The following is a 66,898-nucleotide window of genomic DNA, read 5'->3' as shown; positions in this document are numbered from 1 at the left end:
GATCGCTGCCAATAGAAACACATGTCACTTTGTATTGGATCGCTGCCAATAGAAACACATGTCACTTTGTATTGGATCGCTGCCAATAGAAACACGTGTGTCACTTTGGGTACTTTGGCGATGGCACATTTGAGAATTTGAAAGAAATAGAAAATAAATTTTTTACCAAACTTAGGAAGATGTCCGAATGGATTTTTTTTAATAAATGCTATTTTCATATTAACTATGTTCAATTCAAGTTATTTTTAAATAATCAAAATCATAATAATCGAGCTCTCACTCTTTAGTATGGGAATGTTTTCGATGAATTTTTGAATTTCTATCATTTGAAGTTAGCTTTGATAATAAAATCCTCATGTACGCTTGCGGATTGCGACATTTTAGTACCAATCGTCAAACAACAGTGATGCTATGTATCCCTATAGAATTTAAATTCATGGTACACTTGAGTTTACTTAGAACGATAAGTGTAAAAACGAAATGATGATAAGTGCCCAACAGCTAATGAACACCATGCAAATGCTTGTTTAAGTTTTTTAGTTCACCAGAGTGGCAAAAACTGATTATGCAGACATAAACTACATTTTTAAGTACCAACAAGAAAAAAAACAATGTATAACATCGGTGCGACGCTAAATATTTCTTGCACGTCCTGTAAGAGACGTCGTCTGGTCGATAAACCCCAGTAAATTGTGATCAAGTTAATATTTATTATCACTTCATCCCATTAAGTGAAAGTCGCCACTCTTTGCTGTGTGGCTTGGATAAGTTACAGATTCAAAGATTAATTCGAAGTTAAAGACTCGTCGTGTTTCTTGCCACGTACGTCTGGTCTCCATGGTGTTCAGTTCTTCGGCTTCAGAGTCCGACGAGGAAACTTCGGATTCAGAAGACGAAGAGGAGCTCGACCCATCGTCCTCGCCGTCTCCATCTTGTTTCAAGAAATAAATTATGTTTTTTACATCGGCCTCCGATTTATTGATGTCATGGATTGCAGGTTGCAAGCTAAGGATCTCAAAGCCAGTCGACATTGGTACGTACTTCTGGCTGTGCTCATTTAACATTAATGTTGACGGTGAGTTTTTCTGGAGATCATCAACTCAATACTTTAGAATAGATTAAGATTTACTGCCAGACATTTTTGTTTCCCCTCTTTAAATTTAATACAGTCTTCAATCAGTATACAAATTTCCATTTTAGGTTTGCTAGTTCCTTTTTTCCTCCCAAGAAGTGGAATAACTCCCAGCAAAAAGAAAATTAATTTTTAAATAGAATTGATGGGTCAATGAGGTTGTAAAGCAGCAATGTTACCGGGGAATATCCAGTCTCCCTCTGCGCCGTAGCCCGTCGAGAAGCCGTAGTAGGCGACGTGCAGGAGGCGGCGGGGGTCTTGGTAGACCATGAAGGGTGTGAGCTCTCCTTGCCGCCCGACCTGCCGGGACAGTCGGTTCATGGTGATTCATAATGATGCATCACGTTGTATCATTAAGATTCTCAACATTCTCGTTATCATTGTTGACAAGACCAGGGGTTTTTATAGTTCTCATCATTATTGTTCATCAGGTTCACCATTATTGTCCTCACACTCGCACCCTGATTGTGCCGCGCCGCATGGTGATCCAGAAGCCGCGATGTTCCTCGTCGCTCAGCACGCCCGGCGTGTCGACCTTCACGACGTCGTCTTCCTTGCCCCGCCGAATGCCGGACTCGTCGCCGCCCCAGCAACCGATGAACACCTGAAGGTGGTGGGCGGGTTACATCACACCAACGGCGTGCTGGGTATGACAGGTAATAGGGATGCCAGTGGGTGTATGAATCCTTCCTTCTGATACGAGAAATACTTTGGTGGCTGAAAAATTTGAATTCATGGTCATTGGCCAGGCGACTATTTTAGCGATTATGCTGCTAGTTTGTTCCAAAATAAAGTTTGGCCGGTAGAGATTAAGTAGAACTCTCGCAGCTCGTCACACTTAGTAATAGAAAATATGCCTTAGCTCTTTATTTTAAAATTTCTCGTATTGTCACGTTAGGTTTTCTACCGTTTGCTACCATCATGAGGCACGCGTACCTCGTACATGTCTTCGGGCTGCTCCGAATCGTCGGGGCTGAGGCAGATCGCGGCGTCTCGGGGAGCCTTCACGCTGAACTTGATCTTCGGAGTCTTGATGCGACGGAAGACATACTTGCGCGTGCTGCCGCAGTCGTCGCTGTGATACTCTGTGCCCAGTGTCAGGTCATCAGTTCCAGTCCTTTTGATCGCCTAACATAACTTAATGTGCCTCGTAGGCGATATATTTAGAACTTCACATTTATGGCTTATAAATAATGCTTCGCATACAATTTGAACAATGTTTCAATACGTATTTAAACTTTCCGGTCGCGCCTATATTTCGAATGTGAACAATTCCGTCCGATAATAATTCGTGTTGAAAATGCCCCAGTTCCCTCCAGCGCTACCGTGCCTTGCGAACACTTCTAAATACTGGTAATAACGATTACTTTTCTGAACGGCCACGTGGTGCAAACGATGTCATGTAAACAGCCACGTGTCATCTTCATAAAATGTAATATTTTACGTAATTCAAATAAATAAAAGAACATTATTCAGACATTACATATTTTGAGAAACGAATCGCGTTGTATTTATTTTCTAATAGGTATAATGTCCCATCTTCTCCGGAAACCTCATCTAGATTGACCTAAGAAAATTAAGCAAAATTGGCTCAGCATATGCTTAATTTTACATTCCTAATGTTTCTTTAACTCTACTTCAAATTGATTAGATGAAAAATTAGGAATATTTTTATTGAAAATCCCCAAACTTTTAAGACCTTTACTACAACCAATGCAATTGAATTTTAAACTTCGCTGAACACGATCTCGTTCTTTATAAATATGAACGGCAGAGTTGAGTGTTAAATTAGTCAAACATGTATGCTTAATTCGTTCTGTTTGATTAACTTAATTTTCATTGATATCTTGCCTAACTTAAGAGAAGTGGGTGCCTCTGAGTTGGCCCTCATTATTTTGGCATGCAGGAATAAGGTTTCATTACGTTGACACGCATTACGCTGTCACGCTCATTAATTCGTATACGCTGCTACACGCTTTATGTCCATAGCGTTCATTAATTCCTGCTCTGATACACATTTTAATATTAATAATGTTCATATTAACGTTTATTTCACTATTGTTAATTTAGACATTAATCGCGATCAGGAATTGTTGTGCAAGTGACATGTACGTCCTATGATTTACCTGAGGACTCGGCACAACGTGTGAGCAGACTTTGAACATGGCAAAATTAATTATTAACTCTCAGTTCCTGAATAATGCTTATTTTTTCTGAAGTAAAGTCGCACGTGCACGCATAATTATCATTCATGTTCATGTGCTCGTATCTGCTGATCATTATTCTAGTCACGGATTAGATAAATCAAATATTTTTACTCACAAGTACTCACCCGCCATATTTTTCAGGAGAACAAGACGCCGGGTTAAATAATCGCCAGTGTTAAACTGCCGGCCGTGGCCCGAGGAAAGCGGCGCCTCGACAATCTTCTTATCTTATCGTGGACCGCGCGGCGAGATATGCTGGACAATCATTAGGTCTTGACTCACCAGCTCACTCAGGCTCCACGTCTGCCTCTACCCTCCTGACCCATGTTCTGACTCACCTGTTCAATCAGACTCAAAGTCCTTTGCCAACCCGTCACATTTGCCAAACAACCCGTGATTAGTTTGGGTTTGTCTACCTGCAGGTATGATGTTCATGGCCAGTCATCATGGATGACCAAGCCAGCCGTGAATCTATCCTTCGAACTTAAATAAAGCTTGTTCAGTTTACGGTAACAAATCCTTTCTTATTTTCTTGACTCGTTGAATTAGTTATGGTAAATTACTTAGGGCGGAAATTCAGTCTTCTTCCATAGATTAAATTCAATATTTTTGTATAATTCTTGGGAAAAGGGCTGCAGAGCACATAAATTTTTACTATCGATTTTAAACGCAAGTAGAACCCCTTATTCGCGAAGATCCTGGTCACGATACACAAGCTCAAAACAAACGAGATGTAGCATAATCCTCCGTTCATCACACCTCTTTTCTATTCAAATGTAATCAGTATTATTGTGAGTTGGCATAAAATATGTCGTGTGAGTTGCATATTTGCTTTATTATACATCAATGAATATTTTCTTCTTCCATTTCATACAAGCCATGATTGAACTTAAAAGGTTGAATGACGAGCAATTTTCACTAATTTCCTTTATTGACTCAATGATAAACTTTCCCCATGGAAACGCCCTTCTTATATATAATATATAAATGTAGCATTTCTACACCTGTAATACCCGCCAACGATGTGTACTCTTCTTCTGATATTTCGTCCATACAACAATCGGAGGGACTGGCGGTAGAGTCTAAAGTGCCCCCGATCTCCCAAGGCATTCACAACAAACAAGAGTCTATTTACGCTACGGAAATTAACTTATATAACCACCAAAAATGTAAACTATGAAGTACTTTAACACAAGTTTAGTACAGTAAATGTAAATCGCTGGCTTGCTCTAAAAGTTCATACCAAAGACGAAGGAATATCTTCAGTAATCTTATAACCCCTAATATGATTACTGAAGGCAAATATCTCAATATAACGTGATAGGAGTATTATATCAGCCATCGACCGTCGGCCATTTCGGCTCTCTTCGAAAGTTGTGTATAAAAAATTCAAAGGATAACATCTCAAGTTAGTTTTCTGGACTCTTTCGTGTATTCGCCATCATTATCTTTGTTTATACGATTTACTGTTAACAAACTGAACTCAAAACAACACGCAGGTCATTGAGCACTTCGTAACTTAGCATTCCTAATCTACGGAGAAATGTATGCCATCTTACTGTAAAACTTTCTCAAACCCTGTCAATATTGGAGCAGAGGCGATATAGAACGACTAAATAATGGTCGTAAGTAGAGTAACTTGGCTTGATAATTCTATCAGTTTTCATATTAAGGATAGAATTTCGTGAACTGAAGAACTCATGCCCATGCGACAGAGAATAAAATTTTAATTTTTACTAGAAGAATAAAACTTTAATTAATAAAACTTTAACTTTTAAACTTTAATTTTTTATCCGCATGATCAAATTGAGTCAAATTTATGTTCTTTGTTAACTAGCTTCTAGTTCATTTCCTCGATTAAACGGGCAAATATGCACCTGTTCAAACTACCGCAAACATCAAAACTTGTTGGTTTCCTGCTTCACAATAGCCGCAGTCGCATATCAGGGCTCAGTCTTATCACTGATAAAGCAAGATACGTTCTGATGGAATGGCTAGGTTTACGCTAACATAAAAGGTGAGGCAATAACTTTCATTAAATAAGTTACGACATTATTGGGATATACAACATTAATTTTTTTAGATGACTGTCAGTGGAAACATAACGCTATGAACTGTTTACTAAAGATTCTTGATTCGATAAACATGCAACGTATTTGTGTAGATTGACTTTTCTGCACATGTGTTGTCAAGGCAATACGCTGCGGCCTGGAATGTACAAATCATTCTTTATTGCTGTTTTTATTTCAAGTCTGAAAATATTTTGTCATAATTAATTCTGACGGTCATTCGAGAAATGAAAAATTTACAATCACTATCCCTTATGCTTCGCTTTTTAGCTCATTTCCTCATTTATGGAAAAATGCACTATTGTGCTCGCCATGTCCGTCTGTCTGTCTATCTGTCTGTCTGTCTGTCTGTCTGTCTGTCTGTCTGATTGTCTGTCTGTCTGTCTGTCCGTCTGTCCGTCCGTGACCTCAAATTTTCGTCGACGAGAAAATGCGTTCTCTGTCACTCACTGCAGTGAGTACGGAGTTATATTTTTTTCTGCTTATTTTGGCTGACGGAAAAATGTACAATTTTCCTCGTTCATTATATTTTTTTCCACCAGAGAATGACCTTTCGAACCGCTTCAAGAAAAACCATGGCCTGCACGTAAACGCAGCGCCACAAGAATGTAACGAGTTGAAAAGAAAAATATTTTTCATGACGGTTTTTTTTCGAGTGCTGGAGCCGCTCTATCAATATTTGTTTAATAGCAATTACTATAAAACTGGTTTGGAGGAGAAACAGGAAAAAATTATGATATTTATTGGCACAGTAATTTTTAGGTGATCAAATGAAGCTTAAGTACACGTAGCGTCCAAACTGCACGCAGCGGCAGATGTCATGCCTATGATTGGTGTGTTTTGCATAAAATGCACTCAGTGATTGGCCAATGTATTTACTATTTTATTAACTCGTTACGCTTTTCGGTAGTGCGACCCTTGACTTTTACAGTGGCGTTCATCAGTTATAATCACTAACTTTACCTACTGAATTTGAAAGAAATACTTGAAAGTATAATCTTTGTATGCAAAATTCGAGGTATGAAAGCTATAGATTAGAACTAGAGCCAGCCTGGTGCAAGCAAAGAGTTTACCATAAAAAAGGCAAGAAAGCCCAGTGTGACGAAGGGCTGCCGCAAGCCAAAAAATACAATTGATAACTAACTATGCTCGCAGTGCCTCTTAGCGAGTTGCAAATACAGTATATCAGCTTTGCCAAAAATTGTTATTTAACAGCAATGTCCACGTACTAGTTCACGCAACTCCTTAACCTCAGGACGCCATTTTCATAATCTTGTCGCTAATGTTATAACGTTTAAAACTGAGACATCGTAAAATTTGATGAAGTATTTTTGTGGTATTAATATGGAAATATTAGTGTAGGCTGGCAGAATTTCTTCTCTTAAGCAAGTTTTGTTAAAGACCAGAGAATTAATTTTATTTATTAGCGTCTTATTTATTAGTTTTTTCGATTAGTCGTACTAAATTCTTCGTAGGTGTTGGAAGATTGAAAATTAAATTACCGATAGACATTTTTTAATATTGAACGACGTTTCGAATGTACAACATTCATTTTCAAGTTTAACTTGAAAATGAATGTTGTACATTCGAAACGAAAGAAGCTAATAAATAAAACTAATTCTGTGGTCTCTAACAAAACTTGCTCAATATGGAAATGTAGACAATTTTAAACATAAAACACATTTCTGTGACCCACAATGAATCTTACGTCAAATCAAAATTGATTAAACGTATAAACTCTGAATTTACGTCGGTTAGCCGTTGTCTTTACGTTATTTGCGTGGAGGCGCAAAGTTTGGACTTGTACATGACGGGATAAACCGACAATATTTCTGGGTGATGCGCGTTAGTGATGAAGAACTTTCTTTTTTTGCGATGCCAAGTATAGTAAATTAGCGAGCAATGTCAAATTGTATCACAAAATTTCTTGCTCCACTCATGACCTTGCAATAATAGTGTTCTGCTGTCTCTCAGACAATAAATTTCACTCTCTAGATCAAAATATGAACTCATTTACTTAATTGAACACATGGACATTTGAACGGCAATTTTCAAAATGGTAATTAATGTCTTATCCGAAAAGCTTGAGCTAACCAAGTTCGTTGAGCTGTATAGCTAAAAGAATCAATAAAAATTATTTCCTCTATATTTTCTACCACTTATTTTCTCAAGAAAACTTGATCGCTTTTCCATTATTTTACTACTAATAAAGGGGGTTTATTCGCTCTGAAGTTTCTATTTTTCTACTGTCTGTAAATTGTAAATAATTGAGCTGTAAGTAGGTTTTGAATTTGTTCGTAAATGGAACAAATTTGCTGGAGATTGGCCATGAGGTTATTAATTTTAAAATAACATTTGACAGTTAAAAAATCAGAAAAATTTGAGTTTAAAAATAAAATATCTGTGTTGGATGTCTTGCGAATTCATTGACTCGAATGAAAAAATATTTTCACCACAATATAACTAACGGGTGAATTTGATGTAACAAATGAAGATAATTCTTGCTCAAAATAATGCATTCGTGATACTGCCTTTGAATCGGTGGAAGTAACCGAATAATTTCAGTAGCAGAAATGAGAGACAAAAAATAAGTGACCACTCAAGTTAATTCCAAATAAGACAATTTCCCCTAAGCGTTTCCGCCGTTTACCGGAAGATCAAAGGTGCACTTCCATCCGGTTTTGTCGGCGGATAATCCGGATGTGTCCCGGAGCGACGTCCGCCAATCCAGTGGTGCGGAACGAAAAAACTACGGTGCTCTCTCCGAAGTTTGTTTCGAATCTGCAAAAGATTTATGAAACAAAATAAAATTTTGTGGCACACTTTTCGAAGTATGGAAACATTCAGAATATTTGTTCATAACACAATTTTGCATGAAGAGTTTGTCTGGAAAAATCCGGCGTTATATGCAATGTTCGATAATAGAGATAATTAATGAGCCAAGAGTTACTCGGTGGCGATGACGATGTCTGGCGGGCTGTCGGTGGCGTTCTGTACGACGAGGAAGAGCTTCGTCACGACCTCGATGACGTGCCCCGTCTGCAGGACGATGTCGCCCTTGCGCTTGCCCACGTCCGAGCCGAAGAGGCAGCCGCCCTGCGACGTGTCAGGAGGCCTGGGCGCCGTCAGGTCCGTGGTCGGCGACGAGGGCTTCACGTGCACCACAGCGATGTCGTCTGGGGGAGTGTGTGGTGAGTGATGTGGTGAGTGGTGTGGTGAGTGATGTGGTGAGTGAGTGGTGAGTGGGTGATGTGGTGAGTGGGTGATGTGGTTAGTGGGTGATGTGGTGAGTGGGTGAATATGATGGGTCGAGTCACATCTAAATCGTCAACACCATGCATTGATTTGCATTAGAATATTCCGTATCAAATAACTAGAAATCGATTGTTAAAATAGAAATAATGCTGAGATAAAATAGAATAATATCACAGCATCGTTGTTGGAGATCATGTAAAATATTTTATTTTGCTATCCATTTTTGGATTTCTTCTTCGATTCCGAGTGATTATATATCTAATGAAATTTCATTATTTTTAATGGAACAATCTTTTCGGGTTCATAAATATTACAATTAGCAAGTAAGAATATGTTATATTAAGTTAGGTTAGGTTAGGCTATTTTAGGTTAGGTTAAATTGGGTTAGGCTAGGTAAGGATAGATTAGGTTAGGTTGGGAAAAGTTACGTTAAGTTTTGTTGGTTAGATTAGGTAAGGTTAATATAGGTTAGGTTAATATAGGTTAGGTTAATATAGGTTAGGTCAATATAGGTTAGGTTAATATAGGCTAGGTTAATATAGGTTAGGTTAATATAGGTTAGGTTAATATAGGTTAGGTTATGTATTGACCCATGAACGGAGAGAGCGATATCCTGGCGATGTCGGCGGCGGGGATGCGGTACTTGAGGTGCAGCGAGCGCTGGTCCACCACCAGCAGCGCGTTCGTCGACACCGCCAGTAGGATCGGCACGAACTGACATACAAATTGAGGGTGAACTGCTCAACCTTTAATTTAATTTCAGGCTGTCATTACTTTTATTTAGCTTTATCGATAGTAATAGCACTGAAAGATTTTGTTTACAGCAGGTAGGCCAATACGAGACTACTTACTACTTTACGAATTTTACAAAATAACAATGAATATCTTGATAAAGGAAACGTGAGTATTTTCCTCACATGAAATTTATGAGGCGTTAAGCCAACGTAGATTTTATGTAGAGTGCTATGATGTCACACCATAACAGGGAAGAATTATATTTTGGATCAACATTGTAAAATTTATCAGCGAGATCATTTAATTATTGATCTTAGAACAAAGGTAAAAAATACATTATTAAGAGGTTAACTAGCGGACGTCACACAAATATCCCCTTTTATACTAATACCCTAAGACCTCTTCACAAACCGATTTAATATACAAATTTTCCGGCAATCACCTTGCCTGCAGATCTGGTGATCTTATTAACGATGTCAGCGAAGACGATGTAGTGATCGTTGGTGTCGGCAGCGATTTTTTTCCACTGCGCGTTCTGTCGCAGTCTCACGTAGTCTCCCATGAACGGGTGTCCTATGCTGCACGGCAACAAGAGGCCTCAGCTTTAATTGTTATTACAAAGTGCACAGCTTGTCGGAGATAATTTCAGGCCTATTTTTCTCATCATTAATTCAAATTTTTACTTCTCAGCAGTACGAGAATATGACTGGAAAATTGTTATTATTTATTGATTATCAGGAGTATTCAAATAATGAAGGTGCCATTACTGTAGGCAGATAACTGAAGTTGTTTAAGTTAATGATACATTTGTTCGCATTTTGTTAGACTTATTATTAGCGGGCAATGAAACAGTCTTTACTTAGACATTAATCGAATAATACCGTGTTGAAATAATTGTTTCAAAGATATGAAAGTCTAAAAAGTTCTTAAGAAAGCCTTGACTTGCCGCACCTTCTGTTGTAAGAAGCCTTGCGGTCCCTGAAGATGATGGACGCCGTCACTTTCTCCCGCATGCGGTTGCGCGCCGTCTGATCGAACCTTAACCGATACTGCGCGCACTGAATACATGGAAAACAAATTAATTTAAATTTTGGCTAACGGAGTAATTTATAGTACCTACATGGTATCTTATTGGATTTCTCCTTATCAAGAAGAGAAATTCCATAGGGCTTTATTATAGAGGAGTAGCCTGCATGATTACCGGATAATCTTTTCTGACAGGCCGGACGTGTAAAATTGTAGCAAAATGTTCTTGCTGACAATCCTAATCCATAAAGCAGACTCAGTTCATGATTGTATTGCTCAACGAGGTATAGCTAACTCAAGACTGAGTGAACTGATAGACTATTGTTGCGAGATCACTCGAGGTTCAGGCTGCAGTGTTTATAACAATCTGTCATAATTGTACGTCAAAATCCACTTCATTTTATAAAAATTACTTAGATTTTAAGCAAATTATTCATTGTTTTTCCAATACACAGAATACATTGCTTATTTCATTATCACAGAAATTTATTCATTGACTAGCAATGGGCGAACTTTTTTCTATACCAAATCAAAACTTCTTTTTGAAACCAGCTTCTCGATCTACCAACGCCAGCGAAAAGCCCCGTTTGACAAATTAAAAAAGTCATGAAACAATAAAATTATTAGTAAGATGCCTTTTCTGGTCTTTAATCAAATTTGTACCACAGAAAAATGCATTCATGATTAATGGTGCATGTTCTCATACATTGTATATAGTTGAGAATAATGCAACATTACGTTACGTACGTTTTACGTTTTTAATTAGTCAGACGTTAGACTGATTAGAATTGATATTATAAATAATAATAGCGGTTTCAGCAATAGCGGTTTCAGCGTTTATTAGGCCGTAAGCCTGTCGCCGATTCTTAACATCGCAGAACATTCACAGCTTGTTGCGGTCTCGAACGCGCAACTCGCTGCTACAATTCTGCTGTGCTTAACCGCCCGGCCTCCTCGCCGATTCTGACCAGAAACTGGCGCACAGAGCTGGGATCGAACCCGCGCCTCTCTGCGCCAATCTTGGTACTCTGTACTTTAACCACTGGGCCATAACCATATTGTGCGCAAAGTTTGCATCAGGACTCACTATCTGAAGGTTAGTTATGGAACGATGCAATTTATGTCACTTCTTTACGCTGTTTTTACACTTAACCTATTTTTTAACGTTGAGTATCTACGCATTAAAGTTTTTAGGACTAGCATTTTTGATAAAGCAGATAGAGATACCTTTCAAAACAAGTAGTTCTGGAGCTCATGAGCATTTAAAAATAATCGAGTTGGATGGAATAATAGTGGAACATTTTAGATAAAATATTACGATGTTCACCAACCCTGTTGAGGTGGTGAAGCCTCCTGAGGGCGGCGCTGAGGGGGGCGATAAGGATGGGTGCTGTGGGCCAGTCCTCGGCGATGGGAGACTCGCTGGGAGGCGTCGTGAGCAACTGCTCTAAGAACCTCCACCGCTGTCGGGGCACACGTGTGATGTTGTGTATTAGTCGCAGGGATGTGTGTGTTTTGTGTGAATATTTTGTCCATATTTTGAGCTAATGTCATATCCATGGTATTGTGTTGGTGCAGGAATGAAATTCGTTTAAACGATAGGCATGGTCAGTAGCTTTTGCAAGGCTCATGTGAAACGAATAATACGTACATTTTTTACCTGCAAACAGATGACGCTTGATCTGCAGCGTTAATTTTCGTTCTGAGATATCATAATAAATTTTTAATCAAGACAATTAATATGTAAGCAAGGTTTGTTAATACTCTATTTCATCAAAGAAGCCGCAACCGATAGCAATCTCATTTTGAAATAGAGCTAAATTGAAATGAAATGATAAACTTAAAAAATGAGTTGTAACACAACCATGCGACAATATTTCTTGTCGCGTCGAGTCACCGAAATGTGAAACAGCCTCCCTGATAGCATCGTTGACGCTCCGAGTATGAACGCCTTCAAGAACAGACTAGACGAAGCTATGCAGGAGCATATGTTCAGTCTTAAAATGCCTAGCACTTTACGGACCAGGCCAGACGTCCAGCAGCTATCTCAATAAATCATCAGTTATGGAAAGATCTGGTTCCAAAGGCCGGATCCCTTGTGAATCATTGAAGGCAACAGGACATGGGCTTATTTCTTCAGTGCCGACACTTCTATTTTATTCTATTCTTATTTTTCAGGGCAACACTTTGAGCACATTGGCTTTGAAAATTGCTCCCTAAAATAATGTCTCCCTACGACCTTATGATGCGTTTGGCACTTCTCAGTCCACGGTCCAGCAGCTATCTCAATAAATCATCAGTTATGGAAAGATCTGGTTCCAAAGGCCAGATCCCTTGTGAATCATTGAAGGCAACAGGACATGGGCTTATTTCTTCAGTGCCGACACTTCTATTTTATTCTATTCTAATTTTTCAGGGCAACACTTTGAGCACATTGGCTTGGAAAATTGCTCCCTAAAATAATGTCTCCCTACGACCTTATGATGCGTTTGGCACTTCTCAGTCCACGGTCAAGCTGATGCGCTGCGTTCGTCGGCCTCCGTCACCATGTCGTCGATAGACATGTCGCCCCGCCCCCCAGGTCTCTGATGTAACGTAATTGTGTATCGTTTATCTGCCCTTCCTTGGGCCAGCTGATGCAAGATGCTGTTGCTTGTCACTTACTGAGGATAGTTCCCACAACTGGACGATCCGGGATCTTGCTCAAAAAGTTGTCCTGTCGTCTCTTGAATGTCGCAAGGGTGAACTCCCCTCCTCTCAGCACCTTTGGCAATGCATTAAAATGCCTCGTTCGTTACACGGACAGTGATCCCTCACGAAGAGTCTGTTCTCGGGCCGCGACTGGGTTTTAAAAGGAGAAATTCTGCACAGTGTCCCTCGCCTTTCGTTGTAATATATCACTATTTTGGAGGTCTCACTGTTAAAGTTGGGAGCCAATCCAGTTATCATCTTCCAAGAGTACAGTATGTTATATCTATCTCTTCTCATCTCCTGTGAGTCCTATGACATATCTTTCTCTTTTCCTCTCCAAGGTGTTTCAACCTGCCCCAGCAATTCAGCTCCAGCTCCCTCGTACAGCTGATGTTGGACGTGAAGGTCCGCTGAACTGACTCCAGTTTAGGCCCTCGCCAGCCATGAGCGGCATCCAAAGCTGGCAGCAGTACTCAAGATTGAGGAGCAAGTGGGCTCTGAAGGGTGTAATCATTGGCGCTGCTTCTATCGTTCGAAGTGTACGCCAGATCCACTCCATCCGTTGTCTGACCCGCGCAACTATTTCCTGGATGTGGTCATCGAACACGGACGGCTTCTGTATTCATCAACACTCCGAGATCTCGAACAAGTTGATGGCGGCCTATAGACTATGGCTAGGAAGAGGTAGAGTTTTTTGATGTGGAGTAGCAGGTGTTCAACAAAGCCATTAGAGTTTCCAGATTCTGATCTAAATTCCACCGTGTTTCTTGCGAGGGAGTTCGTAAGTAAATGAATTACTCCTTCATTTTTCCTCCCTTCCATTCGATCCGCATGATATTGTTCATATTTTTCTACTGCAATTTCTGCATTACGGATGTTTTTTCTTAGGTGCAACTCCTTTAGTGCAATCATAAAGATCCCACTCTCGTCGGCCATCTATCTCAGCACGCCAATCTTGTTGCGCGCTCGTTTTGGGATGAGCCCCTCGATGTTGGACAGCAGAAAGACAGACTCTGCCCTTCTTGGTGCTCTTAAGAGCGGCGGTACCGCTCTGCCAGGCGTCTCTGGCCAAGTAGCTCCTTTATCTGGTGTTGCATTGGTTCTAGCTGATACAATTGCTGTTGCATTAGATTCATCATGTATAAAAAAAGCATGGAGGGTAACTTCTTGCCCCCCGCATGCTTCTCTGTCCCAAGCACATTGGCTACTCATTGGAGTAGCTAAGCCTTCCGCTCTTCTCCATGGACTCAGTTAATTTCCGCTCCGTACATCACGGCTCCGTACATCACCTCTCCTTACAACGGTGTTTATTTCAGCTTTACACTCTCTTCCCTGAGGGGGGGCAGTGGGCATCGCCATTAGCTGTGAGGGCATAGCATTGGTGCTCTCTATTTTACCAGTTTGCTTGATTTGATGTGGTAGAAACGGCAGCTTTCTTTGGTGCAATCCTCTCTACGTGATGCTCAACACATACGCAGATACGTGCCACTCACCAGATACGTGCCACTCACCAGATACGTGCCACTCACCAGATACGTGACACTCACCAGATACGTGACACTCATCAGTTACATGACACTCACCAGATACGCGCCACTCACCAGATACGTGACGTATGCGTTCTGTATGACTGTGGCCGCCCAGTCTTCTCTTCTGAACCTCTGCATATTCCTGACCAANACTCACCAGATACGCGCCACTCACCAAATACGTGACGTATGCGTTCTGTATGACTGTGGCCGCCCAGTCTTCTCTTCTGAACCTCTGCATATTCCTGACCAACGCCTGACCCTGCAGCAAAAACACAATTAACTTGCACGTTTGCTACACGTAAATTGATCTTAGATAAATATGACCCGGCTATATTAAGAATTAGAACAGTTCTATTCTTGAGGTGTGGGAACATGTATTCTGTATTGATATTCCAATTATTTAATTGTGCAAGTTAAAGCAACTACATAATAAAATGAAGCAACAAACATAATAGAAGCAAATAAATTATTTTATGCGTCACTCGATTTTATGTTCTTGCTCAATTTTTGCAGTCGGTAATGATTAATATCAGCTAAAAAGTTGACATGCACATTGCACTGGAATAAGTCATGCAAGAACGAGGGAAATTTCATGCCACTAAAAAAATCGCTACTCACCGTGTAAATGACATTTTCTGCTATGTTTATTACTCACCATCATCCAGCAGCGCCACTCACCATCATCCAGCATCACTCAACATCATCCAGCAATGTCACTCAAAGTAGCCCAGCAGCGCCACCCGCCATCATCCAGCAGCACCACTCACCATCACCCAGCAGCACCACTCACCATCATCCAGCAGTACCACTCACCATCATCCAGTAGCACCACTCACCATCACGGCGAGTGTCTCCTGGGAGTGGCGCCAGCGCTGCCGCTCGTAGAGTTCGTCTTCCAGCCGCCGTCGCACCTACGACGTCGTAACGCGTGACGCATGCAATGTAATGCGTGACACATGCAATGTCGTAAACAATCATTTAAGCTAAATTCAGTTAAGTTAAAGTTTACTTAAAATTCTTTAAACCCAAAATATCGCGGGTTTTATTATGGATTAGTTTCTGTTCATTGAAACAGTAAAATGAAATAGATTTATTTTCATGCAAGGACATGGGAAAGGAGCGAATAGAGTTACGAAAAATATAGGCCATAGTTAATGCATGCAATACAACGCCTGAAAATCAAATTCAATTAAGCCTAGCAAGACTCCAAAACACTTTCTTAGAGCTTAATAAGCTCTGAGGAACCCAATGGCATTTGGATCTCAATTATTAATACATGCAAGAATGCAAGATTATCATTGCAATCAATATGAGTGACGATTATTAATAACACTCGATTTTACGCACAGTTAACACACAGTTTTACGAACAGTAACACTCGATTTTACGCAACACTTATTACGTGCTTATGAGTACAAGGCAGGCAGTGACAGTTACATGCTTGCCAACTCAGAATTATCGGATAATAATTAATTTAAGTGCGTGATAATAATAGAAAAAAATATTCAGAGGATAAAAATAATTATTATGCGTCGGAACTTGGAAGCGTCAGACGCACCCGATGGCGGCGCCAGGCGCCAGCGATGATCGCCTGGGCGCGGCGCAGGCGACAGAAGCGGCGCCGCTGGACGTGTCGCCGCCACGTCGCCTGGATGGCCACAGCCAGCGCCTCCACCCTCGCCCGCCTCGCCTGCTCCAGCTCGTCCAGCTGCGGCGGCAGAGTGTGGTGAGGTGTGTTAGTTGAGGCGAGTGTGACGTGTGACGCATGCACCGAGGATCCCTAACAGGAGCCTCCTAACATTTCTTACCGAGGATCAATAACAGGAAGGGATTGTGTAGCTACGACAAGACTACTTAATAATAGTAAAGCCTTTCAAACTGACTATCCATTGAAATAATGAATCTTTAGAAACCGAATTAGTGCAACTAGATAAACGAATTTGAAAAAAGGACGTCATTATGGTAAAATGTGTTGTGATTAAGCCCACGAACGGAAGTTCATGTGCAACCTGCCGTAGGTCTTGCAATGCACCATTAGCAGTTCAATGTAACAAATTGCGTTTACTTATCCACCTTCAGGGTACAGAGCTTCCGTTTTACTATCTAGTAAGACTTGACCAGACCAGAGTTTCATATGCATGCGAACACTGCGTTCTGGAAGAGTGCGAAGATAAATACACTGTGAGTAAAGTAAAGCTTCAGTCAGCCATGGATGTTCGGCATACAGACATCTCTAGTACGGCCTCCTTCATTTCACCCCTCCCAGACTCAACTCCTCCCCCTCCCCTCTCCTCTCTCCCAACCCTAACCCTCCCATAAGCCGAAACCTCACTGCCACCCTTACCCCTGATCTGAGCCTCACCTCTACCTCCGCTTTTACCCTCGCCCCCCAGCCCTAACTTTACCCCCACCCCTTATCCGACCATCAATCATACCCCTACCCCCACAATTACTTCCAACCCCACTCTTCCCCCTGCCCGTACCCCCTGATGCTCACGCTGCTCCAACCCTATGACCTGTACCACTGCCTTGAACCTTCTGGATTTGGAGATCGGTTTGCCATCATCTTTTCAAACCTTACCCTCCTTCCAAGAAGCCTATCAGGCAGGCCGAGAGTTTGGAAAGGTGTTTGGTGGAAATATCTTCAAAAGAAATGTGAATACGGGAGAATGGTGAAGGATGCGCATTCTCACACCCTAGAATGCATTATAAATTCTTTGATTATGGAAGCGGTCATCCAAGAGGGTGCAAAAAAGGTATGCATTGCCCTTGCTATCATCCAACTCTGTGATAGAGTATCATGAACAGAGAGGATTGCCCCAAAGAAAACTGTCGTTTCCACATCAAATCAATAAAACATGGAGGAAATGTCAATAGAGCGACTACCAGTATTATACCCTGACAGCAATGGCGATGCCCACCGCAAAGCAGTTCCCTTGCGCTCAGGGAGGACAGAGCAACACTGAGAGAAGCGCATTTGGAAGGAGAGTTAATGTACGGAGTGGAAATGAACGGAGTCAATGGAGAAGGATAGACGACTTAGCTACTCCGGTGAGAAGCCGATGTGTATCGAGCAGAGAAACATGTGGGAGGCAAGAAGTTACCCTCAGTGCTTTTTTAGAAATGAAGGACCAAATGCACCACCAAATGTATCAGTTGAAACTAATGCAACTCCAGATGAAGGAGTGCTGGGCCAGGTACGTCTGGCGATCAGTATCGCTGCAGGTAAGAACACCAAAAAGGGAAGAGTCTGGCATTCTGCTGGCCAACATCGAGGGGCTCTTTCCACAAAGAGATCGGCGTGCTGGATTGGGAAGATCACAAGATTGGATCACAAGATTGGCGTGCTGAGAGATATGGCCGACGAGCGTGGGATCTTTATGATTGCACTAACGGAGTTGCACCTAAGAAAATATATCCTTGATGCAGAAATTGCAATGGAAGGATTCCCGCATTATCGTGCGGATCTAATGAGAGGGAGGAGGAAGGGGGGAGTAATTGTTTACCTTAAGAATTCTCTCGCAAGAAGCACCGTGGAATCGAGATCGGAATCTTGAAACGCTGATGGATTGGTTGATCACGTACTACTCCACATGAAAAAAAACTTGACCTCTGCGTAGCCAACGTCTATAGGCCGCCCGCTTGCCCATTGGAAATTTTCAACGAAACCCTGATGGAAATAGAAACCAGAATGGCTGGACTGGGTGAACCAGCCCCCAGCCTGATAACGTGGGGAGACTTCAATCCTCCAGGTATCCGTTGGACAAGTCTGGGCGGCTTGGAGGTTGGTGACCGCAACAGAACTCAAGTGGCCAAACTAGCGAAATTTGTTGCGGAACAATTGCTCAGTCAGCAGGTACGTTGCCGACAAGGGAACACAATATCCTCGATCTCTTTTTCACTAATAATGAAAGAATGGTGGTTGACGTTCGGGTTGAAGAAACCTCACTGTCAGACCACCGCCTGGTGATGGTGGATACCCAGACAATTTGAAGTGATACGCAGCCCAGGGCTATACCCTAAAAGTGACTGGCAGGACTCAATTTCCCCATCGAAGAACAGATTGGGAAGCAATACGAAATGAACTTGACGAAACTGATTGGAGATAAGAGTTTCACGAAATGAATGCAGAGGAATTTTACACAAAACTATGTGAGAAACTAGCACAGGTATGTGTGTGTCATACCCCGAGAAAAACAGGCTCAAATCTGCTGCATTCCGAGAGGCCGACGAATCCTCATGAGAAAACTCATACGATTGAATAAATAAATAGGTGAGTCCACTAGTAATCTGAGGAGACATAGACAAGTAAATTTGCACAAGGAAACCGAACTCAAGTTGCAGGATTCGCACAGGATGGAAGAAGAAGTCGCCGAGGAACGAGTAGTTGAGGTAATCAGAGAGAACCCAAAGAATTTTTTTTCAAATGCGCCCAGTCCAAGGCTGAAATAAAGACGCCAGTTATTGGCCCGCTGGAAGATCACGATGTCCTTGTTGGAGATGAACAGGGCATGTGTGAGCTACTAAGATCGCAGTTGAATCAGTCTTCACTAACCCTCTCTACTCAAGGGAGGAGAACGAAATCGAAGTTCTCCAGGAGCTGCCAGGTGGAAGGGGGTCGGATAAAATTAAATTTGGGCCAGAAAATATGGAAATAAGTATCAAAGAACTGGCGACGTTCTCAGCTCCAGGACCGGATGGAATTCCGGCAGTGTTGTTGAAGAAGCGTGTTGGAACTCTGAAGGCCCTGTTCACAATGCTCGGAAAGCCTCGATGATGGAGGGAGTTATTCCTGAGGGCCTAAAAGTGGGACTGATAAACGCCAATTTATATAAGAGGCTCAAAGGACAGACCTCAAAATTACAGACCGGTAACCTTGACCTCATAAGTGATCAAGGATTTTGAGAAGGTAGTGGTCAGTGGGCTTGTCAAGTATATGGAAGAGGCTGAACTACATATATATTAACGGGCAACATGGTTTCGCCGAAATCGTTCCTGTTTGCCACAGTTACTAGAACACCATCACCGCCTTATGGCCCTACTGGAGGAGGGAGCTAGCGTGTAGTATACCTGGACTTTGCTAAAGCTTTCGACAAAATGGCCATGCGGTGCTCTTCAGAAAGCTGAGACTGTTGGGGGTAGGAGAAAACCTGTTAGGTGGATCCACAACTTCCTTACAAATAGAGTACAAGCTATCGCAATTGGAAACTCGAAATCGAGAGAAGCGAGGGTGAAAAGCGGAGTGCAGCTAGTCTCGGTGCTTGAACCGATCCTCTTCCATATCCACTCGCCGATATCGACTCGGAACTTACACACGCATCTACATCGTCATTTGCGGACCATACAAGTGTGCTGATGAAGATCACAGTGGACCTTGCCTGCGAAAGGTTACAGGAGGACTTGTCGACAATCTATGATTGGGCCATAGTGAATAATATGCAATTCAACGGCACCAAACTTGAAGTAATGAGATACCAAGTTGACATAGATATAGGGATTCCACATCGCTACTTGGCATCGGATGGCACAGAAATTTAAGAGAGGTAACTTGTTTGAGATCTCTGATAGTTGATGAGTACTGAAGCCACGTTCGATGATCACATCGAGGAAATCGTTGCGCGAGGGAGAGAAAAGATGGAGTGGATCTGGCGAACATTTGGAACAAGCGAAGCAGCGCCAATGATTACACTCTTCAGAGCCTTCGTGCTCCTCAATCTTGAATACTGCTGTCAGCTTTGGGCACCACTCAAGTCGGGAGTGGTGCGAAAATTGTATCCTGTACGTGAAGACGTACAGGATCACCTGTATGAGGGAGCTGGACCTGAACTACTGGGAAAGGCTGAAACACCTGGGACTGTAATCACTGGAGTGGAGAAGAGAAAAGTATATCATACAGTACACTTGGAAGATGATAACCGGACTGGTTACTCAACTTTGAGTGTGTGACCTCCAAAATTGTGACGTATTACAACTAAAGGAGGGGGAGATTGTGCAGCATTCCTCAATTCAATAACCGTGCCGCGGCCAGAATAGACTCTTCGTATGGGATCACTGTCCGTGGTAGGACCAAGGCTGTTTAACGTCTTAACAAAGGTGCTGAGAAGAGGGGAGTTTGCCCTTGCGACTTTCACGAGACAAATGAACAAATTTCTAACGTAGATCCCGGATTGTCCAGTTATGGAAAATTACCCTTAGCACTCAACAAGCAACAACATTTTGCATCAGCTGCCCCCAAGGAGGGTAAATAGACGGAACATGTCCAACGTTACATATGGGACCCGAGGGCGGGGTGACCTGCCTATCAACGACTTGGAGACGGAGGACGACGAAGGCGGAGCATCAGATTGACCATGGACTGAGAAGTCCTACAATCATCATAATGTCATAAGGTTTGTTAGTTGTGGCAGGGAGTGGTGTGGTGTGTTAGTTGTGGTAGGGTGTGGTGCATAGTTGTGGCAGGGTGTGGTGTAGTGCGTTAGTTATGGCAGGGTGTGGTGTGTTAGTTGTGGCATGGTGTGGTGTATAGTTGTGGCAGGGTGTGGTGTGGTGTGTTAGTTGTGGCAAGGTGTGGTGTAATGCGTTAGCTGTGATAGGGTGTGGACGGAATTTTTTATATAGGCGATATTTCCCAAAAAATTGAATTGTCTAAGTAAAATTCTTCATATACTCAGCTTTTTGTGACTTTCAACTTTTGGTGCGATTTTGGCAAAACCGCTTTCATTGATCGTCGTCATAAAATTCATGGTACGCGTTTTTAATCTAATGATTTATCTGGTATTAATTTCACTCAAAATGTTAAATAAGTGTGAACTCTAGACATTCGATTATCATGCTGACTCAATTATAATTTTTTCCTTAGATTATCTGTTGGCAAAGTAGCAGAAATCACGGCTTTGCAACATTGCCAACTGATTGAAACAAAATATACCGTATAAGATATATAAAAGTTCACCGTGCTGTGCGTTTTGACGTAAACTCTCGTACGGCCGAAGGTGTACTGTGAGGGCGTGAGGCAGAGGTCTGCCAACAGCAGCGCACTGCCCTCTAAGCTCGAGCCTCTCCAGTGAGGCCATGTGTGAGGCGAGAGCAGCCCGTACCTGTGTAGGGATAGTGAGTGTGATGGAGGCTCAGTAGGACACAAGTACGTGGAGATAGCGTTGGATATGTTTGAGGTTTTCAAGGCCAGACTCAACTTTGGTTATGCAAATTTTGTTCTGGTCATAATGACACACCTAGGAGGAACTGCTGACCCACCTCTGGAGGAACTGCTGACCCACCTCTGGAGGAACTGCTGACCCACCTCTGGAGGAACTGCTGATGAGTCCAGCCTTGTATCCAGCCTTCCCGGCTCACACTGCAGCTCTCCAGCAGACTGCCCAAATCATGTAACAAAATTACAATATAATAATATCATATATAATTATATTCTCAATTTTGGAACGCACTCGCGTGTTCAGCAATAATATATTCGGCATACGTTATTATAAATGGTGAATATTTTTTAAAATAAATCTCCTAAAATTTACTAATTCTGAAAATAAATTCAAGTTACAAGAAAAGATACATAGGAACTTTTGCATGAAAATTGTATGAAACACTTAAGACACAATGAAAAGCGTGGGTTGGCATCAGAAATCATACCATAGTGATTTGAATATATTTTAGTATTGATCATTAAAGATGCTATCCAGTTTTCATACAGTGATATTTTGGTATATAATAAAAATGGTCCCATATAGAGAAGGGGAAATGGTACCACAATGTAGTACAATAGACAGAGATGACAACTGTGGTCCTGAAGGATATTACAGTGGTATCGGTGCATGGATGAAGTGGTGATGAAGGAAGGTTCGATGGTATAGAAATGTGAAATGCAGCAGTGATACCAATTGATGGTTGTCAGACGGATATTCGGCAAGATGTCCTCGCCTATTCAGTACGAGGCTTGGGGAACGACAAGCCTGTTTATTAGGATGGTCGAGAAATGTTTTCAATTCTCTCAAAACAGGTTATTATGCAGTGTTTGAAGGGGAAAATTTTCGGTGTTTTTACCTGGTTGGGATATGTGAGTTGCTCAAACTGGCTGATGTGTACCATATTTTCCTCATTCACAAATAATGCTTCGAATTTCGAACATGAGTGGCAGAGTATAATTGCTTCCTTAATTACCTCGCTGTACAAAAATGGTAAAGGCGAAACGTGTTTTATACTTGTTTGAAAACCGTGAGGAAGAGATCAAAGGCACAAAGCTGGCTTTTAGACGTTTAGTAAAAGTGGTTTTCTGTCTCTCCGTAACGTAGAGATGGTGAGGCTGAGTGCGCAAGTCTCTCCAAAAGTAATGACGCAATAGAAGCAAGCCCGTATTCCAAAATCAGGAAGACCAATATTATCGAGAAGATTATGATATTTCACAACAAGTGTCAGTCACAAACAAGAAAACCAGAAGCGCCGAAATCCTCATCAGCAGCAGACCTACAAAGTGAACTTGAGAAACCTGTGCGACGGACTGTACACTGATCACATGGGGCTCCTCAAGGACCCGAGGCTCCTCATCGACTTCCTGATGGCCCCTCAATAGCCAAGAAGACGGCGAGTTGATGGCGGTGTTGACACTGCCTGGCATAGCAAAAGACAGCAGCAGCGGAGAATCGTAAGCAGTTGGAAGAAGAGGCAACGGGAGAGAGTGGAGGCGGAGACGGTTGGTACTCTCCTATAAGTGTGTATATCACCTTGGTCGGATCCATTCGAAAACGGAAGAATCGCATGAGCTCTTGGAATGGCAGGAGAGACGTGAGGCGGCGGTGTAGGTCATCATAGCCTGCTTGTTTATCCTTCAATACGAGGCGAATGATTAAGACTGTGTCATAATGTAACAGAATCTGGAATTAGAGCCTCTGAGCTTGGCCAGCTGAAAAAAGCATGTTTCTGGGCTCATCCCGTCAGCCGCATTCTTCATCCGCTCATGAATAATCTTTTTCGTCCATTGTCCAATATTGGTTTCGAAGACGGTGCATAAAGTTAATAAAGTATTTAAATTTATCTGTATATTGATATGTGAATGAAGATGCATGAATAAATTGCCCATCATATTAGAGAGAGAAAAAGTTCTTGGTGTACACTAAACGTGCTGGTATAGAACAGCAACCTTCTGTATGAACCGTACTTTACACATCTTGGTGGTGACTTGGCAGCTCCTCGTCCAGCTGCCCTGTACCCTCACCAGTGATATCTGATTTGGTGTGCCAGCAGCTCCTGGTCCAGCTGCCCTGTACCCTCACCAGTGATATCTGACTTGGTGTGCCAGCAGCTCCCGGTCCAGCTGCCCTGTACCCTCACCAGTGATATCTGATGTGCCTGCAGCTCCTGGTCCAACTGTCCTGTACCCTCACCAGTGATATCTGATGTGCCTGCAGCTCCTGGTCCAACTGTCCTGTACCCTCACCAGTGATATCTGATGTGCCTGCAGCTCCTGGTCCAACTGTCCTGTACCCTCACCAGTGATATCTGATGTGCCTGCAGCTCCTGGTCCAACTGTCCTGTACCCTCACCAGTGATATCTGACTTGGTGTGCCAGTAGCTCCTGGTCCAGCTGTGCCGGCAGTTTCGAGTCGTTGGGTTTGAGGCAGTGGACGACGCTGATTTTCTTGCCCGCCACGTGGCGTACGAGCGACGCAAGTGAGATCTGCGCCTGCGCCACCACGCTCGCCGGGCGCTTGTGCGGCGCTCGCCGTGGGTTGCCTGAGCGAGTAAAATAGTTTTCGAATAAATTTATATGTGAATGTAATTTAATGCACCCAAAAACAATATTTGACGTAATAAGCATTCAGGGTTGTATTGAATTGAGATAATTTTTTTCGGAAAATACTGCAGTGGTTGTGATGTTATATCACAGATTATAATTATCATTTTTCTGACGTTGAAAACCATGATTTGAAAGTTGTTCACGTTCTCCAACGTATTCCAAATTATTTGAAACAGAATAGAGTACGAAAAAGGTCACATCTCCAAACGTAAATCGAGACAGCGTCTTCTGAAAAAGAAGTAGTTTTAACTAGACCCGATATCAAAATAAATATGAGAAATACCACAAATATGTGACCTTCAGGGAATAGTGAGCTAAGGAAGAGGTGGTGGCTGCAGTGCATTGCGTGACTCAGGTCCTTGGACAGCTCGTCCAGGTTCTGGGCGAGGAAGCCTTTAACGCTGTACGTCACCGACCCAGCAAAGTGACGTATTCTGAGCAGTGCGAAGTTACAAAATCATAAGAGGAGAAGCGTTACAAGAAGTCACCGTGTAACATACTGTTAATTTAAAAGCATATATTGGAACGAGACTGCGACATTAATTTAGGTGGCATCAAACATTAGGACCTCGACGGGCTAATTGTTGCGGACTGTGGCAGTCAATCATGTAAACAACAATAAATAATAAATAAGTTACCCGATATCGTCACCAACAATTAGTTACCTAAAAGCATCAACGGGAAGATTATTATCGGGATGCTGGTGCCTGCTGGAGGTGGCACTTGAGGTTCCAGGCTTGACATCGACACAGGGATGCCCTGCGTAGGTCTTCGCCAGGAGTTTCAGGAGGTCTTCTTCCTCATAAGACGAAGACGCGTCCCCTTGCGTCTGACACGCCTGCTGGGAGGGTCGTTTGTGCAGACAAGAGTCAGGGTCTGGCGCGGGACGAAGCGTCAGTTCTTCTATTAGCGCCAAGACGCCCGATTTGCTCTGTTTGTGAAAAAATTACGGGAATATATTTTTTCAGGAACGCTGTACATTCTCCTTCATAGAAAACTGCAAAACGTTATAAAGAGGATGAAAAGTTTAAGATGCCATGAATTTGTATTTGAAACGCAGAAATCATTAAGAAATTTGTGAAAAATGTCGATGCACGATTGTTTAATAAATTAACTCGAATAGCGGCCAAAAATGATTTACGGCTCCAATATCGAAATTTGAACGAGATGCAAATTCCTTAGCTTTTATTCTATCCGAACTTAGTGTTTCAGGCCGAACATCTCCTGCAAAGCACAGTACCTGCAGTGCACAGTACCTGCTGCAGTAGCTGCAGTGCACAGTACCTGCTGCAGTAGCTGCAGTGCTGGCATGCCCACAGGACTGTCCAGCGTGATCCAGTCGAGCCCCTCCCTCACGTACTCCTCCTGCCGCTCCTGCAGCGTCGCTTGCCTCACCACCTGCGCAGTGCACGGCGCTCGTGAGTGGAGCTCGGCAGTGAATAAATCATTGTCCTGTGAATCGCTGCATGCTTTTTAGCATTACTTATTCAAATCAGATGCATTACGGCGAAGTATTAATGAGTGGGACTTCAATCGCGTATTTGTTTTTATGGAGTGTAGAAAAACAAGCATCCTTCGAACCATCCTTCGAGAGGCGAGTTCAGTGCACCACTCGCCTGCGTGAGGCGCTCGTTGCTGTAGTTGATGACGAGCTGCGAGAAGCTGTTGCGCTCCAGGATCTCGAAGCCGAACACGTCCACGATGCTCAACACCTTCCGTCTTGACGGCTCTCCGACCTGCACAATATTCAGTGACATTTATGATATTATTCTTATGGTAATATTAGTAATATATATATTACAATAATATTTGTGACATTAATATTTCAGAAATATTCATTGTTTGTAATACAATTATTACGGGGATTTGTGTTACATTAACGGTACAGTTTAGTTTGTAATATTAATATTACAGTGATATTTGCAATATTGATGTGAAACGATTTTACCAATCGATTACGGCATGAAATCACAAATTTTATTAGAACCCAATTTAGAAAATTTTTCTTTAATTCCCCCTATCATTTATTTTATATATTATATTTTCATTATGGAAAAATCTATCACCTTTCTTCATGATAAGTTGTTTTTGGTTTCTGGTACAATTTTCCAATGACAAGAAATTAACTGAAATATCGAGTCATAATTTGAAACCTTCACAAAGGCTAAGAAATATCAAAGAATTTTACTTGATATTCAGTGAAGAAAGCAATAAAACCGAGTTCATGTGCGAATTCTTTACAAAATCTCAAAGGGAATAGGTCTAATGAAGTATTAATTCAGTCTCCATTTAAAATAATACTAGAAGATTTACTGAATTAATACTGAACGTTACTGATGGAGAATGCGTTTCTCCTCACGACGCAGGGCTAAGTTTGTTTAGCTAACGTATTTAGTCTGAATTAAGAAATTTATTCCCATAGCTGATTATATATAATGAATGCACCTTGGCGACATTAATACCTCGTATAAAAGTTATGCACAAAAAAAAAAACTCAGTTAATTTTCCTAACTTATACTGACTTTGAGCGATTGGTTGATTCTGGTAACGAGCCACGAGAAGAGTCTGGCATAGAGTGCCTGACAGAGAAGATTTCTGGCAGCGATGGCCTGACAGGCTGTCAGCTCCATGCTGACAGTCTCCTCCTCACTGCCAGCAGACGAGCGCAGGCGCAGCGCCTGCAGCAGCTGACGGGGACTGCATTGCAGCAACTCGCACGCCTCGCGCGCCTCTGTGCGTGGCAGGAAACTCGTCAGCCGTTCATAATATACATGGGAAATATGCTTCATATTAACTGCTTAAAAATGAAAAAAATTAACCGCCTACCTCATTGAAACTTGACAGACTCTCCTCGTCAAAATATCACATGCATCTACCGTGCAGGTAATATAACGAACATCTGTTCTATATTCTTACTCGGACCATGTAAATACAATAAGCAATGGCTCGCAATCTGAATGAGACAGATTTTAGTCTCTGACCGTACCAACAGAAGGGTACTGACCGTACTAACAGAAGGGTACTTGCCGTACCAATAGAAGGGTACTGACCGTACCAACAGAAGGGTACTGGCCGTACCAATAGAAGGGTACTGACCGTACCAACAGAAGGGTACTGACCGTACGTACAGAAGGGTACTTGCCGTACCAATAGAAGGGTACTGACCGTACCAACAGAAGGGTACTGACCTACCAACAGAAGGGTACTGACCGTACCAACAGAAGGGTACTGGCCGTACCAATAGAAGGGTACTGACCGTACCAACAGAAGGGTACTGACCGTACCAACAGAAGGGTACTTGCCGTACCAATAGAAGGGTACTGGTCGTACCAATGTAAGGGTAGGCAGGTGACGTATGCATAAATGGTCGTATAAACAGCAGCACATTATAAGGACAGTAAAGCGAAACAACCATACCACTGCCTGCCACTAACAGCACCATTTACAGCGCACTGACCGTTCCACTGCCTGCCACTAACAGCACCAGTTACATCGCACTGACCGTACCACTGCCTGCCACTAACAGCACCAGTTACATCGCACTGACCGTACCACTGCCTGCCACTAACAGCACCAGTTACATCGCACTGACCCTACCAGCGCCTGCCACTAACAGCACCAGTTACATCGCACTGACCCTACCACTGCCTGCCGCTAACAGCACCAGTTACATCGCACTGACCCTACCACTGCCTGCCGCTAACAGCACTAGTTACATCGCACTGACCCTACCAGCGCCTGCCACTAACAGCACTAGTTACATCGCACTGACCGTACTCGTTGTGGAGCGCACAGCCCTCGGTGCCGTCAATGTTGTTGACGGCCGTGAAGCCGACGTTGCCGAGCTTCAGTACGGCCGCCACGACGCTGAACACGGCCAACTGCTCTGCATCGTCCAGCCCCAGTACGTCCAGGGCGTGCTGAGGCCGTCAAATGCAAGTTATTACATTTTTTGTATTTATTAGCCCATATTTTTGTATTATTAGTTCACTGTGCGATGCTCCCAGTGGGATTTTATCGCCGAATATCAATTACAAATGATCTAAATATGATCCTAAATTGCCTGCATATCACATATCCGGTGGTTAACCCTTTTTAATTCACTGTTACCAGAGTGAACATGCTATGCACATGGCGGTCCCATGACATATAAGGAAGCAACACCACGTATTAGTGCTAGTGCTTACTCTGGTCCCGGCGTATTCGTGTTAGTGCTTACTCTGGTCCCGGCGTATTCGTGTTAGTGCTTACTTTGGTCCCGGCGTATTAGCGTTCGTGCTTACTTAGGTCTCGGCGTATTGGCGTTCGTGCTTACTTTGGTCTCGGCGTATTCGTGCTTGTCGACGTCAGCCTCAGAGGCCGCTGGTCGTGCTGTTGTCAGCATCGTGTACTGTTCAGAGCTTCTCTGCAGTCGCAGGCTTTCTGTGAACACGGAAGACATGTTTTGAACGTGGCTGGAGTGTGTTGCTGTCATGTCATGAACATGACTCAATTATATTACGTTCGACGAATTTATCCGATTATTTGCTTAAAAATTTAACGCTATGAAGAATGGATTACGTCTCGTAAAATTGTCGATTTTTGATTGCATCAAGATTTTAGCTGAAATTTCAGTTTTCAACATGAGTTGAGATATTTTTTTCGAGAGTTCTTTCACTTTTTCGAAGAATATTTATCGACAAAATTACTACCGAATAAAAACAACCCACCAAAATGACAATGCACAATACAGTAAATATGAGGGGAGCTGCTACATATGAGGACAAATAAAAGGTTGCCTGCATCAGTTGTGAAGTGCACACATTTCCGGTAGAGTATTGCTACATGCACCCGCTGATAATTTCATAAACCCAGCGACGAGGTCTCTATACTCTTAAGAGCTGCCTCATGCCACCTCCTCGCTCGGGATAGGGGACAGAGCGCCTGACAGTGAAGATTTCACTCAAGAATTACTACCAATCTGGGGTAACCACTTACCAAACAGCATCTAATGATACACACAAGAATTACCCTCAATCTGGGGTAACTAATTACCAAACAGCATCTAATGACACAATAATTACCCTCAATCTGGGGTCACCAAATACCAAACAGCATCTAATGACACAAGAATTACCCCCAATCTATGGTAACCAAATACCAAACAGCATCTAATGACACACACAAGAATTACCCTCAATCTGGGGTAACCAAATACCAAACAGCATCTAATGACACAAGAATTACCCTCAATCTGGGGTAATCAAATACCAAACAGCATCTAATGACACACACAAGAATTACCCTCAATCTGGGGTAACCAATTACCAAACATCATCTAATGACACAAGAATTACTCTCAATCTTGGTAACCAAATATCAAACAATATCTAATGACACAAGTATTACCCTCAATCTTGGGTAACCAAATACCAAACAGCATCTATTGACACAAGAATTACCCTCAATCTGGGGTAACCAATTACCAAACAACATATAATGACACAAGAATTACCCTCAATCTGGGGTAACCAATTTCCAAACAGCATCTAATGACACAAGAGTTACCCTCAATCTGGGGTAACCAATTACCAAGCAGCATCTAATGACACAAGAATTACCCTCAATCTGGGGTAACCAAATACCAAACAGCATCTAATGACACAAGAATTACCCTCAACCTGGGGTAACCAGTTACCAAAGAATTACCCCCTCATATAAGTTACCCCAGGCTGGCACTCACTGAGTACGGGGGGCGGGGCGCCCGTCACGAGCTGGTAGCAGAAGTGGAAGCCGCGCTCGCTAGCGTGGCGGCGAGTCACTCGACCCTGTCACAATATAAGGGGAATTACCTGAACTTATTAATAATTATTCCTGTATAATTATTATACTTGTGTTAAGTGATATGGCTGAGTAGTCGCATTGCAATGCGCTTCAACCAATTTAGACATGCTTGTTAACACGAATACATGAATAATTACACTGTCGTACTCCTGTAATTAGGCTATTGTAATATTCTTCTGTTGGTTCTCCACGTCAGCTATAACAAATCTATAAGTAACAAATCACGCGCTGCCGTAAACTACTTTATTAAAGTAGCAGCAATCCATAGTACACGTAAGATTTGGATCAGAAGGAGACGTCCGACGAGGATGGTAGCTTAGTATCAACAACCCTAATACATATAACTAGTTCCTAGTAAGCACAGGTTCGCAATACAGTTGCTGCCGTGATGTCGGGATACCTACTGTTTTGTCGTAACAAATTCTTTACTGCTATGCATGGTTATTGTAAATGTTAGACCCAATTTAAAGAATTCGTAATGATTTGAGTATGTAGTCAAAATGTATAATTTATACTCCAGTGGAGAGAGAAATATTTTTTTTTATCTGGCGCATTAATATATTTGACAATAAAAACCGTCAAAAATATGCATTTAGCATCTCAAGTAGTAAATAAAATAAAGGGCATTGTTTGAACTACTCACTTTTTCCAGTAAATCTGGTGTCGGGAAGCAGTAGGAGATAAAAAATTATTATTATATTATCATCTAAAACTTTCACTCCAATCATAGCGGAAAATTACTATTGTATTCTATTGCATAATACCTAATCACAATAGCTAAGTAGTAAAAATTTTAATCTCGCCTGTTATAAGTCGGCAGAAGTGACAGACTACTTCACTACGTTCTTCAAGACCTGCATAAAATGCGTTCCAAAAGCCATAAAACATTTCATATAACTTGTATATACAATCACTTTATTAGCAGGCATATAACACAGCCATGAACTGCTTCTGTTGCAGCCTCGTGACACTCACAGCAGGTGAAGGTGCCACCGACAGCCTCCCCTCTGTGGTCCAGCTCCAGCTCCACGTGCTTGGCCTGCGTGGGAAAAATTTACGTGTTCCAGAGGACGGAATGAGTATGTATTGTATAATTATATAATTGTATAATTGTATAATAACATTGTATAATGAGATAACAATAATATTATTGATAGCTACAATAATAGCAAGGATAAATGATCTCGAAAGATAAAAATAAGTAATTTAACAGATTATATGAAGTGAATATGAACTTTAAACATTTACAATCGAAGCCAACGAATAAAATGGCAATTAAGTACGGCAAAAAGCCAAATTAGGACACAATAAATTGGGTGGCGGTAAATTTCGCTCAGTAACGATGGTGTGATAGTCTGGGCGGACAGCTCAGCTGTTCTCTCTTACCATTAAATGTTGCTGCATTGAATGAGAGCCTCAAGGTTATATTAGCTTGTAATTGAACAGTCTTTACCGATTATCATATTCGCTTAATGACTGATTTTTTAGCAGAAGTCATGACTAATATACAAATTTTCAATGTTTTATAGTGGAAAACGCAAAAAGAATAAAATTTGTAAAATGAGCATGAAGTAGCAGAAAACTTTAGTGTTGACATTTGACTGGAAAGTTATACACGTTATCTGAGCAAATACTCGAAACGATGAGTAAAGCTCAGTGACAGCAACCTACGTCATATCATTGGCCAAGTTATTTGATTAATTAAAATTATAATGGCAACTTTTAGTGTACAGTTAGTGCAATTGATTGCTTGTAAATTAGAAGTAAAATCCATCCAATGAAGAATTAATTAAGTTATTCTGAAAATTATCGTTCATGACGGTAAAAAAAACTCAAGAAAGAACATGAATAATGAATGATAGCACATCAAAGCATCAGAAGGAATTAACTCAAAGTCAATTTTAATTACTACTTGTTTTAAAAGTCTTCGAAGTTCAAAAAACCCCACTTCAAAGCTCTAAGAAATTTTTGAACAACAGAATACGAGATTTTAGTTTCCGCTTAAATTATCAGCCCGTTTGAAATTCCTCACACAAATTTTTCACTTTAATTTCAATGGACTTCAGCAAAAGTGAAAGTCAAGTACCTAAAGTGAAATTTTGATCTGTCGGAAACATATCCGCTCTTCTTATCAGTTGAATCAATAAGCTAATGCAGACAGAAGTAGGAAGATCAAGAATTTTAAATTATATAAAGTAGCATCCATTGTGCCTAATGAAGTCGATGAAGAACAAACAATTAAAAAGCTCGGGTCGTTTATAGCGGCCGGTGTGATGCCATCGCTACTCACGAAGCGCGACGCGTTGTCGTTGTGCCGAGTACGCGCGTTCCCGAAAGCTGGTAGGTGAAATTATTTCACGGTTAGAAATATTGAAGGATTTCAATCATAGAATAATTGATTAAAATCTAAATTAATGAGAAATATTACATGCTTAATTGGATTGCATTCTGGAAAATGTATGAATAAGCAATTGTTAGGTTTTTGTATTTAAATATCTGCTGTCTGATATAATGTATCAATAAAATACATAATATATCTGTCATATCGACATCGACGAAATTAGCGCCAACAGGATAAAAAATTCTACGAGATTGCTGTTAATAATTGAAGTGTTGTCAGAATCCTGGGCTCATATTCGTCATATCCCGTGTCTAAGAACCTGTCGGCATTTCATTGGAGATACTCAACGCTGCTTCCCAGTACATTTTATCAAATCTATTGCTGTTAGCAACATGAGTACAAGTTCGTTATCACTAATACACGTTTCTTGAAACCTGCGGTAAGTCACGATTGTAACGATGTTGCAGGTAATTGTAGTGAGACGCTTTCAGAGAATATAATCTGAATTCACGCGGTAGCTCCTCATTTCTTGTATAATATGAAGTTTACATTCTATTACTACTTCATATTGAAGTCGGACTTGACAAGACCCTGATCTTACAAACACTAATCACAATATCCAATGGAACCTGGTTAAATACATTTGTTGTACATTATTATTGAACAACTTCCCGCTTATACTTCATATTGTTCAGCCAAATTCATATCACAGTGATGTCAGCGCTGAAGAATAGGCTTGATGGGGCCTGTCGCTGATTCTTTAACTTTTCGTGACTTATTTACAGGAGATCTAAAAACCGGTCATTTGGCCGGATCTTTTCAAAACTTGATCTTTGAAATAGCCACTATAGACTAGCACTAGATGGTGCTAGGCATTTGAAGTCTGAACATACATTTTTTTATAGCTTTATCTAGTCTGTTCTTGAGCGCGATATACTTGGAGCGTCAACGATGTAGTCCGTGAGGCTTTTCCACAAAATCAGTGACTAGAAAGCGGGAAGAAATGTTGTCGCGTGGATGTGTTGACGCAATTTTTTTAGTTTATAGCCGTGGCCCCTGGTGCTGGTTATTGTTTCAAATTATAGTAATCCTTCTGGAGCTCTGTACTTAGGCCCAAATCTCCCAAATGTACCGATAAAGAAATCACACACCCTGAATTCTGCAATCATATAGTCTCTTGCCACGAGTTATTTCTGCACCAATTGCAGCAACGCGAGAATTAACTGATCAGTCCTACCAGGATTAACGTTCTGTTGGGCTCGTAGACGGTCGTTAGTTTCCGAAAAATAAGCACCATCACCAAGATCAGGCGACCCATTAGCTGTTCGTGCTCGCTTCGATCACACACTTAAAGTACTTGACTGGTAATCTGGTGTTCCTAGGTTACAGCAATACTCAGACTACAACTACTGCCCACCTTGCAACACACGGTCCCCGGCCCTGAGCTTGCAGTTGCGGGCTGGGGTTACGTGGGGCGGCGTGAGGAAATTGAGAAGCAGCCGAGCGGCCTCCGTCTTCCCCGAGCCGCTCTCCCCACACATCAACACCACCTGGTCCTCCTGCAGCTCGTACACTCCCCGCCGTGCCCGCTCCCCTATCCCGAACCTGGGGTTCAGAGAGGTTCAGGAGACTTAAGGAAAGGCTTCTAAAATGGGACATTTGTAGAACTTTGTCCTAGCCAAGAAGTCCTGAGTGAAGAGGAAAACCAATGTTTCATATCTCGTACTTCCGTCATTTGTCTCCCAACATTGAAACGAACTTGCAAATACATTTTTCGAGTATCAATTTAGTCAGGTCTGTGTTCGGAGTTTCTTCAAGTCTAATTGAAGATGAAATTCACGCGACTAAAATTCGTGTAGATTAAGATAGATTAATTGATTAAACATGAAAAAAACATGAGGTATGTTAGCAAATAAAATACAAACAAATCTAAGCACATCTTTCTGAAAAAGATTTACAGACATGCTGAAAGATTTTATGAACGATTAAGCTGGACTCCTCATTTTTATTATCTAAATCTATGCAATTTCTTGGCATTTTATTTGCAACTGACTTAATTTTTAGTTCAATATTCATAGCAAAATTCTTAGCTATGAATGATGTCTATATAATGATGAAAAAACGTAGTATCTGGTGGAAACTCGCAAAACTTCATATAAATATGATGTATGGCAATCGGGAAATTTGTTGGGGTTTGAGTAATGCAAGAAATTCTGAAATATAATTAACTGAAGGTACGGAAAAAGATACTCTTTCAGCTCCCTATTACACCGGATAATATGTTATCATTGCCCTCACATTTCATTACAAATGAATTTTTGGACAAATTATAGGCCAGCTCTATTGTGCAATTGATGCTCTCGATGTTATTTGTTTGTTCCCATCTTCCTGTACAATCTCTTGCTCCCATGTTCGCCCCGCAGTCTCTTCTTCCTCCTCAGGCGCTGTCGTATATCGGCATTTGATCAGCGATTCTGATGCCACTTCTGGAGAACATTCCTCTAAATTTCGCTCTGTTTCGAGTTCCAAGAAAATTAAAAAAATTGTACAGAAAGAAATATTCGTTGTCCTATATATGGTGCAACCGTTTGTGCATGTATAATTAGTACATTCGTTAAGTAATACGATAGAGATGATCGGTATATACAGCACGAGGAACAACTTATTTAACATCGATTTTTCTTGATTATTCTTTTGCCAGTGAACTAGATTTGAAGATTCGGAATTACCATGAAAATATCTATATCATATATGTGCAATATTCCTTTTTGAAGTTTCAACAAAATATTACTTTATGGAACATTCATGAATCGTTGCCGCCCAAACAAACTCTATGATGAATTGATGGTAGAAAAGTTCAATAATGAAATTATGAATGTGAGCGCCGTACTTGCCATCACTGATCCGGGCACAAAATTGATTGACCAAGCGTTTAAAATAAGATGAAACTACTCATAAAATCTGTCAGTCTCTCTTCAACTCCATCAATACTTGATATAAGACGATTTTTGTGATATTAGCAGTGAAGTGAAAAGCATTTATTTATATTTTTATTATTGCTATGGCATAATTTTACTTCGCTTGCGTAAGGTCTTCTAATTTTATTCATGGTTTGAATTATTCAAAGTTGAATAAAAGGATTTGATTTCTATTGCTGTGGGCCTGGAGGGAATTTACTCGCTCTGTGACCGATGAATTAAAGAAAGATCTAGAATTATTGGGCAAGCAATGGGCGATAAAAATGACTGGGAGCAATGCCAGATAACATCAACAAATGATAACGTTAGTTATAAATGAAAGATGATTCGTTTATATTAACTATAGAGCAGAGAATGCATTCCTTATATAAAGTGAACAAATATGCGATGAGCGCGGCTAACGAACAGACATATTCCTCCAATCCCTGCAGACATGAGATCATACGCGTGACTGATGGAAAATATGGCTCACCTATGACGGGTGATGGTGCTGAGCGCCTTCATCCACACCACCGCCTTTATGTCCATAAGCCCGCCGGCCTACATCTCATCCTTGTAACATCTACATTTGTAAATAAATACATCCACCGACATTCTTCTTCCCTCACGCCGCCTCCCCCACACCCACGTCTTCCGCCCCTATACTCTGCATATCAGCCTCACAAACCATCATATTCTCTCCTTCATCCACCGACCTCACGTACAATCCTTTTTCTTCTCATCCACCACTTTGCTCATCTACTCACCACTCAAACAATTTACTAACCCCTCGCTCCCTTCGTCACCCCACCCATAAGCTACTCTCCTTGTCCATCAACCTCTTGCCTCAATTCGCTCCTCGTGCTTCTAATCTCTTTTCCCATGCCTCACTCCCTCGCTACCGCTGCCCATGCCTCACTCCATCTTGCGCTGTCAGTGGTATTCCTCACTACACACATATATACTGTATGTGTCCTCATATATATGAGGACACATACAGTACACATATATATGTATGCCCCCTCCATTTCTCCCTCGCGCCTCACCCCCTCGCTGCCCATGCCTCACTCCCTCGCGGCCCATGCATGCTTTTTCCTCACTCCCAATGCCTTATCTCCTCCATTTCTCCTTCCCGCCTCACCTCCGTGCTCCGCATACCTAACCATCTTGCTGCCCCATGAGTCACCCTTTATCTCTCCATTCCTCATTCCCTCGCTCCCCACGCTTTTCCTCTCTCTCACGCCGACCCTCCTCTCCCCTCACTTGACCCCCTCGCTCCCCAGCCCTCTCCCCTGAGGCAATGTGGTCGACAGCCTCCCGAGTTATGGCGGCCTGAGCAGCGTCCAATTGCTGGGCTGTGCTGCTGTGGTGCTAATTGTGGTGCTGTGGTGCTAATTGTGGTGCTGTGGTGCTAATTGTGGTGCTGTGGTAGTAATTGTGGTGCTGTGCTGCTAGTTGTGGTGCTGTGCTGCAAATTGTGGTGCTGTGCTGCTGATTGCGCAGCTCCGGTGCTAATTGTGGTGCTGTGCCAATGATTGTGCTGCCTTGGTGCTAATTGTGGTGCTGTGCTGCTAGTTGTGGTGCTGTGCTGCAAATTGTGGTGCTGTGCTGCTAATTGAGATGCAATGATGCTAATTGTGATGTTGCGGGCTAATTTTCATCTCATTGTTATTAGTTTTTGCTGCTTGCTTCTCTGTTGCTGATTGGATTCCTGATTTTTTCCTGGTGCTGCCTCTGCTGCACCGCAGTGACTTCGAACTACCAAACAACACTCGAGTTGCTGCTGTTTGGTTCTTATGGCTACTGCAGACGTTGACTGATTTGTTTGTGTGCGGCAGTTCTTATGGCGACTGCAGACGTGGATTGATTGGTTTGTGAGCTGCACTTCTAATGGCTACTGCAGACGTGGATTGATTAGTTTGTGTGCGGCAGTTCTTATGGTTACTGCAGACGTGGATTGATTGGTTTGAGCGCGACAGTTCTTATGGCTGCTGCAGACGTGGATTGATTGGTTTGAGCGCGACAGTTCTTATGACTGCTGCAGACGTGGATTGATTAGTTTGTGTGCGGCAGTTCTTATGGCTACTGCAGACGTGGATTGATTGGTTTGAGCGCGACAGTTCTTATGGCTGCTGCAAACGTGGATTGATTGGTTTGAGCGCGACAGTTCTTATGGCTGCTGCAAACGTGGATTGATTGGTTTGTGCGCGGAAGTTCTCACATTCTACATAGTGCGCGCTTTACTTGTGAATGTTGGGGCAGGTTTGCATGCAGTTTGACTCACAAATGTGGAGGTAGGTCGGCGAGCATGGGGGTGCGATAGGCCGCGATGTGGTGGGGGGTGTAGAGGTCCAGGCGCTGGTAAGGGTTGACGCTGATGAGGTCGCCCGCTAACTTGGTCTGCACAGACAACTCTTATTAACTTTAACTATTCTTTAACTATTTATATTGACTAAACTAATAACTATGCATGGACATGATTGCTTGTCTGCAATCATCATGTGAATGATTAATAGAAATCAGGCAGTGATGTGGGATTTTAGAAGAACACATACGTATAATTAATATGAGATTTAAATTGCTTATTTCACTGATGTCTTACTATATTCTGCTCAGTTGAAGCAAAACTGAGCCAAAACAAAATTCATTGTCCTTAGATCGTATGAGGAATTTATTGAAAGTTAGTTCTGAAGCGTAAAGTAATGACCAATTGTTTTGATATAGTCAAAAATATGAGAAAAAATGCATTTATGCCGCACATATATAAGTTATTCTAGGAAAAAATCATCAAAGCAGCCATGGACGGAATTTTGGAATCATTAATTGTCGAAATGCTATCAAAATGTGATTGCAATTAACAAGATATATTCATTTGCATTGCAAGTGTCTTCCAAGAAAGCCAATCAAGCTTAATTTTGCAGTAAATATTAACATTATCTTCTAAATTTATTTGCCAAGTTCATAATCAACAAACTGAATTTCTCCACAGTTTCCTGCAGGTTTAAGGTGACTTGTTTCTTACGAACGAAATAGATAGAAATTATCCATTTAGCGATTGGGTAAAGGGCATCACTATTGAGAGTGCTTGGACATTTCGGAAGAAACTCTACGCACTTTACTACGAGTATTTAAATAAATACCAGCACGATTTCTTTTATCATGTCTCTGCATTAACTCTTTGCATCGATGTAAAAAATTATTTAAAATATATGTTGGTCGGCAAAAAATACGATTGTTAAAAATAGGATAGTGACCCAATGAAGAAATTGAGCAGCAAAATATACTGAACAGTTAGTGTCCCTTTAAAAATGGCTTTCTTTGTGGAAATGCGAATTCGATCGCTAAGCAAGATGAGATAAAAGAGTAAAGTATTGAAAAAGAAAAGTGAGTGAAGAGTGAAAATATATAAGAAATCTAGGGTTTGGAAATCGATCAGGGAAAAATCTTTTATGACTGCATGTGGACAGCTCTAGAGAAAACTAACGTCGGAGAATGTAATTTGAAATGTGGCCCCAACTTGGTGCAGCTAACATAGTTATAATTTCAATAAATACAATTACTTTTTATATTGTGAATTGATGTATAACTACAGCAACACGTGCAGCAACTATTATCTACTCACGTAGATAATATCGCTCTCGTATCTGACAACGAGGTTGTGCACTATCGCCTCCTCAGTGACGCTGCTGAGGCAGCAGCAGTCGGTTACCCCCGCTTCAGGCTCCACATCAAGGGCGCCCCAGGCGCTGGTAGACCCTCGGCCGCCCCTGAGACCTTCCGCCCCCTGCCGCTGTCCCGGCCGCCCTGGCCCTAGGCTGCTGATGGAACCAGAGAACGTTATTCAGTGCGAGCTCTCAGAAAAAAGTTAATGATTCTTTCAAAATGTTAAAAATGAAAATATCAATGCAATGAATCAAATTGAACTCTTGTACTATGAAACAACTGACCCTAATCGTCATGGGTGTGAGCCGCTTGCAGCTTGAACGGACTGGTAGAAGCTTCAAGTGATTTTTTTTTAGAATTCATCATTCATGGAAATGATAGTTAGGCTGCGATTTTTGTTATGTAAGGCATAACAAATATGAACGAAACTTCATCACATTATTATTAGAACTAAAGAACGAAAAAATGATTGGAATACCACGATGAATTACCTCGTAAGCGCGAGTCCCCTGCAGGGGTGGCCGAAGGAGGCTACCCGGGAGCCGTGTGAGCGCAGGCCTCGCGATGCGAGTCTCGCTGACGAAGGCGTCGACGACGACGACGAAGATGGTGACGGGGTCGCGGCGCTGGAGGATGACAGCTGGTGCACTGCCGAGAACGGCGGTGGTGCGGCGGAGAATGGCGGCGGTGCGCCGGAGAACTGTGCTGGTGCTGCCGTGATGCCGGCATTAACATCGGAACGCTGTCCCGAGCTAAATTGTTGTTGTTGTTGTTGTTGTTGTACACGGAGGTGGAGGTGGTGATGGGAGTGAGGGTACTGGTGCTGGTATCTAGTGGAAGATGACTCAGCATCTCCGGTGATGGTGTGGAGGTCGCTGGTGCTGCCCCCAGCACAAGGCTCCTCCAGAGGACGCCTCCATCCTGATGGCATCGCAGGGCCGATACGCAACGCTGTGAAAGAACGAAGTTCATAGACATATAACATAGCATTATTATTCATAATTGTTGGGATGGCGCACCATTTATTACAAAAAACTAATGCTAAATAACCAAGCAACAACCTTCTTGCGCATTCTCGTTCAGGTTTATCCTTTCTATTTGAATTTCAATTTAAACTGCAGCACGAATTTCCCAAGTAGACGAGTTCTCAGATATCTTTTTCGAGTAATAACTAAAATGTATAAAATTTTCGTTTCGTTTAGTATAAAAAATTCTGAGAAAAGTCACAACTTTCAATGGGTCCTGTCTCACTCTTTTCCTCGAACCAGCAACTATAGTGTGTAAGTCTCATTCATTCATTATGCACTATGCTGCTACAAAACAAATCTTGTTGTGGCGAGGGTGAAGGAAAAGAGGTGAATGAAATAAATGCATTATTTTCCTTACAGGCAGCTCAACTCGAAAATTCCTAATGGTATCAGAAATTCCTCATGGTAAGCTATGCACATGTTTTATCAATCCAGGATTATCAATTGAAAGTGAAATGAATACATAACAAATTATTTGTCATAACTTGCGACGGTGTCGTATGCAGGGTGGTTCACTATCGCAAATTTACGGTGCAGTCAATAGGGCTCGCGAGAAAGGTAATCATCCTAAGCGATGTTTGGAATCACAATCACAAAATTAAGTTTGTTTACTCGTTTGAGGTGATAATTTCACAGCAATAAATTTTGCCCGAAAGGTCTATTTTTTGTTATAAATTTATGTTCTGTAATAGTCTTCATATATTTTTTGAATTGAAAACGTCAGCAATTCGAAGTCCTATTCTGTGAACGAATGCTGCTCATACGATCGCCATTAACGTGAACATTGTTATGCGGAGTTCAAACATGAATGTTTTAGACATGTGTAGAATCATGTGTAATTTTGTTACAGAATTCAATAGTTATTTAACCGAAATGACTCAATTTAGGGCATAGTCCAATAAAAAACTATATGCAACGCTCAGGTCGGAACTTAATCAGCTCTCATCTGCATTGACGTTAAAAATCACAAGTAAAATTTCTGAAGCTGAAGCATCCATAATTTAACCCAAATCTAAATTAGGGCTGCAAAATTCAAGCTGCGGTATGAAGAATTTATGCCATTTCATGTTGCAATAAATGTATGTACTGAGAAAGTGAAGACTTACACTGGAGCTAGAATAATTCAACTACATGAATATAGTCCATTGTACTGGCATTGCCTTTCGATCTATTGACACTTGTAATTATACCCCTGAAAATCCGGTACATAACGAGGGCTCATAAAGACACTGTCAATTCATCTATGAGTCTCTAGATCTTAATCATATGTGGGAAGGCTAAACTTGTCCGCTGTTCAGCAGAAATTCAGTTTTTTCTGGCGGATCCGTTGTAAGGATTTTGTAGCTCAAGTGTTAAGTGTTAGGTTATCGTAGCTCTGATGTCAAGTGTGTTAGGTTCTTGCGGCTCTGATGTCAAGTGTATTTATTTCTTCTAATTTGTTCTCATGGATCATTTAATTTCAGGCCATTTTCAATGATGTTACCTCAACAAGATGTAACCATGTAGGATTGAATTTGCCAATCAAATATTTGACAACCTTCACCAACTTCATATGAGCTCACGTAATTTAAATAAAGTTTCAAACTTGATCTTGCAGAGGGACAATAAAAGATTGAACGGCAATAGAAGAAACTTTTACCGTATTAAAAATAACGCCTAAGGTTAATTTTTTTATTTATGCAAGATATTAGGTGCTGTTAAAATTGCTGGAATGAGAGCAAATTTTTATATTATCGAAAATTTAAAATTTAATAACGCGAACAAATATAGACAAAAATTAAAAGCAAATAGCAAAAATTATTGACTCTTGTTCCTATTTTTCCATAAAAAATATAAAATGGTAATTTTTCCTCAATTTTCGGAGCAGCTATGGTGTGAAAATTTCATTATTAAAACGAAGTAAGTATTTGCTTCTTTGTTTTTGATCATGTAGGTGCCATGTTGTTGAATTGATTGTAGCTGAACATTGATTAGTTAAAAATCCCTCATTGATTTGCATAAAGCAAAAAACGAGTCATAGCTGAAACTGTGTGAGTCATCTTTTGTTGTAAAATGATTTTAACTTCAGTGAAGCATCATTTCACTCGTCTAATGGTTCCGATGTTAAGCAAACAATAACGACGAAGGATCCGGAGATCTAATCGGGGAAGTGTTCAACAACACACATAGAGGAACATTGGATCATGTTTAAATATCAACATGAATTCAAGACCGCATGAGTTGTTCTTCCGTTGACTTGCTGGTGTCTATGCACGTCGAAACTACTGGTGACAGTTCCCTCGCACCGTGTGTAATACGGCACATCAAGCATATGAAAGTCACGGGTTCTCAACCACCAGCCCGTGACTGTTCCCTCGCGCGTATGTAATACGGCACATCAAGCATATGAAAGTCACGGGTTCTCAACTCACCAGCCCGTGACAGTTCCCTCGCACCGTGTGTAATACGGCACATCAAGCATATGAAAGTCACGGGTTCTCAACTCACCAGCCCGTGACAGTTCCCTCGCACCGTGTGTAATACGGCAGATCAAGCATATGAAAGTCACGGGTTCTCAACCACCAGCCCGTGACAGTTCCCTCGCACCGCGTGTAATACGGCAGATCAAACTTATGAAAGTCACGGGTTCACAATCCTCCAGCTCGTGACTGTTCCCTCCCACCGTATGTAATACGGCTCATCAAACTTATGAAAGTCACGGGTTCTCAACCACCAGCCCGTGACTGTTCCCTCGCACCGTGTGTAATACGGCTCATCAAACTTATGAAAGTCACGGGTTCACAATCCTCCAGCCCGTGACTGTTCCCTCGCACCGTGTGTAATACGGCACATCGAGCTTATGAAAGTCACGGGTTCTCAACCCACCAGCCCGTGACTGTTCCCTCGTACAGTGCACAACACTGAATATATCATGCACATAAAGTCAGAGGTTCGGCAACCATCAGGACAACAAATGATCTACGATGTCGGATCACCAATTGCGTTGTTCCAGGAAGAACGTCATTAACAGCGCCTTTGATTCGGTTGAGGACATTTCCATGATGTGCCGCACGCGCTCCGCATGCATTAATGAATTTTATAGAGTAATTTATTTGAAAAATGACGGTACTGGATGCGGCGTCGAAAACAATGATTTCTGAAATTATAGTTCCGGAAATAATTATAATAATTTTGATGCGTGAAATCCAGTGGCCCATGAGTCAAACTAAGCACTAACTCGAGTAATCGTCGTATCACGAATATCTTACCAATCGCACGCATCACGAATATCTTACCAATCGCACGCATCACGAATATCTTACCAATCGCACGCATCACGAATATCCAACCAAACGCACGCATCACGAATATCAAATCCGATGCAGACGGCCCTAATAACAAACGAACAACTATGTTCATATCAGTTACATAGGTTTATATCACCAATATCCAACAAATTACGATCATCACGGGTATAAAAAAATAAGTTAAGTTTACGTCATTGAATAAACGCACCAATTAAAGACTAAGCTAAACGAACATTCCCCAAATGATAATCAATTAATAAGATATAGTCACAACAATAAAATTAATAGAGGGGTAATCTTTTATCCAAATCGCCATTCAGTCCCGGAAGAAAAACATTCCAAGCCACCGACTTGAATTTGATAACTTCCTACAGTTCCCAACTACAGTTATTTTTTTTTTAAATCATTTTCAATTTCTAAGTAAAATGTATGATATATTGCGTGAAATTCAGAATGTATACAAAAATGCTAAATTTGTAAAAAATTCTGCGTAAAATAAATTATTGCTTGGAATACAGAAAAAAATATTAATCATACTGATAGAATTGCAGTATCGTGGCCCATATCGAGGCCTGCCTGTAGAGAGCAGACTTACTGGGGGCAGAGTTCCGTCGGCCAGCGATCTGCCTCGGAAGTTCTGGTCGATACTCAGTGACGAGTGAACGTCCATGCTTACTTCGCGCCATTATGTCCTCTATTCGCTTCTCTATTTTGTGGCGCTCGAGTCTCCACAACTTATAATCTTCTCCTGAAATTTCAGAGCAGATTTTCATGCTTGGATAAGATTTTTGGCCTTGAGGCATGAAATCTTCTTGACAATTTCTTCTGTGAGAAGGGGAGACTCCACGAGACGTCGAGCGAGAAGATCTGCTCGGCGAAGAAGAAGATAGGTCCTGAAGGTCATTACAGCGTTTCACAATTGGCTCGACTAGGAATGTTACTTTTCTAGGACCCCGCAATCCATTTTTCGGGGAAGGCGATCTTTCCTTCATGACACTTTTTAGGCGTTTGGTGTCGCTGTTTGTGTCGTGGTTCTTTGAATTGCATATTTGGGTTTGCGGGAGCTGGACAAGTTCGCTTTGGAATTGATCGTCCTGCGTAGTCCCAAAACTTTCTCCTTTAACTTGATCCATTTTCCGATTAAAATATGTGACAGACTCATCCTCTCTTAGTTCTTCTTTCCCATTTCCGTCCTCATGATCCAGTAAATTACCTTTTGTTTTGCTCCCGGTTCCTTTATCTCGATTAGAATCATGAACAATTTCTTCTTTCTTATTCATTTTATGGCATGGCTTCCGATTCCTAACACTCAGGTTAGTTGCAAGGAACTTTTCTCCATGCTGCTTAGAATTGGAACTCGGACAGGATTTTTCATTACAGGGCACGACCAATAATGAATTACTGCGACCAGGTTGAAACTCTATAGATGAGTTATCATTCACTGAACCAATTGAATACGAAGATGAATTACTTGTCGAATCTTCACTGACTTTGAGATAATATCCATTGAGATGAGATCCTGTTTTGGCTCTAGTAGGAGAAGACATTATTTGTGAACAACCACATTTATATGGCTAATGAAATAAGTTTAAAAATTTCCGATCGACCTAAAATTTCATTTCCTTTTCGGGTTAAACTTTTTTTCATAGCGGGCAAGCTTTCGTTATCTGTTCACTCATATCTCTTGTAAGGCTTGTGAAGCAAGTGTCCAGGATTGTTGCTGGAGAGTCTCTTACTGAAGATTATAGCGGAGATTAGAAAGAAGAAGAAAAACCTTGATTCATTCACTCTTTCTCGAAATTTGGTTTCCATCATTCCGATAATTCTTGTTCAATTTTCGGCAAGCGGTTTCTTGAGAAGTAAATATGATTTTTCTTAATGCTCTTCAATTACACTTTATTTTCCTTCTTATTCTGGTCGCGATATGTAATTTTTTCATTAAATTGTAATATTGTTCGTAAATACAGACACAGATTGCACGTCCAACAATCTATATTAATGCTGTATACTAAATAATTTACAAGGTTTTCCCTTGGTGCCTCTAATATTCCATGCGCAATAACTATATATTCTTATTTTAGGAAATACGAGAACTTTTAACGAAAATCTAAAAAAATTGCCTCCCACGAGCGTAAAATTGTCTTTCCATGTCATATCGTTTGCACCTCGTATTCCTTATCTCATTGCAAACTATATTTTTCTACCACGAATGTTTATGATCAATATGTGTTATATTGCATCCCCTTCTGCAAACGCCGTCCACGAAGATACAAGTTTAATGGTAACTCGGCAGGTAAAATTTTGTCAATTTTACGCACAAGTAAACGGCAAAAAATCTGCCCGTCAATCTGAAGGGTCGAACACAGGCATCTACACTCAATTCTAAGCACGCCAGAAACACTTGTTATTAGAGGCATACGTATATAGTTAATTTTTTATTTTTGGTCCGCGTCCACTTGTATTAGATAACAACATCGCGCCTCGTTTCTGCCTCGAATAATATTTCTGCATTCGCTTTACCTACCAAGTTTATAGAATGTTTCAATATTTTCCGCTTCACTTTTTGCCATCTCTTTGATCAACCAACCAAAACCACTTTCCATTATATATTATATGAGTCAGTTTATATAAGCCTCTTATACTTATTATTTTGCCATTTGAACTAACACTGAACACACTTTTCCCCAAGTCTTTACCGATCAAAATATTTTACTTGTTTAATACTTTTTTTGTATTAGATTGCATATAACTTCTTTTGCTTTGCTTTTGAAAATAATGAATTATTTAATGAAATATTGAAAAGCGGATGAATTTGAATAATTTCAAAAACAAATGCGGTCGTACATCTCGGATTTGTTAGAGTTTAAGGATTAAGGAGCCTCGAATGAGGGAGAGACTGTAGAAAAGTTGCGAAAATTTAAATTCTGAGATTTTGCGATCAGGGCAACTAATTAACTGTGTGAAATAGAAAGAGAGTAACGTATTAATAGAAATAGTTTTGTAACACACAAATACTAATGTAATTCTGAAAAATTAATGTATAGAAGATGGATGCATGATGGGAAGGGACCTTGAGTAAGAATTGACAGCGGCTGCTCAAGTTTTAGATGAGCAGCGAGAACGACTTCAAGGTTGCTGTGTCCATCCCGCGAAATGGACAATTCAGAATTTACCATAAATTTTAACTTCGGAGGCACATCCGATAGAGATCAGAGACAGTTCATCAGTGGCCTGCAACTGACAATCAGTAGGCCACCGATTACACTGCAATAATTTTATACAACGTCGGCCCTAGGGTCGTTTGCGTGAACGCAATGCATTGACCGCTGATTGCCTCTCTTCCCTATGCCCTTCCAACCACGCAGAACACAATTGAAGCGTCGAGGGCGAGGTGTGACTGAACAGCAACACAATTGAAGCGTCGAGGGCGAGGTGTGACTGAACAGCAACACGATTGAAGCGTCGAGGGCGAGGTGTGACTGAACAGCAACACGATTGAAGCGTCGAGCGCGAGGTGTGTCTGAACAGCAACACGATTGAAGCGTCGAGGGTGAGGTGTGGCTGAACAGCAACACGATTGAAGCGTCGAGCTAGGGCGAGGTGTGACGTCTGCATAAATTGTATAGTCGTTAATTTATAATCTTCATTTGAAGCACAATTTGGCAATCAAGAATTAGTGCTGCGCATATGACCTGTCGATTAAGTAAACATAAGATGACAATTTTGTAGGCAACTTTGTGAGCAGAACATCGTGCTTCGCTCAACAATCTTTGAAATCTTATCAAATTTAAGAGAATTGGCTGTAGTGAAAAAATGTATGAATGTAGTGAAGATCTAAATTAACAATTAGAAGTGGAGGTCGCGAAGTTTATGCCAAACTAGCTCGCATATTCGACAATGCGACTGCTGTAATACACTACTGTCATTTATGCTCCATGCTCTCTATTAAATTAATTCATGTATTCGCACTTCGTGTCGCTGGCGTAGCCACGGTTTGCACGGAGTCTTCGTACGTATTCAACCCATTATTATTATATTATATTCGAGTGTTCTAGGTGAATGCTGATAAGCTGTGGACATCGAAAAAGAATAATTTGATGGCCGACTGTTGGGGTTAAGGGGGTCTTCACCCCCACTTCGGTCCTCAGAGCAAACTGTTCAGAATCATGCCCTTTTGCACATTTAATGCTGCACCTAATATCAGAATTTTAGTTACATCTCCATTGCGAGAGATATTGCGCATTTTAAACTAATAAAACAAAAACTATTTGATTAATGTTTATTGAATGCCTTTGAATGGTCATTGCATGTCATATATACAGGGCGATTCACGGAAATTTTCTGAATTGAACGCACAACACAAAAAGAACTCGTAAAGATTTCATTACAATACAAATTTTATTTAAAAAGACGTTACCGGAATTTTTGTATCAGAATTTTGTATTGTTTGTTTTAGAGATGACATCGAACATACGATGGCCCCTATTGCCAATGCATGCATTCAGTTAGTTAATCTTCGAAGTTCCTTTCAACTTTCTGAAGTATATTGTCACGTATGTTGGCGATGGCTTAGCGTACGTAGTTCTTCAAGTGAGGGAGTGTCCATGGACAGTCATTGTAAACAATTGATCTAAGATAACCCCATAAGAAAATTACACGGAGCCAAATTGGGGGATCGGGTCTGCCAAAGAAGGTCACCTCTCAAGGAGATGAGGAGCTCTGCAAAATGTTGTCTTAGAAGATCATGAAAATCGCGCTATGTGAGCCGTGGCTCCATCCTGCTGGAATCAGACCCTCTTGCATTCAAGCTTCCACTTGCTCTAAATGTGTTCACCCACGTAACAATCGATTTCCGATCAGAAACCCAACCTGAAGGATGAATACGGAACCGAGTACGAAATGCTCGTTGAGTAGTGATAATGGAATGGTCATTAGAAAAGTACGCCTCGACAGCAAACGCACACTGCTCACTTGTCCAAATCATAGTGGCAACTGACTATGCGGGACACGAAACTGCATGTATGACTTTGAATTTCATATGAAATACTTTCCGCTCTTTTCCTACAACATCTGGCTGGCTGCTTGGCGTGAAGTACAAACAGGAAGTTTCCGTGAATCACACTGTAGTTACTCACTATAAATAGTTTACCCCTAGGTGAAGATTTACCAGATTATCAACGCAGCAAATATACTTAAACGTGATAATAAAAGCCAAGCAGAACGCACTTCATTCGTAAATACCTTCGACGACCATGTCAAATGAGCGAAAAATTTAATGCATTTGAAATATTCTGCGGGTGCAAGAAAGTTTGGTTGCACTCGCTTTTTTAAGGATAAATTTTTCCTACAATTAAAAGTTTGTACATCGTAGAAAGTAAATTATTCAATTGTAGGCAGAGGCTCACATGAGACATTTTATGCATCAGCTATTTCCCTACATAAGAATACAGCTGATTCACATTATTTATTGCCTGCACGACACCACACGTTGACACCACCAGCTCAGATTTGACACTAAGTCTGCACGAAGAAAGAGAAGAGAAAGACCGGCAGTTTTCTTCCATAATAGGAATAAGAAGCTGAGCTCTTGCATGGCTTCACCACCTCGAGCTGGCCGACGAACGCTGGTCTGTAGCGCGCGTGTCATCATGAAATTCTGAACTGGAATCAAGCTATTGTGTACTATTGAAGTACCCAGGGTTATTGATAGAGAAGAATTAGATGTTTTGTAGTTTTTCTACTCGCCTCAAGGAATCCTTATTTCGTATATGTGAACACGTGTACAACAAATTAATCGAAAATCATGTAGTAAAGATTTTCCTTCATCAGGTAGTCATGGACACCATAGTATATATGTAGTTTAGTAATTCTTTGTAGAAACAACACATGTAAATTACCCCCTAGATTATTAATAATTCAATTACTTAAATTAAAGACCTTAAATAAATTGAAAATTAATAAAATCAAGAAATAAAATTTAAGATCATGAAGGTGCAATTGCAGTAGTGGGAAAATTTACGTTTGCATAGGCCATGCGCGTATACATCAACTGAACGATTGTACTTGATGATGAATTAGGTACATTGTACGATGTACCTGATGAAAACGAATTAGGTTTCTGAGTGATAATTTTTTGTTCTCGCAGGTAAAAATTGAATCTATAACCATTACGGAGAATATAAAATTATTACTATTAAATTTTGGCAGCGAATCGTTAACTATAGTTTGGTAGTGAATAAACCATTTAATGAACCGCAAAAATTGTGATCAATGTTTTATAAGAAAAGGCGAATGTTTTGTTTTTCTCAACGTGAGACAAAGATAAGATTGAGTTACAAGATTACAATGTTTATAATTCTGTTACATGTCTTTGCAACGGCCTGAAACCGCCAGACAAATATTAAGCTGCTCGGACACCTGCTTGTCTTGGCCTTTCGCGCTGCCACGTTTCCGTTTCACTGGAAGTTTGCTTGATAAATAATATCGTTTCAGTTAATTAATTATACAATAGTAATTAATTACAGATAATTAATTATAATATCGTTACAGTAAATCTATGCAAAATTTGATGAGAGAAAAGGTTTATGACAAACGTAAAGTACTAAGACTTCAGTATACATGTTATACACCGCAGTATACCCTTGACACATCCCAGTATACCCCTGACACACTCCAGTATACCCCTGACACACCCCAGTATACTTCTGACACACCCCAGTATACCCCTGACACACCCCAGTATCCCATGACACACCCCAGTATACCCATGACACACCCCAGTATACCCCTGACACACCCCAGTATACCCCTGACACACCCCAGTATACCCCTGACACACCCCAGTAGACCCATAAGCAGAATCAGCAAAACAATGTTGTATCGAACGTTCAACTCCCGAAGGCTCACTCATCAACAACAAACGCTGGTCTTAGCAATTGGTTCAATGTAATTTTTTTGCTATTCAATTATAATACAGACTGTTTTGAAAATTTTATTTCATTTTCTTTAAATTTGATCATTGTTGTTAAAATATACTTAAATATTTTGATATATTCATTCTTCAGCGCCTTTTCGTAATGCAGGCTCTCAATTTATCTTATTGAGCGAAATTTATTGCAATAAATCCTTAAGAGGTATTTAATCAATTGACTCCGCTATCTCTCGCTAATTAGGTGGCTCGAATTCTAATTAGGGTAATTCTGATTTGGGTAAATTCATAATGAGGGTAATTCGAGTGATACCAGTGCATGCACGGTGTTTCAATTTGATGTATCAAGTAGACTAATGTCATTGGGGTTATTAATAACTGGTTTAATTAGGACTAATTAATTTCTTGCCACCAGTTGGGGGTTCTTGAGCATTTGTTTAATTAGGATTGAATTATTTGCAGCCAACTGCTGTGGTTAATAATTAAACTAATCATTGATTTATCAAAAAATATTTTTGTAGTAGCCTCTAGCCAGATTATTAATCACTGCGTTAATTAGAGGGCAGTAAGCTACATTGTCCAGCCTGATAATTAATCAGGGGATATACTAGGGAGCATTAATCTACATTCTTTTCCCTGATTATTAATCACTGGATTGATTAGAGGGCATCAATCTCATGCTCTAGCGAGATAATTAATTACTGGACTAATTGGGGCTCGTCAATTAACGAGCGCATATATATAGCATCGACGAAGACGTCCCTGGTCAGGAATGTATTACTTGATGAGTTGTCCTTGATATTCTTAGTATCCTTATTGTGTATTATTGTATTGTGTATTATTATATTATTATATTGTGAATAAGTACATTGAAAATGTCGTTACACGCTGAACACTGAAAATGTCGTTACACGCTGAACACTGAAAATGTCGTTACACGCTGAACACTGAAAATGTCGTTACATACTGAATGTAACCGCTGAATCCCAGCCTAATTTGGTTACATACCATTTCATCAATGGTCTTCACGTTTTCTGACCGTAGTGTGTAATTCATACAAGCAGCCATGCTCTGCAGTCGCGGAAGGGAACAGTGAATATTTTCAAATGACGAACTTTACTTCATCAACAACCAGGTTACAAGTTACGATTGGCTACAATTGACGTGACTACTATAAGTGACTACTATTAACATGGCTACAATTAATGTGACTACCCTTAGTATGGCTACAATTGACGGTTGAAATTATTTTACATTGGTCTGAAATGTATAAATTCATAATTAACATGTGGTATTAACAGGAATAAATGCATCTAACGATTAACTTGATGATGACCGTCTGAACGCCACACCTTACCGGCTGGCGTCGAAACAAAGAATAGCGCCTACAATTTGCGCAGTGGGTACTAATCAACTACTAAACAAATGCTACGCGCTATGCGATGAAGCTGCGGCTACACTGAACACTGAAAATATTGTTACTTACTGAACACTGAAAATGATTTTCACTGAACACAAACCTAGTAAAAATGATTTTCAAATATTTACACAAAATATACAGGCATAATAAACAGTTTAAGCCTAACATCCAATGTATTCACTTTCCCTTTTTACACAAGACGTACCTTACACATCGACGGCAACACGAGACTAAACTAGTTTCCGTAATTCGGCCAAGGTCACGTCAAACTCCATCTAATATAAAAAAAAATCCCAATCCTTAACAATGGTAGTTTACCATACATGTTATGTGTGTAACCGTGATACTTTAACTCTATTTGGCATTGTTATAAGCTATTAAGACAAGCACAAAGCTATTCTTTTTGTCATCTTCCGTTCAACTTCTTATTCCTATCATTAAATTTATCCAAACTTCTTGCTTTTATCCTCGCATTAAGTACGCAAACTTTCATCTAAAAGCGCCGATCAGTACACGATTTCTCGATTGAATCCATGTCTGCTACACGAGATATGATTCCCTCGTGCAGCGATGTCCGATCAACGTGTGATGAAGCATTGATTAACACTTTTTTCTCTTTGCAGTGCCGTAGAGTTTCAAAAACTGCAGTCTGCCCGCACTGAACTTACTTCCCTATGAAATGCATTAAAGAAAGTCGCCTAGAATAAGGCTAACGAAACGGAGGTCAGGACATGAACGGCGCATTGAACAAGTAGGAAGGCATCACGCAACCGGGACCCTTGATCAGCATTACCGATGTAATAGAAGGTATAAATATCAAGTCCTTGCTAGAAAAAGTTTTATTATTGTCATATCGGTAAAAACTATCAGATTGATGAATTTCCATAAATATCTTAAAACTTATAATTTTGATAGGCACTCAAAAATATTTCAGTTTATGATACGTTCGCTCCTTAAATTTTAAAGTAGGTTGTTATCATCTACTTTCTGAGAAAACTAGTTTTCAGTTTCTATTTTTTCTGTGAATCTGTGTCGATAAATGGAGTTTTCGAGATAATTTCATTTAATTTGATAATTTAAACTGTGTACACCAGCAGTATATTGAATCGATTCCCAAAAAATAAGCATGAGTTGGCGTTAAGCTTGGGAGCGCGAAGGAAGAGAAATAAAGTACGATTACTTTTATTCTGGCCTATATTGTGAATTTGCGTGGTTTTAAAGAATAAAAATTAATGTTATAATTTTCCATTATTAACACTGTCTTTTTTATTCAATTCTGCTGCAATCAGACGCGACATAGCATCGTTTCACAATAAAAAATTGCGGAGTTAATTAATTTGTGAAAAATCAAACTAGTAAAACACAATGATTTCTTAACACAAACAATAAGACAAACTGATTACTTAACACAACCAAAAAGACAAAATGATTGCTTAGCACAACCAAAAAGACAAAATGATTGCTTAATACAACCAAAAAGACAAAATGATTACTTAACACAACTAAAAAGACAAAATGATTGCTTAACACAACCAAAAAGACAAAATGATTGCTTAACACAACCAAAAAGACAAAATGATTGCTTAACACAACCAATACGACAAAATGATTGCTTAACACAACCAATACGACAAAATGATTGCTTAACACAACCAATACGAAAAAATGATTGCTTAACACAACCAATACGACACAATGATTGCTCAACACAACCAATACGACAAAATGATTGCTTAACACAACCAATACGACACAATGATTGCTCAACACAAACCAATAGGACACAATGATTGCTCAACACAAACCAATAGGACACAATGATTGCTGCAATGATTGCTTAACAGCCATCCGTTTAACTCGCACACCCTCAGGGTTGCTCTAATCTGAGGTCGCGTGAACGTAGAGTTGGTAGGCAGTTGCATGAAGTGCCTTGGGGTGAAATAGGATGCAACACTTGTGCATTTGATGAATTAAAACTTACATAATGGCTTCTTTGAATTACGATACAGTTATGTGATAATTACATAATAGGTATATTATTTTATTTATTAGATTTTATTGATATTGCGTCTCTGGAAAATGATTGTAATTTTTGAAGCGGATCTGCGAAAATATAAGGCTGTCTGTTTCCGTTAATAAACTTATTACTTCAGTAGATCAGACATTATAAACTGATAATAAATTTGTCCAGTATATATTAATCCCCATCATCACTCGGGATGAAATCAACTATCTAGGATTACATATGAATTTTAAAAAAGACAAAAATGAGCAAATTAATTATGGGTAACACACACGAAAAATTTTACTCAAAATAATCTGAAAAATTTCTTTAATATGTCCACTCACCAGCTGCGCAAAGATGGCTGAAGCTTGATAAACCTTTTTTCGGGTGAGGCGCTAGCTTTTGTAGGCTATTTCTTGCACATTATGAAGGCTGCGATATCACTGCTCACTGACGGGTTAACTTCTTCAGGCTGGGGCGGATCTAGTGGAGATACATTATATGTTTTGCCTTCATAATAGACAGAAGAAACTGTAACATTTTTTGTTAGGATTAGAAAGAAAATATAGGATGCTACGGTTTGAAATTATAAGAGCACAGTAGAATTTATTGCGTATGTTAACTCATTAATACTGTTTGATTTACTCTGTAAATTCACGCAGAAGGTATTAATTCAATTCATTATGTATTATTTTATAGTAAAGGGACACTGCACGACTGTATGATTATTTCTGTACATTATTGAAGATAAAACTCAATAATTGAACCTCTGAATCTCATTGGCAACGCTATAATTTCTCTTCGCTCATCTCCATAGTTACAAGTGAAATGCGAAATACGAATTGGTCTGTCTAAAAATAGTAGAAAATAAATGTAATTCAACCAAAAGTCCGATTTTATGTAACAAAAAGTCCGATTTTATGTCTAATTAGGCAAAGCTATTATCTGAAGCTATATTAAACCCTGTGAGCAAATGAAGCAGAATCGAACGGTCTAGAGCGCCATCACTTCAACACACATTCTGATAGCTCGGTTTTTGATTAACAAACGCGGAAGATAGTCGGAAATTATAACTTGAGTTACCGCGTTCCATTCATCAGTCACAACAATCTATTTTGATTAGGAAACAGGAGAATGGGAATGTGAAAAAATTGAATATCAATAAAAAAGTCAGTTTATGAACTTTTGTTCAGCATATTGTAATTTCGTCCTCGTTTCACGGCTCTAAGAGCGCATAACCATTTCATTCAAACGTTCTTTTTCCTTTATTCAAGTTCACATGTACTGTAATGTGCATGCAACGTAAAAATAACCAAATTTCTCTGCTCAAAGTTGCGTCCGAATAAAACTTGGAACGGAACTGCCGTAGATATAATACAATCTTCATCACGAATCGTTTATTCTTATTCAGTCCTTGTACACCCATATTAATTTCCTTATTCGTTGTTTAAAACCATGCAAGATTTTCAAAGCTCTTGACTACTTTTAGATTGGGGTAGCTCCTATGTAGTACAGGGTCAGATACACGAAAAACGGCCACTGCAAAAAGGCTTATCCTTCACAGCTGCACCCAAAATGCACCACAATACTAACATTATCGATATTTCTTTCGAAACATTCGATTCCTCACCAAAGCATTTTGAGCTATTTGTCATCTGAACAAAAGTTCAGGCAATTAATTGCTTGGAACAACATATCGATGCACGCTAGCAGCGATCACGAGCGTATTGCTGTCCCGGTTCATGGAGCTGCACTGACGAGCTCAAGGCGTCTGGCATCTGCCTCTGCATCCCACTCACAGCCTCCGAAAATTTCGGCTGGCGAGGCGCACAAAATTACGTACAAACTCACCCACCGCCACTGCTCGTTCATTCGAAATATCAGCGGCTTTTTATTTTCGGAAATCTTAAAAAAGAAACGACTGTAATCATCTGAAATTGCATGGCCGTGAAATTTTGCGCAATTTATGTTTTGAAGCTATCCTCATTGTAAGAAATTTTATTTTCTCATTGCCCCAGAAAGTACGATTTTTGATTTTGTACGTGCATTTTCAAGGTTTTATTTGCCATTAATTGAATTTAATGTTATTAATTTCTAAATAACTTTGCATAAACTTGGTTTTGCGTATCCGATCGCTTATTATCTTGTCGTTCTGATTGAGCACTGATCTCGTTTTTTGGCAGATTTCCGAAGACTTGTGACACTTAACGCCACGCTGTTATTTGTGCTCTCCCTCCAATTAAAAACTGGCATTAGACTTAAAAATGGTATTTTTATAATCTGATACCATAGAAAATATCTCAAATTAAGTTTTAAATATGAATGATCTGTATTCACATGCATTGGGGAAATATTCAAACTACACTAACTGAATTAAATGGCTTCTGATGAAGCACGTCGGAAGACTGTTCGCTTAATGTTCATCTGGTCGCATACGAAACAGCGGGAGCCCATATATCAGCTCAAACTTATCATATAACAAAAATATATCACATATAAACGTGTATATATACTTTTTATTATATTTTTAGATGTGATAATATAATCCGAATTCGTTTCCTAAGATTTTCAATCCGCTCCAGATGAGAAGTGCTGAGTCATGTTTACGTAAGTGATGTCTCCAGTCTGTAACATTATTTGGCTGTAATAATTAATTAGTGTGTGCAAAAAGTTAGTATCGGTGCATGATTGTTTATATTCAAGCATTAGCAATCCCCATATACGAGACATGATAACGATATTTCTCACGCTACAATTTCACTGGTGCATAAAATCAATGTAATAATTACTCACCTAACACCTTTTGCAACTAACAGCAACTCAAATTACCAGCCCTTTGAGTGTAATGACAGCTGTGTTTTTAATGGGATAAGGGGTAATTTGATCGGGTTCCAAAGGCCGGATCTCTTGTGAATCAAGTCACGAAAAGTTCAAGAATCGGCAACAGGACATGGGCCTATTTCTTCAACGCCGACACTTCTATTCTATTCTATAATCATGAAAATCATCCCGAAACATGATTAAATCTTCGTAGCATAGTCCGTAGATTTATTGAGACAGGAAACCCTCTCACATGGCACCTTCTTTCAATACCCGACAGTCAACTTTATTATACAGGTATGAATCATATTATTCGAGCAACTCATTCATCTTTGAAATAATTAGTAGAAAAGAAAACGTAGGAACTTACTTTGGCGTAGTAATTTCCTGTAATACAAAATCAATTCTAGTTTCAAGGCATAGATTTATGTACCTAAATTTAGAAAGAAAGTGTAACCGCGCACATTGCACTGATTTCTATTTTACTTATTATTATCAAGGATTGCTGCATCCTGCGACATCCTTTCACAACTAGGAGGTTGTTTATAGGAATGTGAGGAAGCGTTTCGTTAGGACAAAGCTGGCTCGGAATATTCAACCGAATAGTTAAGACTAGCGAACCACGTCTCGGACAAATTTACGACCAGACTTGCGGCCGGTCTCGCAGCCACTCCCCAAATTCAGTGAACAAAAAATATCTCCCAAAGTAATAAAGGTAGATCAATGGAATTTGGTACACGTATTCATTAGGACCTAATGGTGATGTTTAACTCGTTACGTTTTTTTTAATTTCACCTTCATTCGTGAGTTTTATGGCGATACGTGTCGAAATTCGGAGTGAACAAGATATTTTTTCCAAGTATTGAACAGATTTGAACGAAACTTTGAATATACAAATATAACCTCCCAAAGGTGATGTTTAGCTCGCGACAATTTTTTAGATTTTGCCTTCGTTCGCGAGTTATATGGCTATACGTATACGGATCTTGGTTAGCGAGCCACGCGAGTGCGTTTTGTTGTAAGTTTTATCCTATGTATTTATTAATTTTGTCAATAATGCGAAATCGTGACTAATTATACATAGTATCAACCGGTTGTAGTCAAGTGCAATATTGTTTAGAATGTTAACCAATGTTATTAGTCTTGGTCATTTACAGTTCACCCGTTAGAGGTATAATTAGATCGTTAGAAATCCATTTATCCATAGATCTAATTTGGTGATTGTGGAACTTTGCAGTTGTTTAGCCCTAACAGAAAAACATTTGAAATAAAAGTTTTCGCCTTGATCTTCAACAAAATATGTCTAAAATAGTGTGCCGAAATCCATTTATCAAAGGATGAAGTTTTTGATAATTTTGTAAAAAAAATTTAGGAATATTATTTCATCAATACGAGCAGGCGAGAGTATTTCCAGGTCACCAAATGCCATTGGAGACAAAGACAACAGAGAGTTAGTCGGCAATAAAACTTGTCGCTTTTTGGCGGCTTGTGCAAGATCTCAAGTGGCCGCCAATGAGGAACTCTCTGTGTGTCTTGCTGTGGGAAAAGCGCGAATATCAAACTGGCTTATCATGGTCGAAATTAAGTGAAAAGAAAAGACAAGAAGAAGAAGCGAGCTATGTCAGCGTAAAGCATTGCATTTATTATGTTTGAAATGAAGCTGGTTGCGTCCTTGGGTTCATTTCTAACTAGTGTGATGTACTTTCCTTAAAACACTCCTATCAACATATAAGAATTTATTCAAACAAGACTAAATGGAACAGTTAACAGAGTAATACAAGGGAACGTAATCAAAGGAACACTAAATATATACACTTGGCATTAAAGATTCAAATTACGGGTAGCGGCTTAACAGTCTCAATACGAGATCAAAGGACTCCCTGATCCGGGAACACCCTTAACGGGATCTTCAAACTCGACTTTCAATCAGGTCTACGGCCCGCTCTCCAGAAGCACACTGACTCCAGCTCAGCAACACTACACGTGAAATAAATCACATCTCCAGACTGACCACTTTTTTTCGTTAAATACGAAATGACAATCACAGTCTAATTGATTCCGAATTTATGAACAATTAATGAACTCTAAACAATCATTTAATTCACTACCTACTATGTTCGCAGTATAAATTAGTTGTGTAACTCACTAATAAAGGCAGTGCTCGTCAGCTATGATAAAGTCACATAGATGCGCTACAGCAAGTTGACAGTGCCGTTACAATAGTTGCTAACTGAATAACTACCGGCTTCCAACTGACATGTCGCAGTCGATCCTACTGTTGTCGCCTCCCATTCAGTGCATTCTAGAACTTATTTTACATCCCAAATTTTTCATCCCTACAATGTTCATATCGCTTCCTTAACAGATTCATATATATTTATGGTGAGAGTCTTGTTAAAAAAATCACTTACAAGCTTGCGCAAGGCTTGATCGATGCATTTTCCCCCCTACTCATGGGAGAGGGTATCAAGTGTACTGAACTGATAAATGCTCTTAAGGCCACAAAAAAGTCTCTTCACTCCAACCACCAAGAAATTTATGCGTAGCGTGACCTCGATCTATACCTACTTACCTACTACCGTGTGGAGAACTTATGAGTTTCAAGTCGCTACAATTATTTATTGCCCAGAAATAATTCGTTTTAACTTTTTATTCATGCTAAAACGGACAACAGTGAGTCAAGTGACGCATGATTACAGCCCCATTAATAGTAATGGGCGATGGTAAAGCGAGGAATCCAGTGCCAGGAATTTTCGTTGCAGCATCTACTTTTTTTGAACAGTTTCAGTTAATTGGCTTTCCTGAACAGCAGTAGTAATTTTTCACTTGGAAAGTCTTTCCGCTTTTCCTAATTTTCTGCTTATAAAGTCTCTCTCAGCTTACGAAATACAACGTCGAGAGAGATAAATGATTCGTAGTACCAATATCGTCTATTGTTGACTTTATAGACCACTATCCTATAGACGATATTCATATGTATTATGCGTATATTACAAATTTTTTTCATTTCTAAACAGATTCACTGTAGGAGTCGGCTATTTTTCCGGAGTCTCCCTTCTTTATCGTTTTTTTTGAATTTTAAGGATTCCTCCATTATCCAAAGAGTTTTAAGAACAAATTTTGCCTTTATTACCATTTACGTATACAAAGTTTTTAGAGAATTGATGCGTTAATAATGAAATTTATGTATACCTTGTCCATCCCTTAAATGAAATGTTCATTAACCGAATGAAATATTGAAGGAAGTGTTGTCTGGAGTGAGTAATTGTGAGATGCTGTGAAATAGTTATTTTGTATACCATATCTGATTTTTTCGCATGATTGGGAACTTTTTCGCCAAAAATGTCTTTCGTAGGATGAAAAATATTGAGCCTCTACCATGTACATTGTTATTGTAACCTATGCTACTGCTGCCAGTTAAAACCGTAATTTCTAAATAGCCTCCTGACGACCGAAAGTGCGCTATAGATTGTCGAGAAAGAAGCTCGTCAGGTTCGTCACACAATTAACAGTCTGTGACATCTTGCTTGATTTGCTCGCATAACATTGCCGTGAATTTTCAATTTGCATGCCGGTCTCACTGTCTCATTGTTTCGTGATGCATAGTTGTGTCTCACGACTAAATTCTACATAAACCCCACAATTGCTCTTTTCGACCATAAGCGACCTCGCACGACTAATTGGGCTCCTTTGTTGAACTAGACGCATAACGCATAGATGTACCTCGCGATTATGTGCAACGTAGCACCCCTAACTGCGCTCCAGTTAAATTAGACGTAAAGCGCATGATTGTTCTCCAGAGTTAAAGAAGACGTGAAACGCATAATTGTGTCTCAGGATCAAATCCGACATAACCATCACTCCTTAACTTATAGACCAACCCTGCTTCGGACTCGTTGCAATCGCAGTTATTGCTATAGGAAAATTATTATTAAAACACACTCGCCTCAGATTTAATTCCAGCATACGCATAACAATAAACTTGATAAAAAGTGTTTGTATACATAAATCGCACGCTTTTCAGTGAATTTTATATTTATAAGTCGAGATAAGTTATTCATACAATAACAATTATTGAAAGGAATATTGGCCAACATTTTCCAACAAGGGAAAAAACGTTTAGTGCGGTGCGTTGAAATCAATTCATTCAACTGAAAAATGATTTAATAGCATTTGTACGTTTATACTACGCACTGTAAACCTGACTGCTGGTAAGCATTAATGTCACCGCATATAAGGTGAACAATAAACTATTCTCTTCAACTGCGGACACTTTAAATATGAGCATCTTTTTCAGGGTAGGATGAATTTTTTATGAAATCTTATATTGGATAACAAAATTTTATTTACCATTTAATGCCGTTTCGTTAAAATTTCCATTAGATGTAACATATTTGATATATTTCTCAGCATATTCAAGTGAAAAGCTGTTTATATTTTCTTTAAGATGTAGGAAGAAAGCAGGCGCTGCCGAGCTGTTATAACGGCACTTATTCTCTTGTTGAATATGAAAAGCGGCACGCATGTCAATCTACGCAACACTGCGCTTCTGTTTATTTCAAATTAAGAGACATAACACACATTGTAGAGGAAGCTAACAATGACAACTCAAAATAAAAACGGGACAATGAGCACGTACGAAGGACTTCGTTTACCTACGCAGGCAACATATGATATAGGTTCTCAGAGTGGCATATAGCGAAGTAAAGAATAGCATTTATGCAATGCGCAACATAATATGCATTTAAAAGTGTAGTTTATGGTCATTAGAACAGTAAATGAGATGATAGACATGAGTGGCGAAAACAAAAAATCCAGCTCAGTGTACGGCAGAAATAACTTTCATATAGATGGTGAACAACACGCATTTGTGAGGCACAAAATGCATGTGGATGATTCATAACATTGTGTTGATATACCAATATGTTCTGACAAGGTCAACATGCGATGCAGTCAGTAGATAAAATTTTATCCGTCAATAATATTATGAACTATTAATGAAATCTCATTGTGATACTACTATACCTATATGATATATATATATATATATATAAAATTATTAATTATGAATGATGAATCCATTCTGTGCGATAAGAGCTTTGAGTGAGAAAAGTTGCGTCATGTAACAGTTCATTGAACGATTTCTCCGCCTAGGAACAATGAGAAGCTCAGAGTATCTGAAGGTCGTCGGGCAGGGCTCTGAATGTCAGAGCAGCTGACGGTAACATGGTGCAAAGCGAGGGATTGGCCTAAACTGCGGACTAGATGTTATTTGTAATGTTTCTAACGTAGTTTGCTCACAGCAGGATAAAAATTTTCCGACCATTCATTGCTCATGATTAAGATAATTCATTTCAATTTGTAGATGTGTATGGAGTTGCAAGTAGGCACCTAACTGCTAGAGTAATTAGACTATCATCTTAACTATGGCGTACTTGTGATTGTCACCTGTGATGTGACGATCACCTGTCTCGACACAGAACATTAACTCTGCGACTTTAGTTGATGTTTATCCGCTAAGCTGAAAACTTTTATGCGCCCTTCAAACCACACCTGTGACATACGAAGAAACCTGCTATTACATTTTTTCACACTCTTTGTGCTTGCGTTTAAATTCATTTCAAATTACTTAAGTGTTGTAGTTCAGTAACTGAAACAGCCGGGTAGTGATCAGGCTTGTTTAAAAAAAAACATATTTGAGCGCGAGCCAAGCTGAATGTGCAGTAATCTCATCAATGTTTCTCGCAGGTGTTGTGTAAACTGTTAAATGGTCTCCCTCCCCAATACATGATCACATTCTAAATTAACAAATGTAATAAATTGTGGATTTGGTGGCAACAAGCGCATGTATCTTTCCGCTTTGTCAGCATTTCAATATTGTGCCGGAATATTTCGTGAATGTTTTAGCTATGCCGACACTCCATGAGCTTTTCCATAACTTTCAGTTCACCTTCTGGTTGTTCCGGCAGTCGGAAAATGTGAATGTTAAAGTTGTGTCGTTACTTTTGTGTTCAATTTTGTAAATGTTATATTTATGTCGCAGCTCTAATACTGTACCAGAATAATCCGTGAATGTTCTATTTGCGCCGACACTCGTGAGCTGTGACAGAAGTTGAATGCTCTATTTGCGGCGGCCCTCGAACGTACTATGCATCTGCTATGTCTGCATCCGTTGATTCCATCATGTTTTCCGTCCCAGTGTTATCTTAAACTCAGCAACAGGTAGCTCTTGACAAATTTACTTCTGGGTTCTCGTCCTAGTCTGCACTTTAAAACTCCTCGCATATGATGCGCAGGCTCAATAATCATTATTTAACTCTCTGGTGCTGTGAACGCTTCTTCCGTCTCTATAGGTCGCCGTTTTACGTGTAGTAAAGTTCTCAAGGAGGCAGTTTTTTTGATGGAGCAGTTACTGTTGATTAATCGTTAATGATATAATCCGTTGTCATTCAAGTTACTTCAACTTCTCTTTGATACTTACCACTAATACTTACTACTACTACGTACTGGAGCTACTTGCTAATACTACTTACGTCTCTACTTACTACTTCCTACTTCTACTAGCTTCGGCTACCTACCACTATTATTATAGACTACCACTTCCTACCAAACTTGATTTCTTACCTGTTTATTCAATTGTTGGTAAATTTATTTTTTCATTTTTTCTCATTAGTCGCTTTCCGGATACGGACTCGGGCAATATTGAGTAGCAACTCAGTTATGTCACTACTTAATGACCGTGAACTCATTTGACCTTACACACTATAATTGTTCCTATGAAATATTCATCCATCTTAATGATCTGGGGCCGGATTATTATAACATCGCTAAGTGCAGGTAGCGCCTTAAGTGTTGCGTAAGTGCTGCTGTGAAGACGTAACTCTAGCGGTGGCATTATCAAAACATTTGCGCGGGAAGCTACGTACAAGAAGCTGCACGCAGTAGCTTTCCGCCTAGCTGCTCGGAGGTGTCGTAAGTGGAGTTACGTACACGTTTGGAGTGTGCCGAAGCAATATAAAACTATTGATTTACTTGCAACACGGTGAATTGTGATTGAATTTTGTCAATAATTCAACATAGGCATTATATGTGGTCATGCTAAACGGTGTTTAAAAAATTAATTGAGTTTATCCCAGCTAATTTTTTTTCTTTTGTGCTATAATTTACAAGCAAATGTTGATATTCATATGTAAGAGTTTTATGATCATCCACTAAAACAATATCTTCATGACTTTTTGATTTAAAATTAAGTTGAGGTTGACAAGCCAACCATTTTTCTAGCTACGTACACAAATTCCTTTCTCTCTCTGATGATAGTCGCAACTCTAACTCACAAAATGTTCTAAATTTCATGTGGCTCTCTAAAAAAGTCCTCTAATTTTGAATGGGAATAATGTAATGTATTGCATTGATTAGAAAAAAATGCTATCAAGGCGTCGTCATTGCTATTTGGACAACGTATCACTCATTTCTCCATATGCTCCCAACGCAGATGCCGCTGACACAACACAACCGTCTTTCATCCACGCGCACTGCGCACTGAGTCGACAGGACTCAGGAGCTAGACTAGCAAATTCAAAGCCTCTGATTGGTCAGTTAGTCAGATGGTTTTGACAATAGCTTTCCTGATAAGTCTTGCGTACAAAAGTTTTGATAATGCCAAAATTAGGGCGCACTTACGTAACACGTATCTTCTTGTACGTACGTATCAAACGATACGAAGTTTTGATAATCCGGCCCCTGATGATCAATAGTGATGTTCATTGATGATGGAATGTCAATATTTGTCTACTTATTTATTTGCAGTATTTTCCGTTTCGACGTAACCACAGACATATTAGTTAATTTATTGTAATACAAAAATCCTTTTTAAAGCCTCGAATAGCACAACCTCATGTCACTCACTATTTGTTTACGGTTCCAGTATTCGTCGCTTTAAGCTCTCCGATGATAAAATTTATTCATTCTTTCTCAATTACCATGCCACAAATTAAACTTGAGTGTCTTTCCGTTTAGAGCAGTGTTTCCCAAACTTTTTCAGGCTGGCGCCCCCTTTAGCTCAATAGTGAATTTCTAGCGCCCCCCACAGACACGCCTCTGTCTTGAAATTTAGTACGCTGCAATTTTAAAAGATAAAGGTTCAACACAAATGTGTATTTCACAAATAAAACTCATTTAGTAAAACAATATGTTTTTCAGCTGTTTTAACTGTTTCAGCACTAGAAACCTGGGATGTCTCGGGCGAATTTACGGCCGGACTCACGACCAATCTCCAAATTCAATTATCAAGTAATATCTCCCAAACTAATGAACGCAGCTCTATGAAACTTGTAACACGTATCCATCGAAACCTAACGGTGATGTTTAGCTCGTAATTGTTTTTTTTATTTTACCTTCATTCGTGAGTTAGGCGTACATTGCGAAACAGGTCGGAATTCGCAGTGATCAAAGAATTTCTTCCAAACTATTGAACATTTTTGAACGAAATTTTGTATATACATTTCTAACTACTAACGATGGCAAAATTCAAACAATTTTCACGAGCAAAACATTATCGTTAGGTCCTAATGAATAGGTGTTTCAAGTTTCATCGAGTTAAATTAATCAGTTTGAGAGATATTCCTTGATCATTGAATTTGAAAATTGGCCGTGAGACCGGCCGCTAATTTGTTCGAGACGTAAACCCAGGAGAAGTTAAAAAAACAGATCTGGGTGAAAAAAACCATCGCTGGGAGTCATGTGCTGCACGTGTTGTGTACAAATCATCAAACAAACGTTCGAACTTCTGACATTGACTTCAGACTATCGCCCCTCTTCTTCCTTACCGCCCACAAAATCTTTCCACCGCCCCTAGGGGGGCGATATCGCCCACTTTGGGAACCACTGGTTTAGAGCAACAAGGAGGTAATACACGTAATTGCCTTCTGCACTATAACCTTCCAATAGCTTACTGCCGACCTACCATACCTATCGATCTACTATGCTAAATGCTTGTTATCGTTGAGACACAACGAAATCTCAAATTTTTATAAATATTATTGTCATTTGTTTATTTCTCCGTCTTCTTCTGAATTGGCATATATCACGGAGGAGACGTTTATTCTATTTAATTTCTTATATACAGTACTATACTCCTGCATATAGTGTTGAGGAGCCTGAGCTGGCCCTAGCATCATAGCTGCAATCGGGTTTGTTCTTTCAATTAAGTTTATGGGTTCGTTCTTTCATAAATCAAGTTATGTTCTTTGATTGAGATATTATTGCGATTGAAGTTAGCGCAGTTCTTTGCTAATGTTCCTTGGGCTGAGAAAATTATTTGGTACAGCTGTTCTACTCCATTGTCGGTAGAATTATTATTTAAATAATATTCATATTCGCTCAATTCATTAATAGAAACGATGCGACTAAATACCTACTAACAATTATGAGCAGTTAGATACTCAACTTTTGAAGGTGTAGAGATGATCTTAAAGCCCTGATATCGAATCTTTACTATATTCATGTCGCTTTCCTCTGACATGATTATTTATGAACCAGTCTTACCCTTATTTATTCGACCTCTTACTAAAGCAGGGGTTATAGAAAATTATATTAATTGAAATTATTATTAAAATTAAATTATATTAATATAACGATTTCTTTTGTACTCTGTTCCTCTTGTGGGAGAGCTTTATGGGAAATTTATAATAACTATGTGCGTTGTTAAATCTCTTGAAAACTTGCATATTATTAATTTGATTTTCAAAGGATTCCCGTTAAAATAATCTTTGTTTATACCATTTTCGGCTTCTTCCCAACGACTAACCCGCTACCCTCGTTAGGTACCATTAATACCGTACTTCGCCACTTCGGTAATAGGAATCATTTATTTAAGCTAACAAGTAGCGCCTTGACATATTTACGGCTCCCTCTCTAGTTGAATATGTTTTCCATTTCTTTGATGTCTTGGCTAAAGCAATTACTTACCTTGCACTCCACTAATAGCTTCTAAACTAAACTTTCAAGAACATCGTAGTAAGAGAGTGGTAACAATGCAATATCAAACTCTTCGGATGACCGACTACTTGAAATGCATCCAGCATTTGCTTTTTGTCGTTAGGAACATTCTTACCACTGCAAATGTATCGATGCCGGCATGGAAGTAATCCTTAAGCCCCACGTTCATGATGACACTCTT

At 40.1% G+C, this 66,898-nt stretch overlaps 2 protein-coding genes across 2 annotated transcripts; both read right to left on the bottom strand.

Moving 5' to 3' along the window:
- Positions 1-66: 66 nt before the first annotated feature.
- LOC108666006 lies at positions 67-3,515 on the bottom strand (the record flags this gene model as incomplete). The annotated part of the gene is given in 6 exon segments (XM_018152810.1): positions 67-79; positions 827-931; positions 1,312-1,432; positions 1,593-1,736; positions 2,069-2,217; positions 3,465-3,515. Coding segments are annotated over 6 exon segments (539 nt in total), but the record flags the coding sequence as incomplete, so codon positions are not given.
- A 3,521-nt stretch (positions 3,516-7,036) lies between these two features.
- On the bottom strand, positions 7,037-40,164 carry LOC108666004 (unconventional myosin-Ia). Its single transcript, XM_047880728.1, has 27 exons — positions 39,725-40,164; positions 39,193-39,388; positions 37,855-37,970; positions 34,031-34,218; positions 32,563-32,609; positions 31,248-31,311; positions 30,916-30,929; positions 30,172-30,256; positions 28,765-28,871; positions 28,222-28,369; positions 26,972-27,180; positions 26,066-26,185; positions 25,734-25,847; positions 25,115-25,380; positions 24,747-24,883; positions 24,196-24,385; positions 21,948-22,019; positions 21,600-21,744; positions 16,206-16,355; positions 14,820-14,906; positions 14,717-14,776; positions 11,756-11,887; positions 10,350-10,456; positions 9,841-9,976; positions 9,254-9,377; positions 8,359-8,584; positions 7,037-8,189 (listed from the first exon to the last, which is right to left on the bottom strand). Exons 1-27 carry the CDS (start codon positions 40,162-40,164, stop codon positions 8,066-8,068), a joined length of 3,804 nt encoding a protein of 1,267 aa, XP_047736684.1. The 3' UTR covers positions 7,037-8,065.
- Between the last annotated feature and the right edge of the window lie 26,734 nt (positions 40,165-66,898).

Source organism: Hyalella azteca, unplaced genomic scaffold (assembly GCF_000764305.2).
Source record: "Hyalella azteca isolate HAZT.00-mixed unplaced genomic scaffold, Hazt_2.0.2 contig6050, whole genome shotgun sequence".
Classification (NCBI taxonomy): domain Eukaryota; kingdom Metazoa; phylum Arthropoda; class Malacostraca; order Amphipoda; family Hyalellidae; genus Hyalella; species Hyalella azteca.
Note: the sequence above shows the minus strand (reverse complement) of the source record. Positions and strands in the feature narration are given on the sequence as shown.

Bases quoted from the DNA above. Each gene is read 5' to 3' on its own strand.
- LOC108666004 (XM_047880728.1), bottom strand. From the start codon at position 40,164: ATGCCATCAGGATGGAGGCGTCCTCTGGAGGAGCCTTGTGCTGGGGGC. The intron at 24,884-25,114 runs GTAACTAATTGT...CGCACTGCTCAG, and splicing joins CTTCCCGTTGATGCTTTTAG to AATACGTCACTTTGCTGGGT. The intron at 21,745-21,947 runs GTGGGTCAGCAG...ATCCCTACACAG, and splicing joins CATCAGCAGTTCCTCCAGAG to GTACGGGCTGCTCTCGCCTC.